General features: G+C 44.3%; 1 protein-coding gene across 1 annotated transcript; it reads right to left on the reverse strand.

The window, feature by feature from the left end:
* Nucleotides 1–3,494: 3,494 nt before the first annotated feature.
* GNA12 (G protein subunit alpha 12) lies at nucleotides 3,495–43,728 on the reverse strand. Its single transcript, XM_064725510.1, has 4 exons — nucleotides 43,121–43,728; nucleotides 31,698–31,913; nucleotides 11,581–11,631; nucleotides 3,495–10,605 (listed from the first exon to the last, which is right to left on the reverse strand). Exons 1-4 carry the CDS (start codon nucleotides 43,439–43,441, stop codon nucleotides 10,036–10,038), a joined length of 1,158 nt encoding a protein of 385 aa, XP_064581580.1. The 5' UTR covers nucleotides 43,442–43,728; the 3' UTR covers nucleotides 3,495–10,035.
* Between the last annotated feature and the right edge of the window lie 18,225 nt (nucleotides 43,729–61,953).

Here is a 61,953-nt window from a genome sequence, read left to right on the forward strand (position 1 = left end):
CTCTGCCCCCGAACTCGCTCAGTTGTTGCCTGAACACATTTGCTATTTTAAGCAAGAGATTACTCTGTTCAGCCTTGTTTGCTCCTCCTTGATTCTGGGCTGAGTTATTGGGCTGAACTTCAGAAACTTCCCAGAAAGAGGCTCAGGATGACAACCCTGCCCAAGGGAGCAGAGGCAGCTTCCCATCACAAAATTCCAGAGACAGCAGAGGAGTGGGGTGGCACAGAAGGGCTGGCAGAAGTCACAGATGGAGACTCCTTGTGACACCTGGCACATGTGAGTGCTGCTGTGAGAGCAGGAATTGCTGCTGAGAGCTCTTGTGACAGCAAATGGGTATTTTTGACACCATCACCACCACCACTTACCTGCTCAGCTTGTCCACAAGTGCTGCAGGTAAGTCATAAATGAGATGGAAACTCAGAGCTTCACCTGGGCAGCTCAGCAGTGCCCACAGGCAAGGGGCAGAAAGTGGCTGAAAACACTTGGAAGTTCTTCAGCAGCTGGAGGAGAAAGTCCCTGCAATATTCCACTGCAGGTTTGGTCATGTGAAGACATTACTCCTCTTCACAGCAGCAAAGGTTTCCTGCAGGGTCTGTGAGCAGCCCTTTGCCCCAGCCCACAGCAGTGAAAGGCCTGGAGGCAGCTGGGTCACAGAGGAACAAACCACTGGCCCAGGTTACACTGAAAATGAAGGTTATAACCAGAACCAAAGCACAAAGGCACAGCTCCTACCTCTCTCTGCATGTACCAGAGCTGCAGGGGGGCAGACAACAGCTGGCACAGGAACAAGCAGTCGGCCAAACTGAAGGTAAGCCCCTAAATGAGATTTCCTGCATGTTAAGCAGCAGGTTCCTGGGGAAATCCTTCTACTTGGAAAGGTGTGGGGACATATCTTGCAGCTAATGAGCAGCTGAGTAAGCTGTGAAACAGAAATCCAGATGAGATAATTAGGAGTCACTCTAAAAGGTCAAGCTGTGGATCAACCATCAGGAAGGAGCAGGGTGCTCTATATATAAATCCAACATGCAGAAATCACTTGCAGGGCAGCAGCCAGGCCTGGGGCTGGTTACAGAAGGCCCAGGAGCAGTTCCTGTGTGAGGCAGGCAGGTCTGGGTGCTCCCTGTGCAGCAGCTCAGCCACAGCCTGGAGAGCCTTTGGCACAAGAGAGGCAGGGGAAGGAAAGGGGCACTCAGATGGGCAGGGACAGAGGGACACAGAGGGACACAGTGCCAGCAGCCTGCCCCAGGCTCCATGGGCATGGCCCAGGGCCCTGGAAGGCACTGCTGGTGCTCCTCTGGCTCGTGGTGACAGGCAGACCATGAATCCTGCACCTGAGCCACCTTCAGGAGATGCCCCAGCAGAACCAGCACCTCCTCCTGCAGCTGCTGCTGGGTCCCATGTAACAACCCCTAAAACCCAGCACAGATCCATGCTGGGCTCCTGTGGCTCAGAGCATCTCCCAAACCACACCATCCCGTGGCCACCTGCAGCACCCTGCCCCACCAAGGCAGCCCAGCCTCACCCTTCTGCCCCAAGCTCAAGGACACTTGTTTTGAAGCAATTTCTGAAGTCTAATGCTGAACATAGTAAAAACCAGGCTTTTAATAGCTTTACGAGCTCATAAAGACAAATATCTTCTCCCAAGAATAAACAGGCAGAACATTCCACTGCTGCTCTGCAAACAAGGACTTGCTGGAGCTGAAGGGAGAGGAGAGACAAAGGCACTGTCCAGAGAGAAAAAAACCCAGCACAATTAAAAACTCCACGCTCTTTACTAGTTAGGGGTGCAATTACCTCCAACAGTTTGCAAGGGTGGGAGAGGAAAAAGCAGCACATACATTTCATCAGCATGATCACTTTGTGATTTAACAGTGGCTGTGACCACCTCTCCCCTAAAAATGGAACTTCTCACTGAAATCTGCTTCTGCTGTGCAACACTGAGGCTTTAAGGGAAAGCTACTTTTGGTAAAAAATCCCTGAGCACTCACCCTAATTAACCCTTCCTGCCTTAACACCACACAGCTTCCTAAGATCCAGTCAGTCCTGGGAAGAGTGGCAAGAAATTTGGGATTAGTAACTGAGCAAACTTCCTCCCAGTCTGTAAGGATAATGAGATACCAGGCTGGAGCTAGAGACCACAAGGATTTATTTAATTTCTCTCCTCAAAGAGTTCTAAGGAATACTTTAATATTACTATAACCAGCCCAAACCTTACACCTTGTACACTTGAGCAAAAACACAAGCTATACTTTGCATTTTAGAGCAGCCTCTCCCTGGGGAAACAGACATGCTTTCCCTTTTATCTTCAGTGTTGGATTACTGAAATTGCAGAAGAGATACTCTGGTTGTGAGCAGGGAGTTGTGCTGCTCCTGGGAAGGTAATTCCAAGACAATTTATGGAGTTTGGGCTCTCCCTGGGGCACAAGCACTCACTGGCACTGAACAAACCCACCTGCAGAACCAACTGCTGCAGCTCTGCTCTTATGGAGCAGCATCTGCACAGCTGAGCCAGGGAAGGGCATCCCACAGCAACATCTGGGCTCCAAAAGGGACACTCTGCTCCACAGATCTTTGAGATCACCAAAGAGATCCCCTGGAGCTGCTGCTGAGAGCTTTTCAGGTTACACTGATCACACCTGGGCACCTTCTGCTACAGCAAACTGAATTTGCAATTGCTGCTCAGCACAGATGCTGAACACTGGCAATAAACCCCACCTGAAAGGGCCCCCAGCTCCAGGGACAGAGGCAGCCACTCCTGATGCAGCTGAAGAGCTGCAGTTGTTGATAGAAAGGACCAAAAATGCTGCATGAAGTGTTTCAAGCTGTGCACTGGCAGTGGAAATGACTTGGCACTAACAGGTTACACCAGAAACAATCAAACTGGCCACAAAAATCTGCCAGATGTGACCTTTGGAAGTGAGGGAGGGTGAGGTGAGGTTAATGGCATTCCCAAGAGTTCTGGCAGCACAGGAGGGCAGTGCTGTGTGACAGGGACACTGGTGACCCTCCAAGGTTCTGCTGTGCTCCCAGACAGGGCCTGGCCCTGGGGAAGGCCAATGGCTATTTATTAGCCCCCATGGCTATTTATTATCACATCCTACACAGCACTGAGGGATCTCCAACAGCTGCTCCCATCTCTACAGGCCCAATTCTGTTCCCTTGCTGAGCCCACAATACATCAGCAAAGTCCAGCTGTGCCTCCCCTCCCACCTCCCAGCAGTGCAAATCCCCCAGCCCCAAATGCCCCAAATGAAGGAGCTCCAAGTTTCACTCAGGTTAATGAGCCACCAGCCTGAGCTCCTGGACACACTCAGAAGAATGATTCCAACCAGGACTGGAGGAGTGGGAGATACCTAAAGGTTACAGACTGAGATTTCATGGCACTTCCATCCAGTCCATGCTGCTGTTTGTTTAAAATGCAACTCTCTCACAGAAAAAAAATGTAATAAATAAAAAAGTCACCTCAAAATCTGTTGAAAGATAAAACCCATAGGAACAGTATAACAAGTCAAGTTTTAATAGATTTATAAAATTCATATATACAAAACAGTAAACTAAGTCACCAAAGCTATAAAATACACTTTTTACACATCACAATATAATTTTATCTAGTACACAGTTTTCATAAGTTGAAACTATGACAGCAAGTAGCTGCTTCTATCACGGATGCTGTTTTGGTGCTAGAAAGACACTTATGTGAGCAGTCTGGGACTGTGCTTTTACTTTATGCATTTTCCACCTTCTTTTAGTTTGTCACTGTTTTTAAAGTACTTTCCTGTGAATTGTTAAGAAAATTAAGGCTAAACTCAGGCCTTTCTTGCCCAATGTAGTGAACTGGTTTAAAAAAAGACTGATATTGCATAGTATGTGTGTTAATGCATAGGCACCAGAGAGCAAGTACATTGCAGAATAAAAGATAACATCACTTGGCTTCCTAAGCTATGTGGTTGTGCCACAGATAACCTGGTGTTTTGTCAGTTTGTTTTGTACATTTTGATTCCACAAACAAGACAACTCCTCTCTAGAGTGAGAAACACCAGCACTGTTCAGTGGAGTCTCCAGAAACACCTTTTAATCTGTATCGTCAATTCAAGCCCATTCCACATTCCAGACAACACAACTGGAGGAACTCCCCCTGTCCCACAGAGGGTTAAAGGCTCCAATGCACACAGGACTCTGAACACACCTCTCCAAACCTAAGTCCACCAAGCACCTTCCCAAGCCTTGTGAGCTCCCAGCAGATCCTTCCTCCCCCAGCCCCTGCTCCCTTCCAGCTCCTCTCAGCCTCTGTGCCCAACCACCTGCACAAGAGATCGCTGGGCAGTGACAGCAGAGAAGTTGTGCTACTCAAAACCTGCCACCTCCCTCAAAAGATGCTCTCTCAGGTCCTACTTATTAAAGAAATGTTGCTCTCCATCAGTTGTAGTTGTTGTTCAAAGAATGGAAACAGTTTCTTACCTTCTTGTGCTCTGGTATCTTGAAGAAAGTTTAAGCAGCTGTCAGGAGGGAGTAATGCACTGTCTGGCCAGAGATCTGCATACTGCATTTTATCAAAATTGAGTTTTAGCACCCAGTGATGAACAGATGAAGAGAGAGATTTGCAATGGCAGGGCCAGCCTTGCCAGCCTGCTGCTCTTAATTCACAGCCAAGGGCTCTCTGGAGTCACTCAAAGCTTTTGGGTCAGTGCAGATGGCATTCACTTCAATACAGCCTTCAAGCACCATCAGCTTTTGGCATCTGCTTAGACACTAGCTCCCCTCTCCTGCTCCCCTCCAACATACTTTGGCTTTTTTATTTTACCAGAATGCCCACCTTGGAAGTTAGTGCTGCTCTTTTTCCCCCCTCTATTCTCACACCAGACAGAAGATCCAACCTTCAGTCCCAGGCCAAGAGCTGGGCTGGGACAGCTCCTCAAGCCAGGCACAGAACCACCAGCACTGACAATCTAGAACCTCCACACTCCCCACCCAGTAAAACACGAGCATATCAACACACAGACAAACTTCAACACCGCTTTCCAAATGCCATTGTCAAGATAAAAACATCAGGGATGGAGCTGGACTGCCCAAGCACCAAGGTGAGCAAAGAGGCAGCATCACCTGGTTAGCAGAGAGGCAGTGCCAGCTCCAAATCTCCTGGCTTTACTCATTTCCATCTATGCAAAAAAAGATTAGTGTTAAACAAAGAAGTGCCCACGTCACAGCACAAAGCAGAGATCACCCCAGCTAATTACAAAACAGGCATTATCAAAAAGCACTAGGTCCTGCATTACCAATTACTCCTCACTGGGCTCGACAGCCCTCACCTAGAGCTGTGTGGAGTCAGCATTCACTCAGAACAAGCCTGGCCCAGACCACGCCAGTCTTCCTGATCCATCATGGATGCTCCCTACAAAAACTGTTAAAAGCTCATTTACAAAAGTAGGCACAGATGTTTTATAGCTGCTACTGAAACACCCCACCCAGCACTTTGTGTTACAGAATTACAGAGTATGAGGTAAAGAGTTGGCAGTGCTAAGTTAAACCCCTGACTACACCACGTGATTTTATACTAGAGAGAGAACAGAGAAGAGGGAACTGCTCAACTTACAGCTCTCATCATGAGCTCAGTGTTTGGTTTACATGACAAACTGCACTGTGTGGAGGTGTTGTTGCATATCAAGCTGTCTCTCAAGCTGGCACACATCAAATCACCCATCAATGCAGCAGGTACTCCTGAAAATCTGATGACAGAAGCCAAGCTAAGTCAGGTGTCCAAACTCACTGCTTGAAAATCAGAGGGGCCTTTTAGAGAAATCCTCTAGGTCCATGCACAAAAGGATTTTTCCCCCAGAAATAAAGTACACATATAGAAAAGACTCCAAAACATAAGTTAATATAAGTTAAAACATAGTTAATACAAAGACAGCCAAATAAAGGCAGCAGAGGACCTGTTTTCTAAAGTGTTGTTCTGTGGAAGGCAGCTGTCTGTCACTAATGAGAGCTGCTGGGTTCTTCAGTGGTACCACATCTGTTCTTGAACTGCTCTAATTCTACATTTCTCTGCAGATCACAGTAACCAGGATGGGGATTCCCAGAGGGAATGAGGCCACGGGGATGGGGGGAACACATGGGCAGGATGGGACACACTCCAAATGCATCACTTTCCACACCAAACGCCACTTCAGCTGTCCTAGGGGAATTATAGATTTGTCTCCAGTGCCATGTACAAATGAGCTCTTCCTACTCCACTCCCCTATGGTTTATTTGCCATTACTTTCTCTACTCTGCCTGCCTGGCTGCAGCTCAGCTTTACCTGCCTCAGAGGCCTGGGAATGGTCATCTCCAGGAGCTTCTTTCTTGTAACATGCCTAGCTCTAGGTTCTACACAGCAGCAATTAAAAACATTAAATACATTATCAAGTTAATAAGTCAAATAATCTAGGCTGCCATATTAAATAAGATCCATTCTCTGCATGAAACTGAAAGCATCTTTGAGCTGTAAAACTGAGTGGCCAGTAATTTCAATTCCAGAACCACCATTAGGTCATTTTCAACATTAACAACTATTTCCTTCCTTCAAAGTGACAAGTGCCTATTGAATATGTCACTTACAGAAAACCACCCATCCTTTTTAGCTCCACCAAGTCACCTTGCAATGCATCTAAGGAGTGCTCAGAGCCTGCCAGCACTGCAGGAGTGCTGACACACTCTGTTAGCTCAACACTTGTTTTGAGGACAACAAACACAAAGTAGTGTTGGAAAAATGACTCCCATTTCGTTTTTCTGTTTCAACTCCAGGTTTATGTAAGTCTCTGCCCCAAGCACAGGCTGCAAGAGTTTCCTCTCTTTGTCCTCAGGAGAAACAACCCCTCTGCAACATTCTGTCACTGACCCCGGGTGTCAGGAGGGACAGCAAAAAGCTGCTTTTTTCTTTAAAAAAAAAGTTCTTGTTCAAGGTCTCCATCTGATCATCATCCTGCCTGTGACCCATTTCCTGACCAGCCAAATGAACAATAAGCCTATAAAACTAACAAAAAAAGATGTTCTCTCCAGCTGTGTTTACCTGCAAAGTTCTCCAGGATGTCACTTAAAATAAAGTTTTCTATTTGTTTCTGGTGAAAGGACTAAGCAACAGAGCAGGCCTGTCCCTAGAAGTGTGAACAACCTCATCTACCCAATTCACTGATTTACCACAATGTGATTTTCTGGCTTTATTATGCTACAACTTTCCTTGGAAAATCCCCCAAGCCCCCTCAGCTGTGGCAAGAAGAGTATTTTGCAGAGAAAGCTGACAGTTCAAAAAGACCCCCAAGTCCTTTTAACTCACAGGCCAGCTCCTCTGCAAACTTGGGAAGTGATTGAATTTTGCAAGGAGAGTTTCCTGACCTGGTTCCTGGTGTGATCCATCACTATCCAAACCTGACAGAACTCTGCACCCACAGAGCCAAAACATGGATTTTCACCTGCAGCCCCACACTCAGCCCCATTTCATCAATTAAAACAAGAAAGGCAATAATGGGCCCAAGGTGGGCAAATTGGTTCCCTAAAACTGACTTAGTGTGCAAAACTGCCATATCACACACACACACAAAAAAAAAGCAGCTGAGAACTCAGAGTGAGATCTCTCATGCTCTTTCTTTTCCAGGTGCAGATTTTAAGTTATTTAAAATATAAGTTGCATCATTAGCTCTGTTGAAGGGTAAATCCATAAGGTGACTAAGGATACAAAACCATGGATGAGTGTCAAAAGAAAAACAGAACAGAAATTCCATGCTATGCCTCCCAGGTAAAACTACAGTAGATTCAGACACCAAACTGAGGTAATTCTTGAGAAAAAATACAGTTGAAAGGGAATGTTTAACTAATTTGAGAAAACAAGCATAATATTAACTCATCTGGAAAACTCAGTGAAAGAATAAAGCTCACAGCAAACTAAGAACTAAAGTCAAGTCAACCTAGAAGTCAGGTGAGCCCACAACTGCCTCCTCTTTCCCAGTGTCTTGTGTGAAGTGAAAACCACTACCAAAACTCAGAAAACATCTGAAAGCTTTGAAAGCAGCCTCAGTCTTCAGCCAAACAAATGGGCTCACAGAAACCAACCTTATGTGATGAGTAAACTTGTTTTGCATCACGCTGTGGTGAAACATTTTCCTTTTCAAATGTAATAATCTGAAGATTTTTTCCCCCATCTGAATATTAGTCACGTAAAACATTCTTCCCCTTCAAGGCTAAAAATTAATAAATATTTAAAAGACAGAGTTGGTCCTGGCAAAATAAGACTTGTTACAAGGAAGCTAATTCCTGTTTAAGTTTGCTGAAATTTAAGTTAGGTTTTCCCATCTGCAACTTTTCAGTGGCTTCTTACGTCGATTCAGGCACTGAAACAGCCACAGCTTTTCCACTCTGGAGCCTGCACAAGGAAAGCCAGGAGGCTGCTACATCAGGAAACTACACAAAAATACTGATATGAACATCTGCAAGCTTCAGAGGGGAAGAAAGATTCCAGATTTTATCCAAATTAACATGAAAGGACAACGGAACAGGACTTTTCTTTGACCACATTTCCCATGGGATTACCAGCTGAAGTAAAACTTTGCTTGTTTTGACATGCCATTACAGGCTCAAAGGGGAAAAGAACTCCAGGGACTTTTTATGCTGACTTTTTATGGGTACAAACAGCCCTTCAGGTTTTATCCTTGGATAAAAACTATGACAAAAATTGCACAGTAAACTATGTTTGAGTTACCTAAAGGATAGCCCTACAATATCTTCATTTGTCCATGTACCCCACTGCAGTAGAAAAGATTCAATGTCTGTACACAGAAAAGGCACCTGGCAGAGATTGAGAGCACAAGGAAATTTGGAGTTCACACCCAAATTGTTCACAGCCTCTTGCCATTTTACACCCAAAGCACTGCCCAAAGGGGTGACTCCAAACCCAGCTGTGCTCTGAGTTCCATGTGCATCACTACAGGCTGAAGATCCCATTAAGACACAGATTAAAGGCTGATTTTACAGCAAGGTCTTGCTGTCCAAATCCATCAGTGCAGCTGGAAAGCTGGGATCTCCAGGGTGTTCATTCTTCCTACAAGGTCAGCTGTTGGAACTAATCAAGCAGCTGCTGTGCTACCAAAACCTTTGCTTAGAGAGTTTAATCAGCTTCTAAACTGTTGAGTTCAGATGAAGCCCTGGCACATGAGATACTGAACCTTCACAAACGCTGCCCCCACTGTGGGTGTGAGGGCAGTGCTAGCTGGCCATGGAGCTCATCTGCCTTGAGCAGCCACTGTGCAGATACATGGCTGGGTGCTCCAGCACAGGCTGCTGCACCAAGGAAATCAGTTTTCCATGATGGAACACCCTCCAAGCATAGTGCAAAATAAACCCTTCTCCAAATCAGCGAGGCCTCAAGTCCCCATCCCATTTACTCCAACATGAGTTTCCTTACACAGTTCTAGGCTTCCCCCTCAGGAGACTCATGCAAAGCCTTCAGACAAGAGCTGTGCATCCACCTTGGGAGGTGGATTCTAGACCCCTGGCAGAGCTGAACACACACACAAGACCTGGTTATACTCCTAAGGGTTAAGAATGGAACCTCCATTAACATTCTCCAATACAGCTGCCAATCTCATCATGTTTAGATTAGTTTGATCGATTCAGCACCTCCAAACTACAAAAAAAAAAGGCAGTTTGTACAATTAGTGTCTGAAAAATGAGCGCATTCATTGGAAACGTGTCTTCCATCCATGGTTTGTCAGAGATTTCTGTTCTCCAAGAAGGCAGACGGTGGTTGTGTCATTCAGCGTTCCAAACTCGGTACAGAACCTACCAGGGCCAGGTTTCAGTAGTGTTTTAGTCCAAATGATTCAGTAGCTAACATCAACACGACTCCTCCGGCCTAGAGCTCCTCTGTTTGGACTGGCTAGTGTACAGCATTCCTGAGCCAAGGAATTCGCACGGGCCCCGCGCCGCACGCACGGCCCACAAAGAAAGGATCAAAAACTCCGATGGAACCCTCCAGCGAAATTCCAACAGAGCAGGGGCTGCTCTCCTTCACTGCAGCATGATGTCCTTGAGGTTCTCCTGCAGGATGGTGTCCTTGACGGCGTGGAACACGAAGCGGATGTTCTCCGTGTCGATGGCCGTGGTGAAGTGGTGGAACAGGGGCTTGCTGCGGTTCCGCCGCTTCCTGTCGAAGCACTGCACCAGGTAACGCTGCACGTCCTCCAGGCGGTGAGGGTCGCCCTTGAAGTCCGAGAAATACTTCTTAATGCTCACAGTCTTGACCTTCTCCACCAGAAGGTCCATCTTGTTGAGGAATAGGATAATGGAAACGTTAAAGAAAAGCTTGTTGTTGACTATTGTCTCAAAGATATTCATGGACTCCACGAGTCTGTTTGTGCGCCTGTCTTCCATGAGGACCTGGTCGTATTCGCTGGAGGAGACCATGAACAAAATGGAAGTTATTCCATCAAAGCACTGGAACCATTTTTGACGCTGAGATCTCTGTCCCCCTACATCCACCATCTTGAAAGGAATTTTTTTAATGATGAAATCATGCTCTACTATCCCCTTGGTGGCTTTTCTGGCCAGCAAAATATCTTGTTTGCTGGGGAAATAGTTCTGTAAAAGAAAGGAGAGAAGTGTCAAAAAAAGTCCTTCAAAAATTATGGCTAATGCCTGAATACTGAATGAATGGGTAAAATCACCAAGAGCTGCTTTTAAATTTAAATATTATCAGATGAAGAATGAATACTCAGCTTTAAAACACTGGCCTCCTGACCATTTAGCTCAACCCTTCAGTTAACAGCTACAGAGGATCCTGAGACATATGAGAACAAAAATAAAGGACTAATTCACTACTTCACACTTTCATCCATCAAGCCTCTTGGTTTAAGATTGAAATGTATTTTTTCATCATGAAATTCTTAGCTACAGTGTTACTGCCACTTAGGTAGCATTCAATAAAGCAGACCAAATTATCACTAAAAGGTGTGTTTTTTTCAAATGTAGCTTTTCCACAGTTCATTACTCTCACAAGGACCATCTTGAAACCTTTACTGGAAATTCTTCTTCCAGGTTCACACTATGACCAGCAAGTACAGCCCACAGGCTGTGCCCCAATCTACTGCTGCAGAGAATTTGTTCTTCAGAACCTTATCATTGCTACTGTTTAGGAAAATCATCTCTCTTCTTTCTCCTCCAAGTGTCCAGACAGATGTTTTCATTACAGATTTTGAATCCTACAAGTGCCAGGAATGGTTTTTATTTTATTAAGGTTTCATTCTGCTACCTTACGTAGCAGCAGCCCTCAGAACATCAGGAAAAGCAAATGAGATCCAGAGACTGCACAGAAGGGCTGATAAAATATGTGCACAAATACAACTTCCATTTGTTGTCTGTCAAAAAAGATTAAACAAATGCTAAGCTTCAGTTTCAGAAAGCTGCAATTTACTGTTCCTACAGAAAGAACACTGAATTTAATGCGTAATTATTTCATAAACAAACCACAAACCCAAGCAAAGCCCATTAATCACAGCACACTCAGGCTCTCCTTGGCCCCTGGAGCTCTGTGCTTCAGAAGGAGAAGTTTCTTACCAGCTGACCGATCCGATCCAGGTTATCCAGGAAGTATTTCACTGATTCCCCCTGTGGAAAAGCAAAGATATGGGAAGTGAGCTTGTGCCTAGGACAGCAAATCCAACAGAACCAAGGCCTTCTGCCCAGCATGAACTGAGGTCTGATTTTTTCAGTTAGAAAAATGTATTGGTGATCTAATGGTGGTATTACTCTAAGTTGAGAAGAGATTTGCACAAATGCTCAGATCTATCCAGTAAATCTCTACAATAAAAGAGTAGTGTTATTAAAGTCAGTTCTTTGACTTAAAGAATTTGGCTTTTTTCCCCTTGTAAGATAAGTGCAGTTAAATGACACTGAGTGGGAGTAAAAAATGAAACACTTATAAGAAACCAGTCTAGTTTGTTTAAAATTCATAACAGTGAACAAAAGCATATCCTAGAAAAGTGGAAGATGTAAGTCTCCCACAATTTATGATGATTTAAGCTAGACTTACTTGTCACAAACAAAGGAAAAAAAGAAGCATTTTCAAGGACTTGCTCTTATACAGACAGCTCCCCTTCTGGGCTCAAGACTTTTAATAATAGACTTACTCATCTTGTAAAAAGTCTTTCAGCAATTTTATCAAGAAGAAAATAAGAATGTGTACAGGGAGAAGTCATTCTTGTGTGAAAATTTCCTCTTGTGTAAGAGGATTTGGTGTTTTATCAAACCAAGGGCCCCTCTGCATTAAGTGGGGACAAGAAGCCCTGCACAGACTTTTAAAGAAATAACAATATTGTTTCCATACAGATGCAGACTACTCTGGAGTGAAACTCTCCAGCAAATGCTTCCCTTCATGAAGAAGTAATTCAGTAAGTCTTCTTTACTGCTCAGGATGTGTCTTGGAGTTGTAGCCATGCCATGTGAATGATAAAGTGGAAAATCCTGGTGCCTTTTAGTGATTTTAGGCAGGGAAACCCATTCCTTATCCCAGAGCAGGGCTGTCAGTCATGACCAAATGGCAGTAGGTGCCCTCACCAAGTCACTAATTCAGAATGGAGCTTCCTCCAAGTACTCCAGCTGCAATATAAACCCTTAAACCTCACATCCTCCTCTACACCATAGCCCTGAGACAGAACAGAATTCCTGCCCCCAGTACAGCTCTGAACAGATGAACACAACAGTTCATTGTGAGGAACCAGACTGGAGATCAGAGCACTCAGTGTTGGACAAGTACACACTCCCAGCAGAAGGCACACACAAAAGGAACTGCAGGTTATTATTTTCTAACATTCAAAACTGGAAGTGTTCTTTTAATAAAGGAGAGAAAACACACAGATTTGCAAAAGACTACCACGTATCAACAAAAGATTTACAATGGATTGCTGGCAGAAAAAAAACCACTTCTTTTTTTGGGGGGTGGGGTGGGGGAGAGGGGAAGTTTCCAAAGAACAATTGCTCTAAGAGCTTCCTTACAATCATGAATTTTCATAAGGTGAAAGTAATTTCCTGTATTTTTTGGCACTCTGTGGATCAGAAGAGATATCACAGACTGCATGAATAAGAGAAAAGGGCTTCCTGTACAGCATTAGTCATATTCAGGAGATGGGAGAGCCCAGAAAGAAAAGATCACTGAAACCACAAAGAACCCCTTCTCTATCTGTTGTGCTCCATCCCACCCAGCTCCTTCAGACGTGCAAAAATACTGCACAGGGGCCATTTCTGATGGACATTCTTCCGATTTTCTACCCAGCTGCTTCAAGAGTCCCTGTCTGTCTGTCCCTGTCTGTCTGTCTGTCCCCCTCCCAGGCTGGAGCAGGAGCAGCCACGTGCCTGTGAAATGCAGGGACACACAGGCAGCATCTCCTGAGCTACAGCTTCTGCCCCCCCTAATCCCCACCCCACCATCCATCACTCTGACATTCTGTATGTTGATAGGGAGCTAAGAAAATCAACTGATTAATGGAAAAATACATGTTCATGTCTGATTTAAGGAAACCAGACTTCTCTAGATTCTTACCCAGCTCTTATTAACATTGCAATTAAGCCATGTAATTTATTCAGGGAAATTTTAATCAGCAATGGCAAAGCACTGGGAGAGCTGGGTAAGTCAGGTGGCTGGAGCAGGTGTGAGCACCATATGCATGGTCTGACAGATCTGAAGGAATCTGAATATTCTCTTCTAGCACAGAATCCAAAGGCATCCAGGACTTAAGTCAAAATATCTGTTTCCAGCCAAAACAACAAATCCTCAACGAGCTCCAGAGGGTTTGAAGTTTAAACACCCTCAAAACATTAAAGCACACAAACATGAAGGGAGGAAAACACCCACCAAGAACGTGCCAGAGTAAAAAGCCCAAACCCAGTGTGCACACTCAAAACCTCCTGCTTTAATGATTCCCTGATTAATGATTCTTCATCAAGTCCTAGGGAAGTGTGAACTCAGTTCCTGCTCCAAGGGCTTCTGGAATAACCTTGTCCTACATCTTAGTCAGATTTCCAGCAAACTGGGATGTTCTGGGAAGCACATTCAGCTCCTCCAGGCAGCAGCACACACAGGCACTGGGATTAACTGACGTGATGAGTAACATGCAATGCATTAAATGAGGAAAATATGGAAACTCCAGGTTTCACAACTGTTTGCTATTAGTGTTTCTAATTAGAACAATTATGCTAACTGAACATTCCTTTCTATATTCATTTTTCCTAGTCATTCAGACAGCAATATTAATTACATCTAGAAGTCAAATTCACAGAGTTTTTTATCAAGCTGCACTTCAGTGGATTTTTGAATTCACTAAAAAATTACTATTTATGCAAAGCTGTCTCATGCTTTGGGCATTATACACACACACAAACAAAAGCTTATGTATATAAATGTATGTATATAAAAATACACACACAGTTTCTAAATCAAAGTAGATTTTCCATTCAAAGCAAGTAATTATCAAAATAAATATCAGCTTTCTCTTTTGTGTTGAATTATTTTTTCTCTTCATGACACTGGCCATAAAGAAGCTGGTTTGGCTTTTTCAGTGCCAATATTTAGTGTTTCCCCAATATCCACCCAGCCATTCAGCTCCATTCAAAGCTGGATTAGCAGTTCAAGTGCTCTCCTCCTCCAGATCTCAGCCAGTTATTTCAGGTCCATGACCATGACTTCCTGTAAAAGTGTCAGCAAATATTTGCAATTGATTCATCAGATACTAAAAATAACTTTATGCAGATTGATGACTTCAATTTCAGTATTTTACTGGTTCTGTTGGGGAAAAAAAGCTTATTTTAACGTCACAATCTATTTCAAGCTATGCTTGCAAAGTAGAAATGAAAGCTGAAGTTATTTATAATATATGTATATTTATACCCTCCATGTGTATTTATACAAAGTGTAACTACCTAAATATAATCACTTCGTGGTGTGTTCACTTAGAAAACAAACAAAAAAGATCCAGATCAGATCTTTTACAGGCTGATGTTGCAAGAAAAACTGTGGCAGCTCCAGAAACTTCCTCAGATCAATGGTGCTCATAGAAAGTTGTTGAGCTTCTGCCTTTCAGATTTAAAAAGACTCATGTCTTGCAATGTCCTAATAGTACGCTATTTCCTTTAAAAATATTCTAACATTATTCATAAATAAGGCTTTTAAAATATGAAAGACTTGAATTTCTACCAGCACAATACTGAGATAGGAAGGCCTGTTCTGTCACAGTCCCAGCAGAGTCTGTCAGTGAAGCATTTACACGCTGACATTTCTTATTTATTTTATTTTATTTTTAACTAGTGCTTGATTAGTACATTTCACACTGGAAAGTTACAAGCCAGTTGGCTTTATTTATGGATTTTCATCCTCCTTGTTAATAAATCAAGATGTTTCAGCGGTGTCTCCTGCACCCACAGCCCGTGTTTTACGGGACAGCTGCGGGGGAGGGAGCACTGACCTCTGAGTTATGAATTTTATGTAGCTCAGATGATCCTTTTTTAGTGCCCCAGAGCACAGCAGTGACCATTGGTGCTCCACTCCTTGCTCCCCACACAGGAGTGACCACAAAGCTGGGGTGACTCATGGTGTCACTGAGCTCCCCTCCCTCTGAGTAACTGGGACCAAGAGAAGGAGCTGGAGATGCTGTTCCCATTGTTCAGGAGGATGAGTCACTGCACATCTGGGAACTGGGGGAATCAAGAAACACAAACAGAAGGCCTCAAATGAGCCCACAGTGCAGTATCGCTATTGGATTATTTAAAAAAAAAATTGTTATTCTTTGAAACTGGCCTATCTACTGTATAAAGTTTGGTGAAGCCAGGGAAAATAGTGCAATTTGTTTAAAAAGTGACTGGTGGAAGAGAAAGGGAGGAAAGTTGAAATGTAAACATATACTCCTGCTTCCTGAAATAGTCCTCTAAAACTCTTTTTATATGCTAGATTATTTTGACCACAGCATTCTCAAGGGGCGAAAGCCATGAAAAAAAAGAATTTTTAATCTACATACTTTGTGCAATGTGAATGCCATCTTAACATGAGCTCCAAGTAAGTCACCATGAAAATAATGATTGAACTCAACATCCCTGTCCCTTCAGGCTACGTTCAGAGCACATAGGAAATCTGCACACAGAAATATTATAACTAATCTGGCATCACTTCCTTTGCCATTGATAGCCTCAGTTTGGGCAGAGTTCCCAAGCAGTATTTACTGCATGAAAATAATGCACAGCAATCTTTAAAATACCCCCAGAAACTCAGCAGACATGTTCTGGAAGGCCAGAATTTATCAACCTGCCACTGTAACCCTCAGTTATTCAGAGTGAGCCCTGGTCAGACCATAAAGGACAGTGGCACATCCTATTGTGCAGTTCCCTAAAATACTGGCTCATTTCAAACTTTTCCTGCTGAAAAGCAGTTCCTCTATATTCTGCTCTGAACTACAAGACTTGAAAGGGGACCCTCTGTTCCAAATTGGCTTTTTTCCTTTCCTTGTCCCAAGGCCTTTTTGACATAATATTAATTTAGCCCTTCCTGATCATTCTGTCTCTGGCTGCTAAATTTAGAGTGCACAACTTAAGGTAGACCTGTCAGTCTTAGCTTGTTTCAGATGATGGATTAAACCACAGAGGAAGGAAATGTTGTACTTCAAGGAAGCATCTAACACAGATCAAACAGAACACAAAATACAGATCTAACAGAATTCCCACACTACAGAGAAACAGATACTGCCAATAACAGCCACAAACTGCAGCAGAGTCTGCAAGGTGACAGAACAGTGATCCAGATAAAACAGCAGTGTTGGGCACCCACCCTCTGCTCAGGAGCTGAAAACATTCAGCAGCAGGGCTGAGAAATACAGAGGGAATCCAGAAGACCCCTAGGAAGATGTTTGGGAATCTCCAAGCTCTGAGATCTTGGATACATAAATGGGATGGACTGAAAGCATTGACACAATTTCACCCAAAGCTGGCCTTCATTAAAGGAACTATTCCATGAGGGCTGCTTGAGACACATAGAGACAAAATCAAAATCTTTGTTTGCAAACACTGAGATCTCCCCTTTTCCAGGTTTCCTGGGATGTCCATCATCTCTTGACTGTAAGGAGTCTGAATGTCTCCACTTCAGATGTTTTAGAAAAGCAAGAGGCCCAAGGGAGAAGCCAGGTTATAAAATAACCAGGAGCCCAGTACTTTAAAATGTTCAGGAGTTAGATTAGCCAAGGTTTTGGGTACTGAAATTAGAACCAAAACCTCAGCATCAAACTGGACACAAGCAGCAGGATGACAGCCTGCCACCACAACACGAATCCTTGGGAAGTGAGGGGGCTCAGGCTCTGCACCCTGCCCAAGGGCTGGAACCCTCCTGAGGGACAACTACAAACAAACAACTCCCCCTCCCCAAAGCTGCAGGCTCCTTCAAGAGATTCCTGCTAAATCTGCACTTCTATTCAGCCCCACTGCTAACAGGGCATGGGATTCACTGCAGCCAGAAATGTGTTCTCTCCTCTCTGACAGCTGATGAATTCTGTATTATTTTCCAAGGAGGTGAGCAAGTCTGTGCTTGTTAAGAATTCCCCCAGAGGATGCTGAAGTAACCTAAATTGCCCTGAAATGCTGATGCCCATTGGACACTGCAATTCTGTTCTACAGATATTCTACATCCTGTCTGGGCATCGAAATTTATTGACACAAGACAAACATTAATGTTTCATTCAATCACCAGCTCCAGTGCAGAGACCAACCACTTCTTATTTAAGCTGTACAGAATTCCAGCTATCAAATCTCTCCAGTGTTATTTAACTTCCTCCTTAACAACAGACTGAGCTCCTGGCTCCCATCCAGCAACTCCAGTGCTTATCCAAGTTGCTGCTATCTGGACCCTACAAACATGCCAACTACAAAAAAAGTACCATAGGGTTCCAAACTTCTAAAAATTACCTCCCCTTTCTCCTGCCTGTTCACATACTGTAGGTATCAGATGTTAAGATCTGAAAATATTTAAAAAATTCATTATTTGTCAGCTCAGTCCAAACAGGCAATGGAAAAATGTGTTTGTACATGACAGGGTGGGTTTATATCAACTCATCCTCCATGACACATGGCCTAGCTGTGCTTTGCAGCATATGGAAAATAATAGGTGATAAATATTTATTTAATTCTCCAGAAAAACTTTAGGTTAATCAGAGCTTCTTCATCAGTACTAAGATTTGTGGAATCCTGTGACTGCAATTCCAGCCTTGCAGCAAAGAAACACTCACACAGGAGCAGGATTCTTTGCTGAAGGGCAACTCTTAACATGTGTTAGCTTTTTCCAGCAATCCAATACAGCAATTCTTTCTCCCAAGTGCTGCAAGGGAAAACTAGAGTTACATTTTTTCCTGAAATTCTAGGTATTTCTACATCAACAGGATGTAGATGAGATAAATTACTTTTGGACTAGGTTAACAATTCTGTCCATTTGTCTCAAATATGCACACCAGCAGCAGTGCCTCCAGGAAGAAAGGAATTTTCTGTTAATAGACTAAGGCAGGCTCCATCCTACACTAAAAGCTTCAAGAAACATTAACAAAAAACCCCTGTAATTTTGATTTTACTCATACTTACTGTCTTAATCACTGCTGTTTCTGCTTCACAGATTTGCAGTGGCTGGAAAAAAAACAGGTGCAAACAGCAGAGAAAACAGTGTTGGCCACAAACAAAACGCCAAGTGTAACATAAATATGTTAAATATTAGCTTTCCAAAAAATAAATCTAGAAAAATCCTTAACCAGACAGGGATTCAGCATGTCCTACCCTTCACTGACCAGCAGCTAGCACGAGTTGAGGAGTGGATGCAAGGGGATCTAGACCAAATTGATGTGGAAGAATCACAGCTATGTTTAAACAACTAAAATAGTCCAACAACTGCATCCAACATCAGCAGCGAGCTCGGCCCAGAGCTGGCACGAGTGGCTGCCAGACCTACTCCTAAGCATCCCATGGAAGGATTCCTTCCTGTTTCCCTGCCAACTGTCCAAGGGAATTCATTGTCTGCAAGTGCTGCCAGGGCCCTTTCATCTCCTCTCCGGAGGTTCTGGTGGAGCTGAGTGAGCACACGCCAGGCTCAGCTCCTCATCCCAGGCACAGCCCCATCAGCACCCCAACAGCACTGAGCCAGCCCCCCTGCACTGCTAGAACAAAGTCCTGACTGCACAAGGAGGGATGGAGCCAAGATTCTGGCCCATCACCAGCAAATTATCCCATTTATTCTCTGTGGGCAGCTGACACAGAAAAACGAGCATCTTCAACCACCATGGCAGAATTCAGAAGCAGCTGGATGTTTCTGCATCCCCTGGAATGATGCACAACCCCGTTATTCCTTGTTCTCAGCAGGTCAGGATACAAACCTGAAACTTGCTTTGTTTATAGGAGACATCTGCAGAACTAGAACAGACAGTGACAAAAAAAAAAAGTACCTCCTGAATTAATCTAGTCAGCAGTACTGACTATCTGATCAAGACTAAATCACAAGTTTACCAGTGAGTTTCCCTTTCAAATCTTATCAGATCAAGGGATGGGAAATAAATATCTTAGATCTTGTGGGCTGAAAAAGCAGCTAACACCAGCCATGAGAGAATGTTGAGCTTGGACTTTTCCATGGCAGGTGGCCAGCTGGAAAGCTCAGCAACTTGGATGCACTTACAAGAGGCATAACCTTGAGTATCTTGCAGAACAATGCTTCCTGCTCCACTTACACAGCAAAGATTTGCTGCAGTGTCCTAATGCTCCACTTTCTGGGGAATATCAGCTCAGATTTGTCATACTGATATTTGTCTGTTGTTAAATGGTGACTATAAGGACTGCAAAGTGTCATTCATCCTTCATATTTCTTTAAAATGTTGTTCTAAGTAAGATTCTCATTTTCTGTATGTATACAACTGAGATGTTTTTAGATGGGCAGAATAAAATGATGGCCTTGCAAAACTCAGAAAGCTGCTCAGAATCTGAAAGAAAGGTTTTAGGCAAAACTCAGCTAAAATGCAACCTAAGTCTCAGCTGCACTCAGGTGTGCTATTTAACAGTTTGATTTCTATAAAATCAAGTGTGTAGAGAATAGAGTGCAGACAGCAATGAAATTCCACCTTGCTTACATTCCTCTGAAGTGGTGCCCCATGCCCATGACCTCAGTGCTTGGCAGGCTCAGCCACAGACAGCACAAGGCCTGCAGGTCTGAGGGACTCCCCAAGGCAGCTTCACAGCTGATGCTCAAAAATCATTTGCCCCACAAACACAAACCTGCTTTTGCAATAAAAGTTTGGTATTTGTGAATTCTAAGAGACTCAGAATTGACCAGCCCTGAGGTGCAGTTTCTGCCTGTTGTTACCCTCTCTGCCTCCCCAATGCCTTTCCAATCAATGGGAATTCTCATCCTGCATTACCTTGCAAGGTTTATTATCTATTCACATCAAAACATATCAGCTATTCTAAATAGTCTCTCCCTTTGTGACATCTGTTTTGGCATGAGGAGGAGGAATTCTTCAAATCTGCACTTAAACCTTCACCTTATTGATACTTCAGTATGAAGATTTCATGCAACCTGGACTACTTTCAACATAACTTCAGAATTTACTCTCTTTCAGATCTGAAAACAAATCTAAAGATGAAATCTGTGATTAGAAATAGGTGGCAGCTTCTATCCTTAAGGCCTCAGCTACACATAGAAGAAAATGAAGTGGAAAATGAAGTGAGTTTAACAAACTTTTCCAAGCTGTTGAGCAGACTAGCCTATTAAAAAAATCCTAATTAAAGCCTCGGTCACATCCTACTGAACTGGAGAGAGGGCAGCAGTCCAGCCACGTGGATGGGCAGCTCAACTCCCTGCAAGCAGGAATGCATGTGCTGGGCTGCAAGAAAGGACAGAAAAGGAGAATACAGTAGGTGTTCTTTTGTCTCCTGCCCACGTCCAACACCATGACTGATTCACTGCTGTACTCTGACCAGACTGAAACCACATGGATCAAAGCCTTGAATCCAGAGGTGGAATTAAATGGGAGAGAATTCCATCAATAAAGAAGTGCTTTTTCAGTCTGAGATTCTACTGAGTTTTCCAAAGTAGAATTAAGGGAGTATCAAGGAAAGCAAGTCAAATTAAGAGCTTTGGGGGCGGGGTGGAGAGCAGACCTTCTAAGGACAAACAGCAACAGTTTGTTCAGGAGCAAAGCCAAGTGAAGCACAAGTCTGCCTCAGTCTGACTGCAGGAATCTGTGTTGTATACAGAGGAGACATTTGAAAGGTGTCAATAAATTACTTCTCAGAGCAACATGTTTTCCACTTTCTCAAACAGAAAATCTTGCATGATGTTTCCAAGAAGTTTTCCTGCCCTCCCCCAAATCCTGAGTCAATAATTGAGAGAAACAGGTTTGCTCCTCAGAGCTGCTTTAGGTGTAGCTGCAAACTAGAGATGGTGGGGACCAGGCTGCCTTTGTGACAGAAGCTTTCCCAGCAGTGCAGCTGAGAAAGGAGAAGTGAAACACTGAGCTCACCTCACCCTTCTCCTTTGGGAAGGCACTCAACAGCTCTGCTCCCTCCACCAGTGTTTGCTTATCAGCTGCTCCGTTTGTAGCACTTTGGAGCACTGAGATATTTCCTGGAACAGCAGCACATTCAGATGCATCTTAAGACATCTATGAAACCTCCCCTGCTGCACAGCTACCACTGCACACAAACCCAGAAGTCAAGAGTTAAACATTGTTTCTTCCCTTCCTCTGCTCATCTCCTCTTCCTCCTCCACACTCAGCAGCTGTGAAACAGAGCCTGGATTTGAACAGTCTGTCACCACTTCAGATCCTCCAGTAACCCAGAACACAAACACTGACAAAACAGCTCTTTGAGGTACAGGCATCTTAGTTTGGCCTCAGGAAAGGAACCATTGCTTGGGAGAAGGATCAGTGAGATAAAGACACTGTCATCACACCTTGGCAAGCACCAGGCTAAGGCAATTTGTGCCCACCTGTGATGCCCATGGCTTGTTCCTTCCCCAGTGTGTCACCCCCCAGCTGTGCTCAGTCACCCCCAGGCTGCATCTGCCCCTTCTCCAAGAGCAGCTTCCAAAAATCCCACCCAGATAACCAAGAGCTCAGTGCAAAGCAGAACCCCCCAAATCCCCATTTCCCATTGCTCACTGGCATCACTGCCCAGAGCTACAGCCCAGGGTAAGCTGGAGCCAAGAGTGGTGTGCTTTCAGTGAAACTCTCCATGCTTTAATGCAAACCAGGCTTGTTTGGGAGACAGCAGGAGCAGGGGGAAAACCAGAAGAAGAGCAGGTTAAAGACACCACAATCTGCTTGAGAAGTCATTGCAGAAAGGTCAGGGTTTGGATGGGTGGCAAGGGTACAACATGGGGCCTGAGCATGCTGCCTCACCATCCCACCTGCATTTTCCTCCTCAGCTTTCTGTCAGGTCCCACCTTTTCAAGAACACGGGCTCATTAAACATAATTCACTCTCATTGTGATAAGTAAAGAACACATTCAAATATCTGCTAAGTATAAAAATACAGAAGATTTGCCAATAAGGTTCTCTCATAAAAACAGACCTAGTTTTTAATGATTTGCTTATTTGTTCATCTGTCCATGTTACTTGTTCCTGATCCTACATAGCTTACAATAAACTAGGATATTCAGGAAAGCCTGAAAGCACTCATTACCCATTATCCTATTAAATTCAGTGGCCCCTTTGAAAAATCCAAGCCTGAACCTCTTACTGTTTTTTTCTCAAGGGAACCTTTTAGAACATTTTTAAAGGCACTGAAAACAGCCTTGCTCGCTGTCCCAGTTCTAGGTGAAAAGTGCAAGGTTTGGTACCAATAAAAAGCTGAATGGGTACCAAAAGCAAGCTGAATCACTACAAAGAACATATAAACGAGGTACAAAAGGCTGACTTGTAAAACTGGAACTTTCTGAAGTGCACTGTCAGCACTGCTGCTCTGAGCAGAGAGAGCCATGTCAGGGGGACAAGCTTAACAAAATCAGCCACCACTACTTGGGCAGTGCCTGTTTTCCCCCCCAATTTCCTGAAACCAACCACAGGGTCAGAAAACTGCTAATGCAGCACACAAAGTAGCAGGAGCTCTCTCTTTTCCTTCACACAGCTCAGCCAGTCCTTGCTGATCTTCAAGCAGTGCATGAAGCTTTCATACACCAAGAACTTTGAACTCACAAAGCATGGGAACAAAAATATAAATGTCTCCTTTCCAATTGTATCTTTGAGACTGAATGGATGAAACCAGTCTGACAAGTGGAGCTCTTCCACTAGAAACAGGATTCTTTCTTTTTAGGCATAAAAACATTAACATATATGTCTCTGCATAATGAAGTATTTCTGTAGCAACTCAAATAAAAGTTTTCCTTGTGCTACCATAACTTTAACCTATGCAGATGCTCATTACTGAATATGTGAGTTCTCTCCTGCTTCCATCAAATTTCAGAAGGAATTCTTCATTAGATTCCTTGTGTCATTCAAAGGGTGCACTTTTAAATGTGCCCAACCTCTCAGATTTCTGGAATACATTTTCATCACTGGGAATCTCTAAGCTGATAATAGTTGCCAATTTTAAAGTCTCCTGAATGATTGAGGTGCATTAGTAACTTTCTGAGTATGAAATTAAACAGCATAATCAAAGCTCACTGGGCTGGATTTGTCTCTGCCCAGACCTTTCCTGCACACTAGAAAGGGATAAAGAGATTACTCCAGTGGTTTGGAGCTGCACTTGGGTACTGGCTCCGACAGCCTGGGCTGAAAGTTTCCTTCCTTGTTTCTCACAGCATGTGCCAGCATTTCTTGATGGGAATGCAAAGATTAATTACAGCTGTACTTGCTCTGAACAAATCCTCATATTCAATACAGTCCTGCAAGATTTAGAGTAGCACTAATTAGGGCTTAGAACAACAATTCTGCAAAGACAAACATACAGAGTATTTTTTCTAATTATTTTATGCATAATAAAATCAAAGCCTCTTTCCAGAACCAAAGTGGCATTTATTCTCCAGAGCTGGGAGCCAAAAGGGCTTTTCCAGCCTAAGAACATTAGAATTAGTGTTAAGTGTTAACATTAGATTTAGGGTTTCAGTGCTGTTGTTGAAGGTGAGACAGCAAACAATAACCACTTCCATATGCACACAGAAAGGTAAGGATGAGTAAAAAACCTTTTGGGACACCCAGACAGTTCTCCAAGGGGCTCAATTACTAAGAGGTATAGACAAAAAAAAAGTCTGTACTTTGTAAAATATATATAAGAAAAAAGAAATCTTTCAACCAAAAAGATGGCAATCATTAGGCAAGAGGCAAATGCTTGCAATGAATTTTCACCATGGCAGCTGTAAATATGAAATTATTTCTCTTACTTATCTTAATCACCAAAAACAGTCAGTATGTATTGGCTTCCAAGAGCCAGCAGCAGAAAAAGCTCCTACAGGAAGCCTTACATAGTACCAGACATTTTAATCTGCCTTCAAGAATCTGTGAATTAAAGGTAGGTCTACACTCTGAATTTCAGCCTTTTGGTACCCACAGAGAGCAGAGCATTAATGAAGTGCATTAACTGCACATCTTACAGACTTTGGAGGTGATTTTGCCCAATGTTTTTGATCTTTAAATAATGTAAAAATTAAAAAATTGTTGAGTGCTGGGAATTCACTACACAGAAGAGCAGGACAGCCAGTAGCACAGCTCTTTTTATTCAGATCCATCTCAGCTCCCATATGGTAGGCATATCAATTTCTTGTTATCCACTTATTTATTATGTATGATCTGCTCATTACTTTCCAACTTATCCTCCCAATTCCATGCAGGCCACATTTCACCCAGCTGTTGTACTTTGTCATAACCTAAGGTCAGGAGAAATCCATGGCAAGAATCTTCTATTTTCCCACACAGCATTTAGCACTCAGTGCTTGGTTGAGGTTTCAGGTAGGTACAGTCACCAACTGCTGTTCTCCAAGACTTTTCCACTTGCACTGTTTTTAAAAAGTCATAATTCATGAGCTTTCTAGTTCTTCTTACTTCTCTCCAATAGCAGAAAGTATTTAAGAATGGCTAATAACTGTTTTACCCATCACAGCTTTCTTAAGTTGGTTCTGCCTCAGAGAGCAGCTCTTGTCACTGAGAAAAGACTTTGCAAGAGCAGATTTTCAAGAATTCAAAATGATTTGCAGTGATTCCCCAAATGGTTGTGAATCCAACCTACTTTAAATGCAAGTTCTTCTCACCTCTTGTTCAATGGCATTGAAGCAAAGCTGAGAGCACCAAGTGGAGCATTCCTTGCTGTGGGTGACAGCCACACCTCCAGCTCTGCCTCCTGCTCAGGCTCAATCCCTCCCTGACTGTCAAGACAAACTGGCACAGCCAAAGCCTGCACTGCTCCAGGAGCTCCCTGCTGGCAGCAGGCCCACTAACAGATCTCATTTAAACATTCCTTTTTACAATATTGCAAATTTAAGACTGAGGATTGAACTTCTGCAGATGCAAATTGGCAAATTCTACAGCCTTAGCCAGTACTCACAGAATTTTGCATGAAGTTTTCCAGCTGCATTTTTTGCTTTGCTATCTCTCAATTTTTAATAAAACCTAAACTATAGCTTGTTAACTTTCACCTCCTTTAACAAAATACCACTTCTGTTTGAGAGTTCTTACTTGAGATCTTGCTCTGAAAAAAAATTTAAATTTGGTCACAGAGTCAGGAATGGAAGCCAGGGACTCCAGCTGCTAATCCTTCCTGCTGCAGAGCAGCCACCAGGCTTTGCAGCATTACACTTCAACAAGCAATTAACTTCCCTGCTGTACAAAGATGAGTCAGACTCCAGAACCTGACCAGAAACTTTGGAGGTCTTGGGATTTGAAACAGAGCTAGAACTTAAATCTGGATCTGTAGCACTTATTGCTGTGACATTGGCCCAAAACCTTGCTCAGATATTTAACTAAGAAACATCTTCATAACTCTCCCTTCCATATGAGTCCAGAGCAAGTCAGTGATCTTTTGGGTTAATATAACATCTTGTTTCAGATAAGGCCACTCTTACAGAACTCTAACATAAAACCAGATTATAATCAACTATTATTGTGTTATATATAAAAAATACAGCATTATTATTTCTTACATGTACTAGCTATGATTCAGACAAGCCAATTTACCATCCACAGCTTCACAATTAGCTTCAAAAAGAAAGAAAGAATATAATATTGTTAGATACAGATGCACTTGACTTTCAGTACTAATAGTATGAAAATACAAAAAATTAAGGCTCAGCAACAGCAAACATGAGTTTCTGCTTTGTAGCTTTACTGTCAATCCCTTGTTTTGTAAAAAAAATTGTGGGTTAGAGTGGTATGTCCCATCCAGATCTAGAAAAGAAAACAAAAAACCATGTAACTTCCCAGAAATAATTTAGTTTCACAGGAGTTCTGCAAGCTAGGAAATACCCATGCAGGGCTCAAAAGTAATTTGGCAGAGTTGCTGCCTAGTCCCAATTACATGCATTAAATTGTAACAAGATTTCCCAGGCTGGCACTTTGAACAGTGTGGTTATTGCCTTTGTACATCTCACCAGCACTGGTCAAGCCTCAATGGATTTCACTGATGAAATATGAGAATTTCACAGCTCTGGAAAAAAAAAAATCATCCTTGCAGAATGGGCAACATTCAGAGTCTCTTGTGTAAGCTCATATTCAAACAGTAGTTTGCAAAGGGAAGAGCTCATTTTTGTGTTACAGCCAATTGTATAAGCTGGGCTTGATTTGACACTCGGAATTTCCTCAAGTGCAAAGTGATTTACAGCAATGCCAGGCACAAACATCCCTGCATTTCAGGGCTCTGCCATATGTGCTGAGAGAGCAAATTGCCTCCAAACCTGCTTCTGGGGCTGCCTCTACTCTGCCATTGCATCTGAAAGAGAAATCATCAGTTGGAAACTGTGCTTCAGGATTCAGGAAATCTCTGTTGAATGCACTGAAGAATTCTGACAAAATACAGCCCATTGCTGTAGATTTCATTGAATATGACACTTCAAAGTCACCTACTTCTCACATTAAGTCAATTTTTTGCTGCCCCATCTCTCAATTCACTTGGTTTCAGCCAAATGCTGCCACAGAATCTCTCAGTGCCTCAGGGGCTGATGTACAGCCCAGCTCCTGATTACATCACTGCCACACTGAGCATTTCTGTACAAAAATAAAGACACTGAAGCCACAGCTTGTCTACCCTGAACTGAGAATCAGAGTGAATGATGCTGCCTCCCCTGCACTGGCCAGAGCACACAGCTGACTGCCTGCCTGTGAGGCTCTGAAGCCACCAGCTCCTTGCATGGGGAACAGGCAGCACAAAGCTCTCCTGCCCCAAGGAGCAGGCTGCTCCCTCTGCTCCTGTCCTGGCAGGCAGAATTTATCCAATTCCAGGGGCTGCTCAAAAGAAAAACAGCAAACCCCACAGTTAATTCTCAGAGGGGTGACCCATTGCACTTATTGCTATTGCAAATATCCCCCAATTCCCCCTCACTCTCACCCAGAGAATGGTGAATGAATAGAAAAGAAAGGGTTTTAAAAACATTTTCCAGAGTCTTCCCACAAGCAAGGCTTCAGAGGCTCTCAGTATTTGAAGTATTAATGGAAGTGTTCCATACAATTCCCTGTGCACACAGCTAAAAATAGCCATGGACACAGCACTAAGGTTTTTGTCTATATTTGCAAGAGCCTCACTTCCCTCTCAGGAACCACAACTTCCCATTAATGCTGACATTTATTTTTTCTTTTAAAAAGAGCTATTAAAACACCAGAAAGTCTTTTAACACTGCAGGGAACATCAATAATAATATTAATACATCAATAACAATCTTTATTGATATTCTGGTGATGCATCATGAACATATTTTTTATAACAACAATGTCGATTTTGCTCTAAGAACTGCTAAAGACACATGATGGCCTTGGCAGATCTGCTCATCACTATCCATCTGTTCTGCTCGTGACAAAAATATAATTTTTGTCCCATCTTTACCCACAATGACATCAAGCATGCCAAGCTGCAAGAAGCCAAAAGAGTATCTAACCTTGTGTCAGACTTTTTGTTCTGGGCACATTAAGGAGAAGTGAATGGCTTCTCACATTCTCACAGTAAAGACCTGAGAGGATGGAAAAAACCAAAAAAACCCCAAACCACACACCAAACCAGAAACCACATGACCAAAGCAATTCCTGTCTTGGCCTTGGCCACCATGGTTTATAGCATAAAAGGAAATGTCACCAGTGGGTGAAAAAGAGCCTGCAGATACATCACCCAAACTCCCAAACACACCCAAGCAGCTGCCATTAGGCTGAATCCTGCAGGAAACGCCACTGCCTGCTCCCAGCAACATTCCCAGTGGGATTTGTCTCCTCCTGCTGGGACTGGGGGATTTGCAGCCCCTTGCCCAAACCATCACAGGCACCCTCCAAGGAAAAAACATCCCCGTGACCAAAATATTCCTCTCTAACACAGACAGAAAATGGGTGGGGGGATAATGAGGGCAGGGGAGAAGGGAGAAGAATCCCATTCTGATTACAAAGGAATTCCTATTCCAGTAGTTAAAAAACGAGGACAGACGTGACAATGGAAGCAAACACACAATGGAGCTTTTGTCCCCAAACCACTTGGCTCCCATACAAGGAACAGAGGAACTTGGGTTGGTGGGGACTGGCTGGGGTAGGGGAAGAGAGAGAGGCTAATGTTTGTAAAAAATGGTTCGTCTGCTTTAAGAAAGGCTGGGAAGACAAAAGCAAAAAAAAAAAAAAAAAAAAAAAAGCAGCCTGCTATTGTAGAATCCACCCACTCACTTCTGAAATGCTCAAAGACCCAGACAGGGATTTACAACCAGCACTTGTAGGCACTGAGTATGAAGCAGAAAACACTCAAATGCCCAGAGGCAGCTTCTGTGGTGCCAGAGAAGCAGCTTTTAGATTGCACAGGGTTATGGTCAGAGCTGTTTTCTTTCAACAAGTTTGTTACTGCTGAGTCAGTCACTGAGCTGGGCACTGCAGACCATAGGAAGGCACCTGCACACTGCAATTTTCAGCTCCAGCCAACCAACCAACCACTGTATTTTACTTTTTAACAGTCCCACAGCTTCCTGGAGAAACAGAGCATTCACAGCACACCAATAATCCTACAGCTTTGAAGCCAAAATAACAACAATGATTTATAAAAAAAGCTGGTGTTCAGTTGACTGCAAGAGGAGGGTGAAGAAAATGCCAGTGCTGAGCGGGGTTGTTTTTCCAAACAGTGTCAAGGCACGTTCAGAAAGATCACAGTAATGTAAAGCTGCAAAATTTTGGTGATGATTTAAGAACTATTTTAAAGATAATAAATTCAGTTTAAACCAAGCATATTCCATTTAATAGCTCGCTTATACTAGGGAAGAAAGAGAGTGCTGATGCAGAGGTTTTCTTTAGCCTGAGTTAAAATCAGTTCAGAAAAGATTTATTTTCTCAGAGTCCACTATATCTGGCTTCTATTTATTTACACAAGTCTATATCCAGCAAGGGTTTAAACTAAATGAAGGTATGGGTTTATACATATCATATGCAATTACAAATTAGGCATCACCTAAAACCACCTCTTTCTTTAAAACATTATGTAGTTTTAATTTTTTTAAGGATTGTACAGTTGTTTATTCCTATATGTTGAGGGAATCAGACTTCTGCTGAACTTAGAAGCAAGATATGGAAACTTGTTCAAACTATTGAGGTGTTAATAATTTGTTTAATCCTTTTATGCAGCCAAGTGCTTTTTTTTTGTTACAAGTGAGGCACTTTCTGATCCCCTGGTGATGCAGCCTGCACAATAAAATAACAGCACCCAGATTTTCATGTTGTCAGTGGCACAGGTGCAGGACTGGGATGGAGCTGGAGTTTCTGTGACACAGGTGGCTGCAGTACTGACAGGGTACCATCCCTGGGGCCTGCAGCAGCTCCAGGTGCCCCTGTTACACCACCCAGGTGACACCAGGGGCATCCAAAAGGATGCACCTTGGAACTGCAGCACGATGGATGCCTCTCAAATGATCCCTTGCATGCCTCTCTGCTTTGTTTCTGTGGGGCTTTTTTATTTTTTTGGTATTTCCTGTTTAATCCTCTAAGCCAGGGAATGCAGAGGTAGGCCTGCTACTTTTGGAACACAATTTATTCCACAAATGAGACTTTTCCCCCCCCAGTTTGATACTATTTTATTGCTAACCAGCACAGGAATGAACCTCCCACATGATCCCCATCTGAATCTCCCTCTACAAACAAAATCCATGCCTGACCATAGCATTTCCCAGGGAAGAAAACAAACAATCTTAGCAGGCTGCTGATGCAACTATTGCTTACTACACTGGATTCTCTTAGCAGTTGTTTCATGGCAAATTCAAGTTCCCTGTGGCACGAACCATCTTTTTATTCTACAGTGCTTAGAACAGCAAAGCCTATGTCTACAGATGCTAGGAATAATAGAACAATTAATCCATCCTCTCTCCCCCTGCACATCCTTCCCCCCACCCCCAGTGCTGTAACATGGAAATTGTTTCATTTTTAGCCTAAGGAAGTGAGGTTGATCCCATCATCCTGTGACAGCTTTACTTCATTTCATTTATTCTTTACCTATTTGGCAGTCTCATGATACTTCAGAGACAGATTTCAAAGCTATGCAACACCAAGCCTCAAACAGGCATCTGATTAGTGGAGACAGATGAGTAGCCAAGGGCTGCAGCACGAGTTTCACTCCAGCACCAGACACCAGAGAACCACACAGAGAAGCAGCATGAGGGAACAATCAGAATTTCACTATCCAATTTCTCCAGTTCTCCTTCTCCTTCAGCTGTATCGACTTCCTTTGTAAAAGAATCTAAAGGAGACCATACAAACCCCTGTTTCTGTCCTTTAACCCCTCTAATTAAACAATTATACCAATTGTGGTACCAGGCTGGCTGGATCAGCACCTTGCTCCACAGAACAGGGAAGAAAAAGAGAAGGAAAAAAAATCCTCTCCATGTTGTACATATGAAGAAAAAGGAGTGGATTATGAACAGCTGTCAGAAACAAATCCCATACCAGAAGTGCAGCTATTTTGGCACAAGAGCATGAAGAGCTAACAACAAGAAGCAGGGAAGAGAGCACATTTTTATGCTCACTGTCATCTTTCAGTTGCTTATCCAAGTTTCACTTGCAGACGTCAGGATGAAAAGAAACAGTCAGGGAGCAGCAGCCTGAATGGGTGCAGCATTCACTTCAAAAGAGCTGCATGCAGGAAGAGTTTGCCAGTATCAATATAGTGCAAGCTGGCAGGACTGGAAAGTTACAAATTAAGTGTGCCTTCATCAGTGACCTACTATGAACAGACCTACTGAGCTGCTAAAATATTTTTAGTTCAACCAATTCCTGCCTTTTTTGGTTCCTCTTGCTCTTCCAGTTTATCCAGTCATGTGCACTTTTCCACTCCCTCTTACTGCCATGTAGTTTTTCAAGTTTGGCTCCAATTACCACTTGTTTCTGCTGCTGAAGTGCTCAGATTTACAGCACTCCTACAAACAGCTCACAGGGTGGCTCCATCTTGCACGTAGCAAGCTGTGTTTGAGCTGAAGAGAGATTTATGGGGCAGCTCTTGTCTGGTCCCGGGCAGGAGCTGGGTGTACTCACCAGCTGGTACTCGCTGCGGCGGCTGAAGGCTTCCTTGATTCCTGAATCCCTCCAGAGAGCAGCCAGGGCAGGCACGTAGAGCTGGAAGGTGGCAGGCTCGATGGGCATCCCAGCTTTGTTCTCAAAGGCCATCAGGAACATCCCATGCTTCTCATTCTCTGTGTACTGCCAGGGGATCCCCAGCTTGTCCCGTGCGTCAACCAGAACCCTGCAGCCCTAAGGAATCATTCAGAGAAAAAAGTCTGTGAATAAAGATTAAGGACTTGAGGGTACTTGAAGATTATTTTTTTTTTTTTGGCACTGTTCTGGTGAGACTGAACTCAGGAGAGAAGCAAAAACATTGTTTATTGCAACATCTCCAACAGAAGTAAGATAGAGCCTGCTTCTGTAAGCAATTTAGCCACAAAATATTTCCCCAGGTGGAAAAAGTATTAGTGGCAACAGCTAATGGCAACAAGCAGTGCTACCAACAGATAATGAAAGTAAACATCAGTGAGAGCATGAAAAGTGTCTGGGAATTAAGAAAAGTGTCTGGGAACTGGTGTGTGATCATTATAGCTGTAGTTTTAAAAGTAACACCATGCCTGAAACCAAATTCTTCCACCTTTTCCTTTGCATTTGGGTTTCTGACACCAAAAAGGACATCCCAGCTTTCTCAAGCATTAGGGAGATAAGAGGAGCATCACAGGACTGAAGACACTGCATAGATTCCAAGCTACCAGGCTCAGGAAAGCAGATCCAGTTTTCCCTGAGAATCATCTTAATTTTTGAACTTGCCACACATTTGCCAAGCAGCGTATGACAGGTAGGCTTTGTTACTCTAATACTGGAACAGAAATCTAGAAGCAAAGCAATCTAGTTCTCAAATTCAATTCAGGATTACTGAGCTGGTTCTTTTCACATTTTTCAGTTTTTATGGAAACCTAATTTCATATTCATGGCAATAAGCCAAACACATGAGGTTAAAGAAATTTGATACTTCAGTCTTGACTCTAACTTCACCTGCAGTAAATAGCGCCCAATGGCCAATATTTATTTCTCAATATTGAGCCCCATTTCAGTAATGGACAGATCTGCTAATGGTGACTCAGCATCTCAAGTACCACTGAATTTACAAGTAAAATGTCTGGGTTATACTGGATTATTTTCTTGATCTTGGTTCTAGAGATATGAAAAAAAAATAAAATTGAAAATCTCCAAACATGAAGTTCTGTTTCCACAGCTACTCACAAGAGCCTCCACATTACTGCACTCATTTCTTTTTTTGCACACTTTAAGCGATCAAGACTGCATGGATGTTTTATTAACACTTGAACTTTTCTGCTCTCCAGTCCTTTAGCAGCACCACACAACAACAACAACAACTTCCCAACAGCAACCAAGATTAGGGAGGGAAGTGAGAAGCAACTTAGTGGAGTGTCACAGAAAAGGAAAAGTGAAGTGTCATGGTTGTCACTAGCCAGCAGTGCTCCTGAAGAGCAGCTTCCCAAAAATGTAAATATTTATTATTCTCTCCTGATTGTTACTTTTTCTCATAAAGTAGAGAATGTATCTCCACAATACCATGAAAAGACTAAAATCAAACATATTTACCAACTGATGCTTTAAATTCCAGACATAACTATTCAGTAACTGTCATACAGACTAAAAGCCAACTCTCATTCCCAGTTGCAGAGTTTATCCCTTTATTAACAAAAGTCTTTCAATGGTTATTTGGAGGGCATAGCAAACAGAAGCATGAAAAACCCACTTATAAGGCTCTGTCTCTGAACTGCAGATGCCTCCATGACATCTCACAGCCTCACACACTTTTGCAAACCATCCCTTGCACACACTCCCATCTTGGCTGCAACTGCAATTGCACCATGCAAACTCCCCACCATGCCCAGTTAAGGACTTGGAGATTTTTTCATGGGATTGTGGTGACTGAGAGCAGCAGGACAGGGTTATTCCAAGGTGTCTGATGCCAGTGCTCAGTGAGAACTGCTGTGTATGAAATGGTTAATCAGCACAGTGTGGGACAGGGGCCACGTCCATCCCCTGTGGGTCACCCTGTCCCCTGCCCAGAGCTCCAGCCCACAGCTCTGACCTTCCTGGGGCTGTGCTTTAACCCTTCTCCAGCTCACAGCCCCTGCACAGCCTCTCAAAGGGGTGCCTGCAGGTCTGCACAACTCCTGCCTGGATAAAAGAGCTCTGGGACCTCAGTGCCAGTGCATTTCCCCACACTGCTGCTCTGACTTTCCCTGCTCCTGCTGGAGACAGGGAGGTTCTCAAGAGCCTGTTTGTTGTTAGGGAAAGTTTCATTATTTGTGTAGAGAAAACCACAGGATAGTTTCAATCAAGGGTGTACAGACTGCTCCAGTCCTGGAATAGTCACTTATCTGCTGCTCGTTGGAAATGCAGGTTTGACCCTCCCTGAGGAAAAAAGGGAACTAAAGCTGGGTCCCACAGAGCCTGTGGGAGTGGATTAAGCACTGTGAGGTCAGCCATGGGGAGCACGTGGCACCAGCATTGCTCTGACTGTTCCAGATGTTGCCACCAAGTCACATGCAGAGCCTGGTCTGGGACAAAGTGATTCAGTAGTGGGACATCAGCACTGACAAACAGACACACAGTGCATGAAGGAATAAAAATACAGGATAGAAACTAGCAGGAATGCTGTCCTATGCACACCCACAGCACCTCTCCAAATTTTTAGAACACATCTGCTTCAACATGTGTCTCTAAAACACATCAGGAATGAAAGCTTCACAAAATAAGCAAAATAGTCAATGTTTCTTCTGCTTAACTCTTAGCAGTTAAACGTGTGACTCAGCAAAATCCCCACTAAAGTGAACCTAAACTTAACATTTCTCCATCTCCACAAAACAGTTCCATAAATGCTACAAACAGATGTCAGAAAGATGAGAAGAAACAGAGCAATCACTAAATTTAGATCCTGTGTATTCCTCTTCTCACATCTCAGACTTACTGGTAACGCTGTATTTTGCAAGCTCACTGAGCATTTGATAATCCCTGCCTCATTAATCTGCACAGCAAGTCACCATGGAAAGGTTTCCACTTACTGGAAATACAAGAAAGACTTTTCCTACCCCTTTCCTGACAGTTTTTCTGATTTTCTGTGACTATAGAAAATGTCAATTCACTCTTTCATTCACAGGGCTGAACACCATCAATTATGATTCTGTTTTCAAATTTGGACAATGGAAAAAAATGAAGCAACAAGTTTAGATGGGAAACAAACTTCTGAACACTTCAAGTGATTTAAAGCTTTTGTGCTGCAGTTAAAGCAGGAGCCAGAATAAGCATAGATGGAAAGAATTAAAAGTCACAGCTAAGGAGAGTGTCAGGCATTAGAAGATAGAAAACCAGCAGCATAATGGAAGCACCAGCTAGGGAGGAAAAAAATAGGAAATTCTCTGTTCCATTCCTTTCTTAATAATTTTGAATATATTCAAGTCACTGCATAAATCCCTGGCATGCACAAGACCTGAATGGAATCAGGATAGAAGAAAAAAAGGTGTAACAAGAATGTGGTGAGATCTACCTCATGAAGCACATCTTATACTGAAGGAAGTGCTAACTATAGAAATCCACAGATTTGAAAAGACAGCTAAGGCACAACACACAAGAAATCTAAAGAAATCACAAACCCCTTGCAGAAAGGGAATAGACAAAGACCATTTTTCTCCTTCCCCTTGCTAGACAAATATGAGTTCTCACACAGCTCAAACCCCAAACCTGCACCCCCCCAGGCAGCCAAATGCGTTTGCACAGGATGTTGGCCAGAAGCACAAATGGACTCCAAGAGCCACGGAGAAGAATAGATGGAAGCAAAGTCCAGAGAGGACTATTCCATTACATTCCAGATGCAAATCCTGGCTCAGGGAGTTTCCTAAACCAAAGGCTGCCAATAACTGGGAGAGCAACCAAAGGATCACATTGCCTGCAGCTCGTACCCCATTTTGGTTGTGGGTTGTTCTTTCATGTCACACACAAAGGCTGAGCTCCTCAGCCTGACACAGCACAGCTGTCTGGAGCACGTTTGCTGCTCACCAGCAGGAAGGTTTTATGAGCATTTACACAAATGTTCATTACTAGGATGGGCTCAAATGCAGTTTTTCTCCTTTATTTTTGAGAGCATTCTAGCTTTGAAAAAAATCCAGGTTTTCTTGTATTTTTCAATAATATTTAAATGACTTTGTGGGAATTATTAGAAAGGTTATCATGAGCTAACTTGAAGCCAGAGATGTTTGCAGTATTTAAAGAGCAGCATGATTTAAGCACATCTTACATCTGTAGTTACACTGCTACATAACACACAACACTCACTTTGTAAATTATTCATATGCTCCAGTACTTGAAGGATTCATTATCCCTAAAACCTCACACCTTTCACCAGATGGACCAACTCAGAGGCCAAGTGAACACCCCTCAGTGAAGCACCAAACATAAAACTGGCACAACAGGTTGGGGAGCACTTGCTCACAGGCAAGGCCAGGTTCTTCCATGCAGTCAAGTGATCAAAAACCTGATTCAGTGTCTAGAGAGAACCTGCAAGTAGAGAGTTTGTTACAAACAGAAGAGTTTCCTACAGTGCATCTTCTCAGATAATTTTAGAGAATTACTACTGAGAAAGAGAGCATAGACAGCAGAGTAACTGTTACACGTGAGATACTACAGCAGCTACTTTTTACATATTTACCATTAATACACTGCTCAACCTCACAGCAATGCCCAAAATCTCCATCATCTACGTGTCAGTTATGGACTTCCCTGTCCTGAGAGAGGAGCTGAGCACGGCTGAGCCCTCCCTGGGGGCTCAGGTCACAGCCAACAGGCACTGCTGTCTCCTCCTAGGGCTGCAAACCAGCAGGAACACTGCAGGCACAGGCAGAGCCCAGCCTGCTTCCTATGAGTGTTTTTCCTCTCTGCTGCTGACAAGGAACTGGCAGAAGTCTGGGGATCTCATCTCACAGAGACCAATCTATATCAGAGCTGCTGCCAACAGGATTGCTCCCACCTCAGCCCACAGATATTCTGTGGAGCCAGAGGAACAATACAAGGTGATGAGGAACACAGGTCCAGCTGCAGAGTTTTTAAAAATAAAGTTGTCAGTGTTAGCAAATATAATCATATGCACTGTTTGTCAATTGCTGTCTGAGCACTGCAGAGAAGTGACCTACTACAAACAGAGTGACAGCAAGACAATCAGATTTTTACAGCACACTATCATAAAAGCATTAACAGAGTTTTTCTTTGATCTCTGTCCTTGAAGCATTATGCCAAGCAGGAGTAGAGAACCCAATGTCATTCAGGATATGGTTTCACATTACAGAACAGCTAAAAAATGAGGTACCATCAAAAGGGGCATCTTTCCTGGCAGTGGAGTTCCACCCTCTTCTGTTTGATAGGTTTGTCATTTGCCTGAGCCCACAATTCAGCGAGCAAACATCACCAAGAACCTGGCTATTCACACAAAAAGTGATTTCCACTGGCTGTATTAGTTTGCTGTGAGGTGAGACACACACAAGGGTAGGGGTGGGAGCAGCACCAGTTGGCCCAGTTAGACAACAAAAAGGCTCCCCAGTTCTGCAGTCCTTCACCACTCACATATTCCAGCACCACCCAGGTGAGAGCAGGGTAAACAGCAGAGGGGACCGACCTTCCAGGCCAGCATACAAATAAAAAATGTAACAAAGGGGAAGTGTCATTTGCCTAGTCCACAGGAACACAAATATTAAAAAACATTTGGATTAGCCACCGAGTCTCTGGATTGGGAGCAGCAGTGATGTCTGCTTGTCTGGAAACTCTGAAAAGAGTCCTTGTGTTTGAGTGAGCCCAGTGAAATGACGATAAATGCAGCAGAAGGAAAATACCCACTGCAAACTTTACTTGTAACTCAGCACAGGGGAGAGATGATGACCTCAGAGATGACGCTCAGGACCTCACAAAAAGTTCTCAGTTCATGCTTTCAGACTTGTATCAGCAGCTTTCTCCTTGCCCTGAGAGCATCCCACCAATATCAGCTCACAGTCAGTTCATGCTTTCAATACAGGAGACATCCCAGAGGTGTCCCTGCCACGCTGCCCTCATGGATTCAGTCCCCAGCACATTCAGTGCCAGGCTGGACCAGCTCCTGACCTTCACTGGGCTGAAAAACCCCAGGCAAGGGGTGGAAACTCATTTGGAAACTCTGCAGCCTCCAAATCCTTTTGGCTTTTTCCTTGTTGGAATTTGCATTGAACTTACTTTTCCAGACAATGTAAACTAGAGCTTGCTCCAAAGTTTTCCTGTAAACATTTTTACAGAACAATTTGCTAATTTTTTGTTGCCAATACCGTTTCCAAGTTAATTATAAAACTAACCAAGTGAATAAGTTGGGAGTAAGCTCCCAAATTTAGTCACTTCAGTGACTAAACTTTTGTCTGCAAGACATCAAAGTATGTGCCTGCAGTCTCCAGGGACTAAGTCATGTTCTGCAATACTAATGACTACATCACAGGGGCATTGTGAGCTCCATTTTGGAACTGCTATGAATATTTATCATTTATTACTGACCATTACTCCTCTTCCAGTATCTGCCATGATGAAGAGAGATTGCTGACTCCCAGCCCAACCAAGAGACACCCCAAATGCAAAGGCAGCACCAGAGTTGATAGAATTTACATTTAAGATATAGAAAATACACCAACTGGAAGTTAGTAAGAGATTCATTGATGAAATGAGCCTGGAACAACAAGATCAGCAAGATTCACCGGGGTTTTTTGTCTTTTCTACATAAACTAGTGAATATTATTTTTCTTAATAAAATAAGCTCAGAGTAAAGATAATCACAATTAAAAGACTGTTCTAGTACAGAACTTTAGCACTTCTATATTAAAGATTCTAATTAACCACAGCCCCTATGCTCTCCTTGTCATTCCTGTGAAAAGACGCTGTTCCAGCAGAAAGGGGACTGACACTGTCCTGAGAGCAACTCCTCCCACAGCTGGGTCCCAGCTCTGCAGCAGCAGCTGGAGTGTGACCGTCACCACCTCCTAATGGGCTTCCAAAGCCATTTGCATGCAAACCCAGGGAAGCTGGAGTCAAGGCAATTTAAAGAGTAACCTGCTGCATTTCCCCTGAGTTTGTAGGCCACTGTAATAAACAGGCTTACATTATAAATGAGTAACTTGGTCACTTGCAAGTGCAGCTCCCAAACAAACTGAGGAATAATCTGTTTCCACGTGCCAGTGTGTATCTGTACCTGGCTGCAACTTGAAAGTTGCAAAAGAGTTTTCTTGGTTTGTTTGTTGGTGACAGGAGGTACAACCTTCCTTGAGCCACCATAAGCACAATTTAGGTACATTCAAGGTACACAGAGTCCCAGCGACAGCCCAGGTTTAGTATTAATTGCAGAAGTTTAAAGTCCTTAAAGCTGCCTTCAGCACCAGCCACTTATTTCACTTAGCTGCCACTCACACTCCTGCTGTCAAGGAGAAATGCTCTCAGGTATCCCCTCGTGTATTGCAGCTGCACTCAAAAGTCCCAAAGGATTGCTCCTCAAAGATTTTACATGTTCAGAATCTTCCCTTGTTTCTTCCCCACTCAGAGCTCACAAATGATCACACACAATTTCCTGTGTAGTCCTTCCCTCTGCAATTCCAGGCTTTTTAATTCCTTAGTCAATCATTACACTTCAGGCCACAAACAAGAAGAAAACACTCCTGGATCTACTGAAACCTTGAGCTGGTATTTCCATTCTCAACAGGAAAACTAACATTACCAAAAGAGCTCAACAGATTATACTTCAGGCTTCTAAAAGCTGAACTTTTTCTCTCTTCAGATCAAAATCTCCTAAACAAGCTGGTGCAAGTACCACTCTGGTGCTTGTAGATTGCTGTAATTATTTTCTTATGCAACTAAACCGGGTTTTTTTAAGCAGCATGATATTCACATACTTGAAACAAAAAAACATTTAGACAAGGAACATCAGAGTTGTGACCCGTTGAGTGTCTGAGCTCTTTAACTTTTATCAAAGGAAGCAAATAGAGTAGCAAGGCCAACCCATCTGTTTTGGATGGAAGGCACCAGAAAATTCCTGTAGCTATAGTTGAAAAGCATCAAAATAGTCTGGAATGCCACCAAGCATTGCTTAGATTTGAAACTTAAGGTACATGACAGTTTTCCAACATAGCCAGGAGTCACCTTAAAATTCAGGCCTGGGCAGGCAGACAGCCCTGTCCTGTGCATTTTCCTTTTCCAGGTGGGTGTGCTGAAGTCCTGAAGCCTGTGTACTCATACCAGAACATTAACACTACTGCTTTTCACTTCAATCATCAAAAAGTTCCAAAAAGTTACTTTGAAACTTAGCCTCGATTAACAAGCAAAACCCGAGTTAACCGATGACTATTTACCTTCAACCAAAGCAAAACTCCTGTATTTGAATACCAGCCCACAAATGCCAGAAAAAGCTAGCAAGGCCCTGAACCATCACCTGTACTAAATGGAAAAGTAAATTCTGTATCATAGGTTTATTTTGCTTCAGCATTTTGTTTCTGACTAGGGTTTCCCCAAAATGGGAGATGAGAACCAGAGAGAACAGGGTAAGCAAAGAACTCGGCATTAAGAAGATATCAGAAAGGCAAGAAGGTGAAAACTCAGAATGAAGTGGAAGCTGACACTAATGCCAATTCATACTTAGCACTGTTATTTTCAGAGAGGTTTCACATTGTGTTCTCTGAAGCAGTTTCTTCATTCTCCATAAGCTGTACAGTTGCCTAAACACCACTGCAACAAGCATTTCAGAAATATCCAGCACTGTTACAAGAGCAGGAATGCTCCTCCTTCAGAGAGGAGTTTAGTCATGGCTGGAAAATGAAAATTGACCATTTAATCCCAGAGATTTACACTGCATTTCTAACTCAGATCTCAGTGCTGCAGAAGCTTAGGGGGACCATTGTCTGACCATGCTGAGCACTGTGTGGAAAAACGGGCTAAGGTTGCTGCAGCTGTACTTGACAATGTCACACAGATTTAAATGCTATTTGATAGGATCATTTCCACTTCACATTGTCCACATATAGCACTAAAAATTCATCTGAGATCTTTTATTGCCAGTTAAACACACGGGGATCTTGGCTTCATTAAGTCTTAGTCAGTGATCATTGAACTTCCTGAAAAAGTGAAAAGGACCTGCAATCTAAACACTCTGGTACAGAAAGAGCAGCAATCTCGTGCACTTGACAATTTCCACCGTCAAAGAAGCTAAATAAGTTTACTTTAACACTGGATGTTTATCCACATTTAATGCAACAGAGTATTACACAATTACCCTAAAATAAAAGCACTGACAATCACTGCTTTGAGAGCCGTTATTCTGTCCTGGTATTTGATTTCTTCCTGATGATTATGGCAGAATATCAAGGTGTTATCAGGTTTCTCTCAGATGAGCAAAAATGCAAACAAAACATCTACTGCCTTCCCACCAGAAAACTCTTCTAGCTCATGTTTGCTCTTCCTCCTTCAGAGTGACTATTCCCAAGCCATTCCCCAAAAACATATGGGGGAGTATAAATTGTATTATTGTATACAAGAGCCACCTGTGTTATCTGGAGAAGCAAGAAGGACCCAAAGGAGAGCCCCAAGCTAACTTTAACACTCCCAAATCACCACCTGCAAGGCCAAAAGGGCAATCAATCTGCTGAACCATATTGACCCACTTTAAAGCTACTTCCAAATTTTATTTTCAGGATTAGGAGAGTTTAAAAAGTTCAACTGACATAGTCCAAGAAGTTCTGTTAACTATCAGAACACCTGAGCGCTATCTTGAGGACCAGGATTCTACTCTGAATTCTGCAAATCTACCCAGGAGTGTTTCAAGTGTGTGATTCTGCCTCCCCTACTACAAGGAGGAGACACTTTTCTTTCCAAAGCACACCAAGTTCTACTGCTGAAAGCTGTACACCTTCTGCATACATAAAATATTACATCATTTTACCATAACTGCTACTGCTTAGACAACTGAAAGAGGAAGGAGTCTCAGATTTTTCCATTTTCACAAACTACTTCCCTAAAAGCTTCTCCCACTACTTGAAATTAGCAGCAGCAAAAAATAAATCACTGACAGGACCACAATAAGCATTAAGACCTAGAATAAGACTCCTTATTTCTAGAAATACAGATTTAAAAAATCATAACACTCTCTTTGCTCACACAACTACAATCAGAGAGAAGCTTCTGAATTTCAACTTTCTTGCAGTTAATGGGCTCCAGCCTGAAAATGGACAAAAAAGAGGAAAAGAAAATTAGACAACAATTTTCCTGTTCATTAACAGAAGTGAAAGCCCTTTATGGAATAGCAGCATTCTTAAAAACAAGAGTCATTGTATGCGTGCACTTATTAAGTGCACATAAAGCTTCTATTTAAACACGAATCTGGAAACTCAAAAGTAACTCGTTATCTTTAACTTGCACAGTTCCCTTTCCTTTAACTTTCTATGAAATCTCACAAAGCCTCACAAATCCATGCCCACAAAAGAATGGTGACGGTCCTACAGAAAAATATAGGCAGGAAAGCAGCATTTCTTTTAGGGAAAGATTATGAAGATGAAGAGAGAAACACTCCTGAGTGAGCTTTTTATGTATCTTCTAAAATGTGATTACTTCTACCTGCACAGGGCATCAAGACTTGTATCCCTGAAAGGAACAAGGCTGCTTTTCCCTAGTTACAGAAATATTGGTCTGTACACCAAAGGTTCTACCAGCAGCTTTTACAGTCTCCAGTCAATAGAGAAACATGCTGCCAGCACTATAAAACCTGCACACACACTGAAAGAAAACTTTCCTGCGAAGGCACCAAACCAGAGTTATTTCCATTTCAGCTCCAGGTTTGGGAACACCCCACACTGCGCAGCTCTGCGGGCCTACGCTCTGCATTTCTAAAGATGCACCTAGTAAGTAACAACCACTCGCAGCCACAACATCTGTACCAGGAGCCCTTTCTTGTCCCACCTCCAGGTGTACAGACTGGGGACACTTTGCAAAAACAGAGAAATCCCTCCTCATTTCTTCAAACCTTGAAGTTTCTCCAATTCCGACTTCGAGGATGCTCTCATAATGTTTTTTCCAGAAGGCAGGCCACACCTATATCCTCTTTCCTCTGCGTTTCCACAAAGCTTTTCTCAATCCCCTTTGCAGGGAAATTTCCTTGGAGCCTTTTCCACGGAAGCTTTCAGCCGGAACCCGCATTCCCCGGGCCCCCGCAGCCCAGAGGTGCCCGCCCTCCCAAACACCTGCCCCGAGCCCCTCACGGAGCACCGGGAGCCGCGGCGGGGCAGGCGGGGGGCGCGGCCGCCGCCCGGCCGAGCCCTCACATCCCTTCCCGACGGCGCTGCGGGATGTGCCGGCCTCCAGCCCCGCTCCCCTCAGCCGCCCCTCACCTTGAGGATGTTCTCGTAGATGGTGGCCCGGAACTCCAGCAGCGCCTTCTGGTCGAACTCGCGGCCGTGGATGATCCGCATCTGCTTGAGGAAGGTGGACTTGCCGCTCTCGCCGGCGCCCAGCAGCAGGATCTTGACGAGGCGGCGCACGGCGCGCCGCTCCCGGGCCAGCATCGCGTCGATCTCCCGGCTGCGCCGCCGCGCCTCCCGCTCGGCATCGCGGCTCCGCTCCTTGGCGTCCCTCCGCGGCTGCTCCCCGGCGCGGCCCGCGGCCTCGGCCGGCAGCAGGCAGCGGCTCAGGGTGCGCACCACGCCGGACATGGCGGCGGCGGCCCGGCCGGAGCGCTCACAACGCCGCCGCCGAGACCCCGAGCTCCGCCAGCATCGGGCGGAGGCCGCCGAGACGCTGCGACCGGGAGGAGGAGCAGCCGCAGCCGGGGGCTACGGGCCGGGACCGCCCATTCCTCGCTCCGGCTCGGCCGGGGGAGGGGTGCGGACGGCGGGGCGCGGCCCGCAGGCCCTGCCCGGGGAAGGGGCGCGGCCGCTCCGAGGGGGCTGCGCGGGGCCGGGGGCGGCGGGAGGCGCCCGGAGCCCTCGGCGCGGGGTCGCGGCGGTGCCGCGGCGGGCGGGGGACACGCGGCCCCGGCCCCTTGCCCTGAGCGCCGCCGCCCGCGCGGGGAGGAGACCGCTCCGCCCTCATTGGGCGGTAGCGCTGTCGCTCAACGCATCCGTTCTCCAATTGGATGAACCGGCATGCGGGGCGGGACCAAGCCGGCGACGCGGCTCAGGGCGGGCAGTGCCGGGAGGGGCGGGGACAGGAACGCGAGCACCAATCATCAGCGAGAGGGCGTGACCTCGCTGCCGAGGGCGAGGCCTGGGTGGTGGGCGCACCGCCCGTGGCGTGACGTCACGACAACAACACGGGACGTTGAGTGACGTCACGCCGCGTCCCGGATGACGTCAGGCGGAGCCGCTGCTGCGGGGCCTGGGCGAGCCCTTGGAGTCCCGAGCCGGCGGTACCGAGGCGCTGTTTGTAACGTGTGGGTCAGAACCCAGCGGGGTTTGATCTCACCAGACAACATGCAGTGACTTTAAAAAGTGTCATCGCTGACGTCATCAGGGAACACACCTCCATAGCACTGCAGCATCCGCAGATCCTTGCTCAGCCAGATTAAATGCACAGGGATTTGTCCCCCCAGCCCCGGCTGCCCCCAGGAGCTGATCCCGGTGGATCTGGCCCAGGCTGAGCCCGCTGCCCTGGGCCTGCCCTGGGTGCTCCATTCCCTGCTGCCATCGGGGGTAACTCCTCACAAACACTGCACCAATCCAGGCCCCACTGCTGCCGAGGTGGGGATTAAAGTATCAAAGTACACCTTTGAAAGAAAATCCCCCTCGGTCTCGTGATTAGGTACTGGAGGGAAAAAACCATTTTGGGAAGCAGCTGGTGTGGGATCAGCGAGCAGTGGCTGGGATCCCAGACCTTCTGGCTGCAGAATGAAATCATAAAAGACAGGCACATGTCCTCAGTTCTATGAGATCATTTGTCCTTTCTGCATTACTTCTGTCTGTGCTTACAAGTATTTATGGCATAAACATCTATTCAGTTTAAGTTGTTTATCCTCCCCAGGCCTGTTCCAAACACGGGACACAGGAATAGAGAGATGAGGGAAACTACTAGAATGACTGGGATTTCATAGAATATTAAGGATGCTGAGTCCCAGGCTGGTTTGTGTTGGAAAGGACCTTAAAGCTCATCTTGTTCCACCCCCTGCCATGGCAGGGACACCTTCCACTAACCCAGATTGCTCCAAGCCTTGTCTAATCTGACCTTGGACACTTCCAGGGCTGGAGTAGCCACAGCTTCTCTGGGCACCTGTGCCAGGGCCTTAGCACTCTCACAGGGAACAAGTTCTTCCTAATATCCAATTTAAATTCCCCCTTGTCCTGTCACCACCCTGTCAGAAGTTCCTCTCCGGCCTCCTTGTAGGCATTGGGACATCTTAGAAGGTCAGGGAGTCACAGATCTAAAACAAAAAAAAAAATTACAGAAAACCTTTCATGGAGGTGAGAATCCCGTGTGAGGATTAATCCCACTGAGATGTCAACTCTTCCCAAAGTCTGAGTGTTTTTCTCCCTGGCAAAAAGAGACATTTCAAACCACATTTAGATATTGGAGATTTCAGGAGACCAGCACAAACTCTTAGTCCTGAGCCATTCCCTACAGAAGTTTCTTGAACAGCTGCCCTTCCATGCTCTTACCCTTCGGTTGTGTTTTGAGCCTCAGGAGCGGCTCATTCCCCATAAAAAGCTGCTGTAGTTCAGGAGTTTCCCACTGGATGTCATGATTGCCCCGCCAGAGCCCAGCCACAGCGGTGGGATGGAGACAAACAACCCAACCCGAACCCCCGATCTCTGATTTTCACCACAGCTGAGCACTCAGGGCTCCCGCTGGCATCCACAGATGTTAGACTGCCTGGAAATCAGGAGCTGTGCAGGGCCCAGATTGGCGTTTTCTGATGAGCTCTGTTTCTCCTGCCCCTCTGGCTTTGTCTGTGCCCTACTTGAGGTTCTCTTCAGACTTGAGGTGCTGAGGGGTTTTGGCAGGGAGTTCAGTAACTGTGAAGTCTCACTCCAATGACAGACCTGCTTCATCTGGGAGAGGGAAATTGCGGTACACAATAAACTAATCAAATAAATCAGTTGCCAGACGTCCTTAGTTCTCCATGCATTCATCCATGAAAGCAGCTTTCAACAGCTCCCATCGAATTGTCAAAAGGAGAAGGTCCAGCCCTGCCTCCATCCCCCGCAGCCCCGCGGTTCCCCATGGAATCCCTGGAGCAGCACAGAGCTGAATTCTGTTTGCTCCTGCAGCAGCCCAGGGCTCACAGCCATGTGACAATCCCCATTGACAGCCCTGCAGAGGCTTTGGCATGAGCCTGAGCAGGAGGTGAGAGTGTCCCTGGTGAGAGTCAGGTTTGTTGTCAGCCTCAGAGAATTCCCTTTCCCGTTTTCCTTATTACCTGTCCAGCTCCATGCTTCCAGTTTGTCTCCCTTTACACTTAGGCTGAAATTTAAACAATTTGTATTGATACAGAATAAAATAAAGCAACATCAATTACTTCATTTTTCTATTCTTTTACCTCCTCAGTTTTCCTTTTTTTCCTTTTTTTTGAAATATTTCTACTCTGTTTTCCTCTTTCCCATCTCTGTTTCTTCTTATCACTCCTGTTCTCTTTCTGCTGATTCTGCAGCTGCTTCTGTTCCTTCTTCTTTAATCTCCCATGGAGAGAGGGAAAAGATTAAAAGATGGAAGAGAACAGAGACCTGGAGGATAGAAAGAAAGGGAGATTCAATGAGGGAAGCATTATTTCCATTCCCCCCTTTGGCTATGAAGCAACTGAATTATGAGCAGAAAGATGGGGGCTCTTGGGGGAAAGGCTGGGGAATAAACTTTGGGGTTTATCTGCAGAACATCTGCAGATGAAAGCTGGAAAAGTGTCTGGCAGCTGGAGGAGGCAGTGGCTGCTTGTGCATGAAGACCTGACTGCAGATGGGAGTGACAGCAGGAGCCCAGGGGGAAGGAGCTGCTGCCACTCGAGCTGAGGGTGCAGCTGCTGGACCCTGCATTAAAAACTGACTGTCCCACCTGGGACATGGCTGCTGTCCCCTGGGTGCCACCAGACACCAGAAAAGCATTTTGCTCTGTGAAACAGAACCAAATAATCCACAAGGAGGATTTGCTCCTGCTGCAGTAGCAGCACCTTGCAGCAATGCCAGAGCTACTGCAAATGCAATCAAAACTCCAGGGTTTAGGCACAAAACTGAAGATCTTAACAGGATGGCAAGGAAAGGTGTGCAGTGATGGAATCACCCAAAGTGATAAATCACCCACCCTGTGCTGGTGGGCAAACTGAGTCAGAGTATTGAACTGCAGCTCCCACAGGGCAGGTGCACTCCTGGCTTAGCCTGGGTGATTTGAAGATATCTGGGCCCTTGAATTGCTCATTGTGCATGCAGGCAGCAAAGCCTGTAGTTCTGAAGAGCATTTATGATCTAAACTCCTTTTGCTGCTTCTCTGTTGAGACTGTGACTCTCTTTGCCTGAGGAGGTGCTGGAGTTTATGTGCACTTCAAGCCTTACCTAAGCTGGTAGTTTTGTCGTGTTAAAAGTGCCATGTTCTGCTTATTGCATTCTCCAGGTTTTATATGGCTTTTTCAATGGCCTTCTCTCTGCACACTCCCCATGGCAGAATGAAAAAGTGCAGAGAGGCAAAGGGAATAACATTCTCCTGCACAGGAATGAGCAAGAGCAGTTCAAACAGATCAACCATTTTCTAGCAACATCATTAAGTATATAGGAACCTTCTGGTACTAAAGTATTAGTTTTTTGCTGTAGGTATTGAACCCTTGGCTGGTTGTTATCTGCAAGACTTTATGATCCCTATTCTATTCTCTTTCTGAGAGATCCCAATTTTTTGAAGTGCTTGCAGTCTTAACACTTGTGCAGCCAAAGAAAACTGAAGTAGTTTGGCATCTCTCAAGAAAAAAATCCACTTATTAGTGAATTTGTATCTCAGTATTTGCCTTGTCCCTTTTAATGCCACTGGAAGGGCTGAGAGAATGGGGTTTGTTCAGCTTATAGAAAAGGTTGAGGGGACACCTTATCTATCCCAGTATTTTTAAAATATTTTTTAAAATATTTAAAGGATGTTTAAAAAATGTTTCAGGGGTGGCTACAAAGAAGTTGGAGTCTCCCTCTTTACCAGGAGTCACATGGAAAGGACAGGGGGAATGAGTACAAGTTATCCCTGGGGAGATTCTGACTGGACACAAGAGGAAAATTTTTCAAAGGAAGAACAATCTGTCATTGGAATAATCTCCTCAGAGAAGTGGTGGATTCCCCAGTATTGGACACTTAAGGTTCAGCTGGACAGGGTGCTGGGACATCTTGGCTAGACCAGTTTTTTTGCCAAGAAAGGCTTGACCAGATGATCCTTGAGATCCCTTCCAATGTGGGGAGGAACTCTATGATTTCCGTGTATTCTGATTTTTAATTGTGTTTTCTTTCCCCTTTGATAGCTCTGAATACAGAGGCTGCGGAACCTTTGGTTCATACTGTTGTGAGTTCTCTTGCAGTGGATTCTCTTGCAGTGGCCCAGCCCAGCTGCCACCAAGCAATCAAAACTCCAAATTATGTCAAAGCAATTACTCCTGCTTCTCTTATTAAATTGGCAGCCACTATTTTTTCTTTTCCATGTGGTATTTTCATCTTCTGTCCCACAGAAGACACATTACTCATATACATAAAATATGTGAGTCGTGACACTTCATGGAGTTAATTTTCACTATTTTCAGACTGCTTGACAGCAGCCTGTTCTCCTTCATTAAACACCAGCCAGTGAGTGGATTAGTTTACTTTCAAAACACAAAACCTCATATTAATCCACAAACAATTAATTTTTGAGAGAAGACAAGCATATTTTGAACCCAGCCTGTGACTTTCCTACTTATTTCATGCAACGAGGCATGATCTGTGTAATTCCAGGCATGTTCTGCCAAGCATCCTGAAGCTCTTAGTGAAGATTGGATATTAGGAAAATGTCCTTTCCTGTGAGGCCCTGGCACAGTTTCCCAGAGCAGCTGTGGCTGCCCCATCCCTGGAAGTGTTCCAGGCCAGGCTGGGCAGGGCTTGGAGCAACCTGGGATAGGGGAAGGTGTTCCTGCCCAGGGCAGGGGTTGGAACCCAATGGTCTTCAAGGTCTCTTCCAACCAAAGCCATTCTGGGATTCTGTGAAGTTCCTGCAATTACCCCTCAGGATGATGAACCTTGGTTCTGAGAGTGAAGAAAGATCAGAAGTTGAGGTTCTGCTCCAAGTGTTTCCTCAGAGGGCACAGAACCTGGGGCTGTGGGACCTGAGTGGGGCTTTCTCAAGTTCTGAGTTCAAAATCTGGGGACGCATTCCTGCAGCAAAAGGGACAGAACAGGCTCAGGCTAGCTCCAGTGCTCTCAGGGTCCAGAAAAACTTGGCATTGCAGAAACAAGTTAAAAGCAGACCTAAGTCCTGAAAGCATTTGGACTCTGATTTTGAGTACAAAAGGCTCCAGCAATAAGTAGCTTTGTCAGTGTAGGTGCATTTTCTTTAGTCATCTATGTCATAAAAAGTCATTAGAAAACAAGATGAGTGACATTAAGAGGGGGAAAAAAGGGCACAAATCTATAGATTGCCAAACAAAGCCAAAGCCCTGGGAGCAGAACCTCACATATTTGCTGCCAAGCTACGTCCATTTTTTTCTGCATTGTTTTAAAAATGACTTTTCATCTGGTGATGCAGAGGCAAATATCTGCACTGGTGGCATGTATCTCCCCAAACTCATCAGAAATTAGCAAGCCTTAATAAAATTTATGCATGGCTTGCTATTGCAGTTCCACATCTAAAGGGAAAACAGATGTTCTCTTTAGTTATTCTCTTCATGTCCGAAGGATAGCTGTTGGTTACAGTTTGTGTTTAAAAAAGCTGGTGCTGAAAAGGTTACAAATGATGCAATTTTTGCAATCCTACTCCAAAGCTCTCTGTGAACCTGAATTGCTGAGGTGACACTTGCAGATGCCTGTCACCCACTTACCAGCCTCATATTTCTTAACACCTCCACTTCAGGACGAATAAATGGAGCAGAGTTCCCAGTATTTGCCTGAGATCACTGGCAGGGTGGCTGGCCAGGCTCCCAGCCCTGGGCTGCATCCATGGGGATGTTCCTCAGCCTGGGCTGGTTCTGAGCTGAGGCAGAAGGGATGGATGGTGCATCTGAAAGGTGGCATTAGGCCTGTCACTGGATGGGCCTCTCAGCTTCAGCAGGAAGAAGGGAAGCTTTGATTCTTCACCTCCCTCAGCTGGATCCTTTCACTGAGCACACGTGCACACTGCCCACAACATTCCCTGCTCACATTGCAGATGGGCAATCTTTGCTCTTTCTGTTTTTACACAAATATTTCCAAGATGTGCAAAAACTGTTGGCACTTACAGTGAGTGTTTGCCATCTGAAAGAGTTTGCCCCTGCAAACACAGATGTGTGCGTGCACATCTATCTGAAATTCATGTTTTACTTTGCAGATGTGTGTCAAACACAAAGCCTTTCAAAATGTTAATATTTGTTTGTTTCTACAACATATTTATTCACTGCTCCCTGAATGAAGCATCCCAAGCCTTCTTTATTCCTCTGCAGCTACCAAGTGGACATTGTTATAAAAAGCTGCTCTCTATCCACAAAAATTGTCCCAAAAGAACAGCAAATGCTGTAAATTGTAGACTTTGGTTTAATACCCTTTCTAAACGTTTATTCAAACAATCCTTTTTAGCTTGTGAATATTCATGATCTTACAATTAATATGAAAGATAAACAGTTGCACCACACCTAAATGTGACAACCAGCTAATTTAGGAATTATTGCTCTCCCAAAAAGGGAGAAGGAATAGGCTCTGTCACTTAAAGAAACGATGGCAAATGATGCAAAACCCAGGTGGCAGGAATGCAGAGAAGAGCTGGCAGGAGCTAACCAGATGAGTGATCAGCATTTTATTCAGACAGTGTTCCAGCGTCCACCCAGAGGAGATTAAGTATCCTGTCCTCTCAGTGCAGAGAAGGAGAAATAAATCAGGTTTTACCACAACGAGGGTGGCAGGGAGTTAATTAGGAATGGAAAAAATATATTTCAGTTTGAAAAGGAATAAAAAAATGCTCAAAAGAAGGAACTGAAATACACTGAAAACATGTTGGAACCCACCTGGGAGGCTGAGTGAGAATCCTGCCCGGGGATCTGCAGCCACAGGGGACTGACACAACAGGTGATGCCGACAGCTCTCTGAAAGCTGCAGTCCAGCAGCCAAATGCTGCTGCTCTGAGATGTTATATGAAAGCAGACATTTCCCATAGCCTGTCTCATGTTAGAATCTCTCCAACCACAAAGTGTATAAAAAAGGCAAGGTTGCATAAAGAAATAAAAGAACCTTCGTTTTCTCCTTAACGTAGTTTTTAAAAACCGCAACCTCGTTAAAGTCAACAGGAATTTGCTCCACATCTCTTCTAATTTGCCTCCCAGGAATTGTGCAAAACTAGAAGATGACAGATTCTGCTATTAGACCAAGCAAAGCTACACCAGAAAATTAGCAGAAGCCACAAGCAGCAGAACAGTGGTGAAACCACCTTATTGCCTCATGTTCAGTGATTTCCATTAATGATTTAACAGCAAAGGTCAATTAAATGAGTGGTGGATGCTGATACCCACTGGCTGGGGCTCTGCTCTGGGCTGTTGGAGCACATGGATATGCTAAAGCAGGAGAAGCTTCCAAAGGCAGTGCACCATTCCCCCTGGCCTGATCCGAGGTTAGATGTGCCTGGGGCATTTCCTGTGCTCCTAGCGAGGATCAGTTCCAAACTAAGGCTGCAGTCCCTTTCTGTCAGCTGAAGGACAGAAAGGGAGGGGTAAAGGCTTCTGTATCCCTCTGGGATTAAACCTGGCTACCAGGGGTTTGGGGAATGCTGCCTTGCAGGAGGCCAAGTCCTGGCTGTCAGCTGAGAGGTGCCACTCACCTGTGTGGAAAATGGCACAGGGCCCTTCATGCCAGGAATGCTGTGGGCTGCAGGTCACTGCTCAAGAGGAAAGGCTTGGATGGGAATGAATGCATGAACATGGCTTCTGGCTGAAATATTTAATCAATGTGCAAGTGACTTTGTGCCACCAGTGAATATCAACATTCCTCATTTTGGGTAAAAGCTGGGAGTCACATTCCAACACTATATTCAGAAAGCATCAATATATTCAGATTGCATCCGCTGATGCAGGAGCACAGGCTGTGGTCAATCACCATCCTGGTAATTTAGGAGAGTGCAGAAGAAGGAGTGCTGGCTTTTGAGTGTCTCCATGTTTGTTATTTATACACCATGTCATCTGGAGCTGGTTGTTTGCTTGTAGCTTTGGGCTGACAGTTCCCTGATTCCAAAGGCAATTCAGCCCCTGACATAAAGCAGAGGAACAATGCAGAGTTCCTGTAAAACAACAGTGCTCCCCCCACTGCTGTCAGAATGCAGGGATTAGATGCAGAATAATGCAGTCCCTGATCAAACCTGCAGCTGTAATTCAACCTCTGGACAGTGCTGATGCCATAAATTTGGGAAGAAAGTGCAGCTCAAGCGATTTGTGAACAAGAGCTGATGAGTCCAATTGAATTACAGTTGTGGGAGCAGCCGGGATCCCCCTGCACCGAATCATTACTAATGAGAGCCAGGGAGTGATTACTTACAACTTTAATGAAATTGAATTTCAATTTATACCCTTGGCTAGAAGAAGGAAAAAACATACACTGAATATTAGGGGGTGACAGGGCAAAAGTACAAACAGAAACCCAAAATATATGGATGGACAATGCATTCTCCTGGAAGAGACAAGATAAAATTTTATCTTCAAAAATAAATTCATGTTTAAGGATACAGCGAAGACTGAATAAAGCTATTCTATATAACAGTTCTGATGATGAAAGATTTCAGAAAGAAAATGCTCAGATGGGTTTTCTCTAAACCATTTACCATATTCAGAAGAAGGGGAACTGTTCAGCTGATTCTCAAGCCATCACTGCCCATTCTGTTGGCATGAAATCAGGAGAATGGTAACCACAAGCGCCATTGACATATTCCAATCAAATAATCCCATGGAACCCTTTCTGAGCAAGCCTTCCAATTTCAGCACTGAGTAGTTATTCACCACTGGAAAGGAAAACATAATTAACATTAAATACTGGTTTCAATAGAATTTCTCAGTGCTTCCCATCACTCTGGAGGTATCACTCTGCTTTTTTAATACCTTTTTTAATATTGCACCTTTCCTGCTGGTGCTACAGTAAGGCCTAGGGAGGTTAAGAAAAGTGGTTTATGAAGTTTGCTTCAGATATGGAAATGTGAGGAGAGAGAGGAAAAACAGAGAACTTGAGTGAGGAACACAAAATGGATGAATAAGGGAGCATTTGTGCCTTACAACACAGATCACACAAGTTTTGCAACTCAAAATATGAATCTGCAATTGGAGGATGATAAGGAAGGTGTGGGATGTGCAGTGGAAGGTCTGAGCCATGGGGCTTGCAGCCAGGGTCACACCAATCAGGCAGAGTATGGAGAGGTGCTGAAAAATGCTCAGACTTTTGACTTTACATTCATTTTCCAGAAGGTAAATCAATATCTCTTCACCCCAGTGCACTTGTGTCATATGGCTTTCTGTTACAAGGTGACCAGGGCTCGGACATGTCTCCTCTGAACTGAAAACAGCTTAATCCAAAGGGATTTTTTTTCTGCAAAATGTCTAAAGCACTGTATTACCTCATGCCATGGGGTGATGGGATCCAACCCAGTATTTCATGTGCAACTTGACAGTCAGCAATAGGAATTATTAACTACTGCAACAGTAAAAGAGGCAAATTGAGTGGGAATTCAGTGCTATTTGCACATAGTAAACTATTTTGTTAAAAGGAGTAGTATTAAAAGGAGATTTTCCAGACAAGAGAGGATTTTCAAAGACAATGGGAGTTCTACTGGGACCAATGTTATAAGAAGAGGTGGCAAATAGCAAAGGGTCTTCAAAAATCCTTCACAAAATTCTTTCCCATTGAAATGTATTGTGGTGCACACTCATTTTCCCAGCCTCACATGCCCTCATTGATTTAGGGAGTCAAAGCTGTTTCCTGCCACCACTGGAGGGAGACCTTATTCCTTCAAAGAGCTGTAAAACTTCTGCTGCCAGACTGCACTTCAGTAAGGAAGAGTGCAAAATAATCTGGAGAAATACAGCTGCTGAATTTGATCCAGGCTGGACACGGTAAATCACAGGTTCTAATAACAATAATAATGCAGCACGAATGAAACAGTGCCAGATTAAGAGTTTAATGTTTCCACTCTGATCAATACTGCTCAAGTGAGTCTGCTGCAGGTTTCTGAAGTCAGTCCTGGTTAAATCCACCACCAGTGTCTGTACATTCCCCTCCCTCTGTCCTCACCCCCTCCCCTCACTCTCAGGATGTGCTGGCAGAAGCCATTGGTGATGTTAAATTCTCAAGCTGATATTTCCTAACCCTTTATCACACTGTGACCTTAAATCTGACCAAAAATGTTCCCATCAATGGCATTATTTTCATTTTCACTTAACCCCTATTGGCCCACTGGACTATTTTACAATCATTCAATTACCCCCACTGCTGCTGAAAACAAAACCAGGGAGAAAATAATTATTTGGTGCAGCTCAAGGTCATTGACAGCAGGAGGACAGGGAGCTGTCAAGGAAGGTCTAAGCCACTGAGTGCATGGATGTACTTCAGAGAGGGGCCAGGACATACAGCTCAGCTCTAAAACCCCAAAGCTTCTGCTGGTGGAACAAAAGAAGCAGTTCTGCAAGGAAAAAAAAATTTTAAAAAGGAGCAATTCTCCCCAATGTCATGTGGCACGTTCCCACAAAGATGATGTTGCACATGTCTGCACGGACTCACTCTGCTGGGGGGTGACACAGGCATGTGTTTGCACATGCACACACTCACCCACTCTACCTAAGTTACAAAACAGCTTCTCAGCAAGATAAAACTCGTGATAAGAAAGAAATTCCTGTCTGAAGGACTCTCACGTTGCCAGTAACAGTGAAGAGCCCACGGAAGCTTCCAGCTCAGCTGACTGTCTGTGGTTTGTGTTTTGAACTTTATTAATGACATGTGCTACCACCTGAGAGCTGCCTCCTCACTGCTCAACTAGGCTAATTCTAAAATTAGTGTAGAAAACAAAGCCTTTGTTTAACATATATTCTCATCACCTCCCCACGCAACTGCATCTGACACCCACAGCTGCAGCCAACCATGAGTTTCCTGTGGTACTCACTGAATGGGGCAATTTCAGAGTAAATATAGTTCAAACACTTATAAATCTCTAGAGTGAAATCCCTGCTGTGCTGAAAATAGGAGGTTTGCCACAGATTTTTATAGTTTCTCAGTCAGTTTTAAAGTTGCCTTTGGTTCTCAGTGAGCCCTGTTAGTGGCAAGGGGAGGATTAATGTGATCTTACAGCGTGTGCCACCCTGGGTGTCCCTGCTGACCCACACGTCAGCTCCCATAAAGCACCACACACCTCCTGACAGGAATCATCTGCTCAGCCCTCATGGCTTGGATGTGCTGGCTGGACTCTGCAAGATCCAGCTTGTGAACAGTGACCTAAGACAGAGAAAAGAGGAAGGAGCAGGGGAAAAACCCATCATGACCCTCAGCTCCATTAATTTTACTGCAGGACAAAATCTCCCTCTGGTACAAGCTGCTCATCCCAGCCTAAGCACAGGTGCCTGTTCTGCACCTTCCAGCTGCTTCAGCTCCAGCAGAGCTTCTGGCCAGTGCTGAGCATTTGTGAGGTGTCATCTTGGAGAGATAATTTGTGTTCAGTATCCATGACTCTCATGGATTTCCCTAGGACTCCACCTGCAGGACTTCACACACTGGTGGAGTCTCATTATCACAGCATTTCCATATGCTGTTTTATAGCAGAGAAGGTCATGGCTTAGTTGCTGGAAGAACCCACTGTTCTGACTATCACCACAGAAATAGAGCTAAAGAGAAGAGAAATTCAAATCCCTACCCCTACTGCACAGTGCAGTTCAATCTTCCTGAGGCATACAAAGTAAATAGTAGTAATAAAATGTGATAGGAAAATCAATTGGAACAAATGAAGCACTGGCTGTGCTGTATTCCAGCTCCTCTGTCCCATTGTTACCGCTCTGATTAATAAACAGCAATCTGATAATGAGCAAATCACCTCAGCACCAGGATATGGGGAAGCAAATGCTGCAGACAGGCTACAATGACAAAGCTGAATATTCCCAGTGTGTTTGGAAGGTGCTGGGCTGCTCCAGGAGGTTGGGTCAGAGACACCACAGGGCAGGCTCAGGGGGCAGAGCTCTTTGGGAGAGGAGCTGCTGTAAGCCACTGGAATTGATGTTATATTTATAAATGTGCACTTAAAACCAGGCATCAATTTTTCACATTCATTTAATAGAAGTTTACCCCACTGGCTTTCTCTAGGGTGCAAAGATGGAGGCAACAGCCCAAAACTGGCTCTTAAAACAGTATTTTAACAATACAGAAATGTTAGTATAAAGAACTCCAACTAGGTCAGAGTCAATATCCAGCTTAGTTTCTTTCTGGTGTGTATTTAGATGGAACTGAAAGTTAATGGAATTGTGTCCATTTCTGCCAGGAATAAATCAGTTTAATTATGAGTTATTCTTTATTTCTTACTGTGTTTAATTCTTTCCTGCTCTTTCTAAATGTTCCCATGGCCGTGGCTGGAGAGTGCCTTGTGCAGCCCTTCCTGAGCAGTGTCCTGATGTGCCCTGGTGCCTGCCTAAGCTCTCTGTTAGGAATTCTCTGGCTGCTGCTGTTGGAGCAGGGGGCTGAACCTCAGCAAGTGTCAGTGCCCCTTTCTGTCTCCTTGCTGTTTTGCTAATGCCTTGGTAGATGCAATCACTGCAGGCTGTGCCACAGATCCTTGTTGGTTCCCCACCTCTGTGAGCAAAAATTATCAGATTCACTGACATTTCAGACACAGAGATGAGGAGCAGTGTACATAATTGATGTGAGACCACTGGTTGTAGGGAATTTAAATCAGGAGTAGGAGCTGTTGTCCAAAGAACTGGAAAAACCCAACTCTTGTCATCAAGAAATAGTTCCAAGAGCCAACTGCTGACCACAAGGAGGCAATTCTACCAATATGTGAAAAAGAAATGTATGGGACAAGGGATGAAGGAGAAATTTTAGTTGTAAAGTGGAATTTTTCCAGATGCTAAAGTGTTAAAATGGCTATTTTGGCAACACCCTGGAAAGTCAGGATGGCTGCTGTATCCAAGGGAGAGACGGAAGGACTGGTAACTATTACTGCTCAGATTACTTTGCAGCAATTAATTCACATATCCTCTGAGAACAAGGGGAGCAAGCTACTTCCCATGTCTCTTCCACATTCCATCCCAGCTGCACTACTTTGCTCTATTTCCCATTTTCCCTGGTGGGAGCCCCGGTTCCTCACCCCTGGGAGGTGCCCCTCCATTCTGCACAGGCTCCTGACAGGGCTGCAGGGGATCTCTCCCTGGTTCCCTCCAGAACCTCTCACCTGCAGGCTGCTCCTGCCCTGCTGGTGGCACTGGGGGCTGCAGGTCCTTTCCTGCTTTGTCTTTGCCAGGCATAATGGGGATCCTCTGAAAAAGCCACCTCTCCATCTTTGTCTTTCTGCATCTGCACTTTGGAAGAAAATCAATATTGCTGTTTGTTGCTAAATTATCAGACAGCTTTTGATGCTAATATCTGATGAAGCAGACACGCTGTTGTAGATAGTTACTCTCAAGCAGGTTCTCTATCATCTACCATCTGCTTTTAAAAGTGTCTTTTTTTCCCTTTTTCCCAGTGACTAATGGTGCATTTAACCCTGGAGAGCCTCTGATCTGAACATCAGACAGCTTCTGCAGCAGAGGAACAGAAAAAAGGACGTGGGGGAGGGAGGGTGGATGAGCTTCCTGTTGTTCTAACTTGGCTTACTGGTAGGGTTCTCCAATCAGACTAGAAATCTCACCACTGAAGGCAAGTCCCACTCAAACCCTTGATCCAGCTGCCAGCTGGCATCACCCCCCATGCAGAGCCTTGGGACAGAGCAGTGCAGCCCAGGGGAGCCAGGCTGTGCCATTGGCCTGTGTGGACAGGTGCCCTCAGCTCTCTGTCACCTCCTGCATTGTACAGGGACAGTGACAGCACCTTCTTAAAGAAGCATCAGTTCTAGAGGTGAAATCTGCAGGGATGCCAGGCCTTCTGTTTGCTTCTGCAAGGAATCAATGAAAAGTCTGTAAGAATGGCACAGATTCCTCAGAATTTGGGTCTGGGGTTGTCTCTGAGGGTTAAACAGAGCTTTACAGAGATAGCAAGTGTGATTTCTGGGAGCATGGCAGAATTCTGCAGTGCCTGAAGTACATGGATGAAATCTCATGCCACCATCTTTCAGCACTGCCTTGGCTGGATCAGGTTTTCTTCCCAGGAAAGAGCTGGGCAGAATGGTGACTCCAGTAGCTGCAGGTGCTGTGTGGGCAGGACTGGCACAGCAGGGTCACTGTCACTCCTGCTGTACCAGGAGGGTGTCTCAGACAATGACTGTACTGCCACCCAAGCTGCCAGCGCTCAAGAACCCCTATTCACTGTGCCTGAACCAAAACTCACACTGGGTTTGGTCTCCAAAACCAAAGGCACATGGCCTTGATCCATGGGTGAGCCTCGTTTTTCTTCTACGGATGAGTCTGGAAAAGCAGAAGGTTCTCCTGGAATTGCTGCTTCAATTGACAGCCATCCCTGATGTGGTGGTGCCCTGGTGAGGGACCTCAGGGCTGCACATGGAATCAGCCCCTGTGGGACACAGGGTGCAGAGCAAGCAACTCTGGAAACTGAGCAAGAAGGAGAAAGGGGGGAGACAAAGTCACTTACAAGCAGTGAATCACAATCTCCTGTTTGATATTGTGTGTCTTTTTGTGAGGTACTGTTCAATTCTCAGAGCTGAACAAGAGCAAAGGAGATGGAAACGGCACCAAAGGGGAACACATTGTCACGGTCTAAGCTGATTAAGGCTGAATGACTTGGAAGACACAATACAAATAACTGCAAAATCCTAGAATGTTGCTCTCCCAGAAGCCCTAAACTCCTGTGTCTTGCTTTTGCAGTCTCCAGGGAAGAGTTTAACAAGTGCTGCTGAGGCAGCCCAGCCCAGGCAGGGCTGGAGAAGCTGCGAGCAGCTCCAGGGCTCAGCAGTGCCTGACCGCAGCCTTGTGCTGAGCTCTCAAACCCTGGGCCATGAAAATAGCTTGGCACAAAGAATACAGAAACCTCTAACAGGTTTACAGGCATTTTTCCAGCTTTGGCATCTATCTCCACTTTAAGTTTGTAGGCACAAGTCTGCTTTGTGTGTGTTCCTACCCCCCTGCAAATTGTGCTGCCAGAGCTGTCTGTGCTGCAGCCGGACCGATTGACAGCTTTGCCTCCAGCCAGAATTCTCATTCAAAGGAATATCCAATTCTGTGTAATAAAGTTTGCATGAAATTTTTACCTGCAACAATTCCCCAATGTGCTGAACTGCATGATACTGACTCATACAATACATCATTTTAGCAGCAGAGTTAAACAAAACGCAAAGCCAGACTCAGTTGGATTTTTCTCTTGTGATCACAGGTATTATACCACATGTGAGAGCTGTAAGCCATTACTTCCATTATTTTGTAGTATGTAAACATCAAATACAACAAGTGTTTCAATCAAATCAAATGTTTAAATGTAGATTTTTTAAAAGGTTTCACCTAAAAATATAAAAATTAATCCCAAAAATGTTTTCAGATAAAAGATTAAAAGTATGTGAAATATTGAAAATGACTGCTTCAGTATTATTGAAATACTTTAAATTTTTTCAAAATGAAATGTTAGAATGAAAGAATTTCCATAGGCATTTGATTTAGATGAAAACATATTTTCTAACAGAACAATATTCCATTGAAAAAATTTCCAATTGCATTTTCTAGTGGGCAATTTTTCAATGACATTTTCAGAAGAACAATTTGCATTTGAAAAATTTTCCAACAAGCTCTTGTGAGCTCTTAAAGGCAAGAAGTAGTTTTCAAATAATCCATTTTGAAAGGCAGTTATTATTCTATGTTTTCTGCCTTTTACAGTAAAAGCAGCAGACCAAACATAGGGCAATTTCCAGGCTTTCTATTACCTCCTTTCTAACTTAAAATACAAACTGCTGAGAAATGTTCCCAGACTTCAATTAAAATCCATGAGTGATTTTAAAATGGGTTGTGCTGTGAATGTTGCTTACCTCAGGTAGGGATCCACACCTGGGCCTGAGCTCTGGTGTCCAAGCACAGCCTCCAGCTCCAAATCAGGTCTGCAGCTTGAATGTCGCTCTTTAGACTGATTTAGAGAATGTATCTGAATTTTGGTGGTACCTGCAAGTTCAGTTATTGACCCCAAATCTCATATCAAGTGCTGTCTAAAATACAGAAACAACCAGAGAATAACTCAACATTAAACTTGTCCCATTCTAACCATTGGATGAGATCAAGTGGAGAATCTGCTTGAGATCCCATTGTGACACTGTTTACAGGGAACATTTACAACATTTCCAATTCCCATTTTGTTTTCTTAATTGTTGTCCCAGTTCTTCAACCACACAACCCCTACTGAAGCTGGTTGTGCCTGCTGGGCTTTTGTGCATGTGCTGAGTCCAGGTTTGTGTAACTGGGATGTGCATGTGAGGAGGGATGTGGCCTAAGGTGATACCTTACCGGGGAGATTTAGCAGAATGGAAAATACCACAATGATCTACAGCCCAAATTCCAAGTGTGCACTTCAAATCTGCTGGTTCAGAGCTTGGAATCCACACTGATTCAAGCACTCTGACATTCAGGGAAAATCATGGCCTCTTTTCAAGATCTGAATGTGTTTCAAAAGGTGCAGGGGTTAATTTCCTTCAGTTGTGAGGGACAGCTCTTGGCTCCAGAGCAGAGGCACCTCCCAGCCAGTGTAAATGACTGTGGCCCCTTTTGGTACGTGCTCCACTCCAGCTCCAGATCTGCTCTTGGAGTTCACACCCACAAGTCAAGAGGGAACAGAGTTTTCAGTCCTCCTCCACCAAGTCACAGAGAGATGAGGCTTGTGCAGGGTACAGCACTCAGCTGTGCCATGAATTGCACCGGACAGGGTCTGGTTGTTTTGCATCACATGAGCAGACAACCACAATGGGTCTGCAGAGCTGGGAATTTACAGATGCACTTGGATTTGAGAAGAAAGGTTTGCTCCATGTTTCCATTTCTCTCTTGTTTCACAGAAATAATTAGATCTCTTGTTCTCTGCGTCCATCTCTACTTCCACTTTCCCCATAAGGTGGTTTAGCTGCCCCAAATTACAGATCAAAGAGGTAAATGCTAAAGGCCAGGCTAATTCTCTCATTTCTTGCTGTATCTATGAAAACCCCAGACAGTTCAGAGGGCAATTCATCTCACCCTTAGATAGCCATCTCCAGTAAGTCAGAGAAACAGCTCTTTGGAGGTGAATCTCTTCTCACTGCAAAGGAACCTCCTCCAGAGTTTGGCATATGCCTTTGCTGTGCCGAAAGTGGAGTGGGACAAATCACATCTGCAGCTTTGTCCATGCAAAGAGACATAAAGCTGTGGGGAGAGGAGATCAGTGCAGAAACAACCACGGCATTCTGAGGCAGTCCATCCCCTCTGCCCCACCTGCCATCTGCTGCAGCCATTCCAGCAGATGGCAGCGATCCCCATGGCACAGCCGGTGGCACACGGACATCCTCCATGTGCTGGCCACTGAGCAGTCAGAGCAGTCAGCTGCTGGCTCCTGGAGGCATCTGACGCTGACCTGGCTGAACTTTTTGCTGAAGCAGCTGAGAAATGTTCCTGCGGTCCCTCCCATTGCTCAGCTGCGGACTCAAAGCTTTCACAAGAGGGGCAGGAACAAACCACAGGCAGCTGTTACACGAGGCTGCATTACCAGGACATTAGGAATGAATGCAAAATGCTCCTGCAAGGCTTAGTTCTTCCAACTGATGCTTTCTTATTTCTGCTTGAGCTACAGAGGATCTCTGAAGAATCATCCAATTTGTTCTATATATACTCCAACTGGTTGTTATTCTTTGCCCTGGAGGGAGTTGCAAATTGTTTGTGCAGCCTGTCCTTTTTGTAAAGAGATGGCACATGGAAGTATCCCCCTGCTTGCACAGTCCAAGCAGA

This window comes from Zonotrichia leucophrys, chromosome 14, assembly GCF_028769735.1.
Source record: "Zonotrichia leucophrys gambelii isolate GWCS_2022_RI chromosome 14, RI_Zleu_2.0, whole genome shotgun sequence".
Lineage (NCBI taxonomy): Eukaryota > Metazoa > Chordata > Aves > Passeriformes > Passerellidae > Zonotrichia > Zonotrichia leucophrys.

Excerpts from the sequence above, each read along its gene's own strand:
- GNA12 (XM_064725510.1), bottom strand. The coding sequence starts at position 43,441 with ATGTCCGGCGTGGTGCGCACCCTGAGCCGCTGCCTGCTGCCGGCCGAG. Across the intron at positions 31,914-43,120 it reads TCTACGAGAACATCCTCAAG|GGCTGCAGGGTTCTGGTTGA; the intron begins GTGAGGGGCGGC and ends ATGATTCCTTAG. Across the intron at positions 11,632-31,697 it reads GCCGCAGCGAGTACCAGCTG|GGGGAATCAGTGAAATACTT; the intron begins GTGAGTACACCC and ends GCTTTTCCACAG.